Genomic DNA, 72,089 nt, shown 5'->3' on the forward strand with positions numbered 1-72,089 from the left:
TTACAAATTACAAGTATAAAAAATAAAAAAAAATAGAAAGATGAAGGGCTTCTCAGGTCTCCACGTCGACGTCAGCCACTTCATCACCCTCATCATCTCCCTCAGCATCCGGCGCGGCCCGCTCCTCATCTCCGAACTGACCATAGTCAAGTTCTTCCTCCTCAATGGAGTCTTCTATCACGACGGTGTCAGGAGCAGATTCTTTCGCCGCGCCAGAACCGCTGGCAGGGGCAACATCCCCCGCGCCACCATCATCGCCACCAGCCCTCTCGCATTCATCGAGCAACTTCTTTAGCGCGCCGAGGTCGGGCTGGTCAGCAAGCGCAGCAATCTGCAAATCAATAGAAAAGTATTGAGTACAAAACACTTGAAAAATTAATCAAGTAAAACTCATTAAGGTCAAGGTACCTGCATAAGGATGGGGATGGGAGTATTCATATACTTCTCCCCCACCGCGGCCATGTCCGCGCAGGCGGCGTCGCTCTTGTAAGGGTACTCGGATGGGTTCTTCTTCAACATACCATATTCGTACCCATCCGTAAACCTTTCAGCTCGACCCACCAAGCGAGCGGCAGCATTGCAGTCCATCACAAGGGCCTGAAACTCGGCGGAATATTTCATCGCCAAAGCGCAACGAGTCATGCCCTGTGACACCAGCCATTGGCGATCCTGCGCGAGGCCAGCAACAGACGTCTCGAGGGCAGGAACCTGTGAGTTTAATAACTCAACAGTTTCCTTGGTCTTTTTTAGCTCCTCTTTATCAGACGCTGCTGCCGCCAATATTTTTTCTTTCTCCGCCTGCGCAGCATCAAGTGCTTCCTGGCTGGACGCTGCCGTCGCCAAGGCCTCATCTCTATCGGCCTGCGCGGCCGCCAACTCCTTCTTCAGGCGCGCGACCTCACTCTCCAGTGATGATTTCTCACTGATACTCTGGACGATAGCTTGGTCACGCGCCTCAGCCTGCTGTTCCAAGACACGCACTCTCCGCGCGTACTTGGCAACTTCGGCCTCCGCCACCTGCTGCTTCTCCCGCGCAGCATGGAGCTCATGCCCGCGCTTAATAAAGGCGGTGTTGGCACTTGCTCTATTTTCGCTGAGCTCCGCCTGGAGTTTCTCAGCTCGTGCGCGAGCATCAGAAAGGTTCCAGGCAGCCACCTTAGCCTCTTGCTGGGCTGCCACAGAGCATCGCGTACTTTAATATAATCGCGATGAAGCTCTTGGGAGGCAGCAAAGAAAGCTGACCCAGCGAAAATATGATCGTTGAGCAAGTCAGCGCGGGTGCACTCCTCCTGATACCTCCTTTCAGTAGGAGGCACGGCATGAGCCCAGAAGTCCTCGCATACGCCCATGGATTGGAAGGAACTGTCTTCATTAATATTCCATCTCGGGCGATAAACGTGGTCACCTTCCTACAAAACACAAGAAATGTTCTAAGTCATAAAACATACTTATATGGAGGTACGCGCAGCGGAGCAACAAATTAAAACATACCTGCGGGGATGAAGCAGAAAAGTCAGCGCCAGCCCCACCAGAAGTCTGCGCTGCGAAGTCTTGTGGCATCGCAGGGCTGGCGCGGTCTCCCAAGGAGTCTTCAGCTTGAGCCCCCTCATCCTCCTCATCTTCTTCAATAGGCCTCTTCTCCTGCGACCTGGAGGGCTCCAAACCAGCCTCGCGGAGAGGGCTGCGCGTAGGAGGAGGCGAGGGAGGTCTCGACGCCGCCAGTTCGGCGCGCAATACGGCTTCCTGCTCCTTTGTAATCCCAATAAGGGGAGACTCAGCACTAGCAGGAGCAGGACCAGAACCAGCGGCGCCGGCAACGGCGCCAGGAGTGCCGCCAGCAACTTGTACGCCAGCTACAACTCCTATGAACAAATCAACAAGGAAAATTGGTTTATCACTAAATCCAAATGAAAAAATTCAGAAGACAAATGTGCAAAACATACCTTGGCGCAATTCTGTTCGCGCGGCGAACATCGCCATAAAGTTCATTCTACCCTTCTCAGAGGGTAGAACGGGGGACTTCGAAGCAGACCCCGGCGCAGCCTCAGCACCTTGTGGCGCCTGCGGCTGATCTGCAACCGTCGCCGGTCCTGCAAACATTCAAAGGAGCAAAGGTTTAATAATAATTCAATCAGATGAAGATAAGCAAACTATACCTGTCGCAGGCGCGGCACTGCTTCTCTCTTCAGCCGCGCGAACGGAGGAGGTGACGCCACCATACCTCAAGTGGACAGGAGGTCTGCCCACTTTTACAGGCAGGGAAGCTAAAGAACCCATGGTGGTAAACACCTGGGTTTCCTTAGGTCCCTTCGTTTGAGCATGGGGATGAGCGACAGGGGTGTCATCTTTCTTTTGTCTCTTACTGCCCCCTGCGCCTGATTTCCCCTTAGCTTTGCGCTTTAGTAGGGGCGCCTCCTCTCCCTCCTCCTCCTCCTCCTCCGCGAGCTCCAGCTCGTAGTTCTCCAGCGCATCTACAATACATGTAACACAAGTGTTAGCAAAATTTGGTATTCTCAAGGAATAAACATAAGTGTGAAGGCTTACCAGGCGCGTCGCCATCAAAGTCAAATTCCAGATCCACTGGGATGAACATGTCATCGAAGCGATCTGGGAAACCAACCTCCCCAGCGCCAAGCGCGACGGAGCCACCCTCCACTTGATCATCATAAGCGGCGTGGATATAGTCCTTGGTGACTGCGCAAAAACAAGTCAACTGATATCAGAAAGAGAATTATGTTCGCGCAGAAAAAGAAATAAAGCAATGAAATAAACTTACACAACCCGTCGACTTGGATAACGGGCTCAAGCGCGCTGTCGGCCCATAGCTTACTCATGCCGACCCCCACCAGCGCCTCCTCGCAAATTTTCTTCGCGGGGGATGGCTCATCGGTCAGTTTCTTAACCCAGGCGCCAGTTGGGTTCTTGAGGACACCCACATCCGCAGGCGCAGAAGAGATGGAGCGCATCGTCATGCGGATGGGGATTACACCAGCCCTGATATAGAAGAACCTCTCAGACCAGTCATGAAGGCTCTTGAATGAAACAGTGGAGCACTTAACCTTCTGACTGCGAGGAATAAAGGAGATCCAAGAATCTTGGATCTTGGGCTTGTAAAAAAATTGAAAGCGCCGAGGGGTGGGCTCCTCGCGCTGTGATTTGCACATGAACTCGAAATGAGTCATGCGCACAAGTCCAAACGGATGGACTTGGGATATATGAATCCCGAAAAAACGTAACACCGCGCCTACAAACCTTGTCATCGGAAGACGAAGGTTGCAGTGGGTGAAAAAATGGGTGTACAGTGAAATATAGCCGGGAGGCGGGTCCGCCGCCGTCTGCCCGGCCACAGGCAACATGCAGCCAAACAGGGTGGGAAAACCCTGAGAGGCGATGAGGCTGTCGAAATCGACCTGCCTCAATTTGCAGGGGATTTCATTCCACCTTTTGGTGGCCTTGGTCCTCCCTACTTCCTCCGATGTGGTCTCAACAACCCTCTTCCCCTTCCCCTTTTGCTTCAATGTCGACATTACCACAGATTTCACACGGCGTCTTCGAGAGGCAATAGAGGTGATTGAGGGGCTAGACGAGTCTGAACTATCAGACATACAACTGCAGCAGCAGATAATCGAAGTTTCGAAACGATGAAAACACTCAATTCAGAATATGAAAGACAGAATTCGAAAATTAGCAACAATGAAGATGAAGATAAAAATTTTTTTCCTAAGGGCCTGCTTTTATAGGCCCAGGAGAGAGAAAAGTGGTAACTGATCGGATTTCATGCGCCCCCACTCGCAGGTGCAAGCCAACGAGAGCGCGGCACGTGTCCCTAACACTGTTGAGGGGACATAAAAATGTAACCGACCTGCCACGGAACAGAGACGCGCCCCCACTCGCAGGTGCAAACCAATGCGAGCGCGACACGTGTTCCAGACAGCTGTGCGAGGGGACATGAAAGGCAACTGTAGCACCTCGAGCACACGAAACGTCTGACACGTTTACGGCGCACGTCACCACCAACCGACCACGTGTTTGGATCCTTCGTTTCAACCAAATGGATAGAACTTCGCGCAACGATGAAAACAACCAAGAAAACGACAAAACACCTTTAAAAGACCAAATCAGTAAGTCTAATATCTATCTTACCACGCTCGCGCGAGATAAGACACACATTAGACTGGGGGGGCTTGAAGAGGTATGTACCCGCCTCAACACCGAGCAAGGCGGGTCAACCCACAAGATAAACACATTATGAAGGCACAAAGCCAAAACCTATGCGCATGGCGCATACAAAACATGCTCAGGCATCATATGCCCAGGCACACATATGCTCGCGCATGCGCATCACATATGCGCGCGGCGCATATCACATGCTCGTGCATATCACATCTGCCCAGGCACACATATGCTCGCGCATCACATATGCGCGCGGCGCACCAGCGCGCGGCGCATATCACATGCTCGTGCATATCACATCTGCGCATGAAATATCTGCGCGTGAGAATAAAGAGAAGGCCTCGCGCATCCTCAGGATGGGCGCATATCACACATGCACATAATCGACCTCGTCCTTATCCAAATCAGGATTAGGGCAACCTTGATTGTGCATGTCAGACAACCTTCCAGAAGGCATCTTTTTAAGGAATAAGAATATGCTGATGTTGACAGCTGCCAAATGAAAGGTCGACAACTCAGCATGACACATGTGCTACCACATGATTACAACCAACGAGAAAGCGCCAGGTGTCCCAGAGGACACGTGGCGCAGTGCGATTGGAGGAGGCCAACGAGGTTGAGCCTAATCAGTGGAAACCCTAGCACTATAAATACAGCATCAACTCCACTTTGATGGACACATTCATACTCAATCATTGACAGTTACAAAGACATTGATTCACATTGAAGCATATTCAATCACACATTCATACAGAGTAACAGAAAAGTATTCAGCTATTAAGCAATACTCTCCCAATTCCCTTACTCACACATTATTATCTTCTCCTACACATACTTATTCTCACGCCGGAGGGTTACCCCAAAGAGGACCCCTCTGTCCCTTTCTGAGGGGTAAGTAACGGCGCTGTTCATTTTGTAGGTGGAAGAACATTGATCCAGAAGAACCATCGGTGAAATAGTATAATCACACCCGAGGAAAGTAGATCTGCTACCAGTGAGTAGATCCACGTTTCTTCATTTATAATCCAAACTTTAATATTTCAAAAAGACTATAATATAATAAAACTTTAATTCATCTAATAATTTATTATTATCCATTTTGACAAGTCTTTATATCCAAGATCCAGTACTGTTTTATTCAAAGTTTCAAACACACCAACATGAATCTCCGGCCACTCCTATCAATATTCACCACCACAAGTGACAACCAACCACCACCACCGCCACCACCATTATCAGACTCAACCACCAACATTACAACCACCACTTGAACCATAACCCTAACCCTAACAGTCTCTAACCTTCCACTAACCACCTCAGACGTCAAACTCCTTTCCTTATACAACCACCTCCTCTACGCGGCCACCGAAAACCAAATCCACGTAATAAACACCTCATCATTTACTCTACTCGACACCTTTAGCATTACCAGATCCTCTTCAGGATCCATTAAGTCCATTGCTTTTAATAACACACTCATATACACAGCACATCAAGATAACAAGATACGAGTATGGAAACTAACAAAAAACAATAGTCATAAACGCATTGCAACGCTCCCGGGGTTAGAAGACCGGTTGCTTCGTTCGGTTTTACCGAAAAACTACGTCAATGTGAGACGGCACAGGAAGAAGCTATGGATCGAGCACCACGATGCAGTTTCTGGACTCGCGGTTATTACTGATGAGTTAATGTGTTCGGCTTCTTGGGATAAATGTTTAAAAATTTGGAGGACGTCTGATTTACGATGCATGGAGAGTGTTAAAGCGCATGACGATGCCATTAACGCGGTGGTTGTAGCCAAGGATGGTACTATATTCACCGGATCAGCCGACCGCAGGATTAATGGGGAAAAGGTTTAAGGAAATATAGGCTCATTGCCACATTGGAGAAACACAAGTCTGGCGTGAACGCGTTGGCTCTAAACGACGATGGTTCATGTTTTATTTTTATTTTTAAGTGAAAATGTTACTTCTGTTACATTTTACACTAATAATTCTACACTATTTTGTTGTCGGTGTTACTTTCGGGTGGAAGTGACGGGGCAATTTTAGTGTGGGACCGGGGAAATGGAAGTGACCATGTGGTGCTGACTGGGATATTACGTGGCCATTTGAAGGCGGTACTTTGTTTGACCAGCGTCTCTAACTTTTTGTTTAGTGGATCTGCTGATTGGACGGTTAGGATTTGGCAATGTGATGATGGTAAATATTATTGTTTGAAGGTGTTGGACGGGTATGAAACACCCGTCCGATCATTGGTGGCGGATCTGGGTCAAGCTACAGACGAGACCGGTTATAAATCTAACATACGGGTGTTTAGTGAATGCCCTAATGGAGTTATTAGGCTCATTACAATTAAGGGATTAAATGTGTGATAAAAGAAACATTTTTTTCTTTTATTAAATAGTTTGTTGGTTTAAATTTGCTGATGTATGTTTACATGTTGTATATTTGTAATTTTGTATGGCACATAATTAGTTTTATCACTTTAAAATATTATTCAAAGCATATACTTTTTAGTTTTAACAAGTACAACTAATTAAAAAGAAACATGTTATGTTAAATCATAAAGTTTATGAAAAACACATGCCAATTGCACTATAATATGAGGTAATTAAATCTAGGGAAAATTCTCAAAATGGCCATTTTAAAGAGAGAAAGAGGTAAATAGCCTTTATTCCTTACATATTTTCAAAATGCCATTGAATTTGGACTGAGGAGACAAGATCTCAAAAAATCTTTAGGCCAATAGAATTATGACAAATGTCAAAATTCGACGGTTTTTTAAAAATATTGGGGGACCAGTCCATATTTTCCATTAAATGTTCTTATAAAAGACAATCTTTTCCGACGGTTAAATAATGTTTCCTAACAAGTCCCCTCTACTTCCAAAAACTTTGAAAATTATGTCATCAAACTCAGTCTTTCAAGACGCATTTAGGGTGAATTTATACCAAGAAGACAAGCTATATTTTATTTCTTATGTGTTGAAATCTAGTCCACACATTCAAAATTTATTTATAATCCGTCTACACCGACAATATATTATGAGATTCCGTCTATTCCAGCACGATCGTCCAAATAAGATACATGAGATCTTCTTCTTCTTCTACTTCATACCACCATAAACCATCCTCTCATACCACCCTAAACCTTAACTTCCATGGAATTTGATAATGTTGGTGTTTGTTATGGTGGTAATTGACAAACCGGTAACGGAAGGTATGATTATGTTCCAATAAACTATAAACGAGGAGGTGTTAGTCTTGCTTCAAATGAACCCGGGACCCATATCCATAACCTCCACTTGATCACCCCTCTTAAACTTCATGATTTGATTTAAGACTTAGGGAATTAGAGTTGATGAAGATAGATGTGAATGAATTATTGAGGATTGAGGAAGATGATACATATAAAGTAATATGGACGGACACGTAAGATTATACTACATAATCGTCTCCTTAATACAAATTAAAAAGATATGTCTTGAAAGACAAATTTGTAAGGCACATTTTTCTGTGAGTTCAAAATTTGTAGGGTTCAGATAAGAATCTTTAATAAACCGTTTGTCAAGACAACTTTTAATATTAAGATTTAGTGAATAAATATGGACAAGAGCCTCAATATTTTCAAAAATATGATCCCCTTAGTTCAAATTTACCAAACAAGTGTCTTGAAAGACAAAATTAAATGACACATTTTTCCATGTGTTTAAAATTTTTAGGGGTTAGATAAGAAACCTAAATAATCTGTCTAGCAAGAAAACTTTGTAAAATAAGTTTTAGTTAAAAAATATGGACGGGTCCCTCAATATTTATAAATTGATGGACTTCTTGGTACAAATTCATCCGAAATGTGTCTTGAAAGACTTTGTTTGAAGGCACAATTTTCAAAGTTTTTGGAAGTTGAGGGATTTGTTAAGAAACATTATTAAACCGTCGGAAAAAACTGTCTTTTATAAGAACATTTAATGGAAAATATAAACTAGTCCCCAATATTTTTAAAAATACCGTCAGATTTTGACACTTGTCAGAATTCTATTTGCTTAAAGATTTTTCCAGATCTCGTCTTCTCAGTCCAAATTTTATGGGCCATTTTGGGAATGTATAAGAAATATGAGTCATTTATCTCTTTCTCTCTCTTAAAAAAGGCTATTTTAAGAATTTTCCCTTAAATCTAACACTCCATAAGGATGTGTGAAGTGAACTATTTACCTCCTATTTTATATACTAATCACCTAATCATTTTGTTTAAAAATAGCTTTATATGTCAAGAGAAATAGTCAAAATACCATAAATGCAAGTTGGTAAAGTACAAATTGAATTAGATTATGACAAACAAAACTTTTGTTAACCCCAGATTAATTAAGTTGATTTCCCCCGTCTTCAACGATTAGCAGGATCTGTCCTATTTTTATATTTATAATTTATAATAAAATATTAATAAAAGTTTTTCGTTGGCGTACATGAACCTTCATCTTTTGGTTATTTTTCTTTGAGATAGAACCTCGATATATACTTTTAAAATTTCAAGTTGTTTACTTTATAAAATATGGCAATTTGATTAGTTTATTAATTAGTAAAAGAGATGGAGAATCTTTATCAAGGACCATGCTATAACCGTGTTGATATATAAGGATTATTTGGATTCAAGACAGATATATAACACGTAAGTTAAACACATACATCTTTGTCGTATGTGTGTTAATCTACGAAAGAACTTGTATTTAACCGCTAATAACAACCATTATTATTCATTTTAAATAGGGAGCTTACGGATTTGGTTTTAGTACAAAGTTTAAGCTTTTTTAAGGTCACATGTTATGATATTACTAGCTCATGCCGAATTGCCCAAGCACACTAAATTATCGGGTTATCATCTTATCGATAACATCCTTTTTATGAACATGTTGGCCATAGTTGATGTTGGACATTTTTTATGAACCCAACATCTTTTATGTTTATGACCATTGTAAAATTTGTCTAAGTTGTTACAATAACATCCTTCATACCACATTCGCGTTAGCATGAGATCACTACACGAACCTAACCACAGATTTTGGGTTGGGTCCACTATATATGAGTTCGGGATGAACCCACAAAATTATTTAGCTAAGCGAATCGTGATCGGGTTGAATTGATGGGTTTGTGTGTTCATCGGTTTAATTTTATAAATTTTAGAAACTCATGTTTTAGATCAAAATTTAAAAAATAAAATATTAGTGATCACCATGCTTTTGGTGTAACTTTAATCATTAATACATTTAGATATTTTATACGAAACCGCATGTCATATTCTAATTCATGTGTCATAGATGATATTAAGTTAAACATGGCTTATTACAATATAGAATATAGTGGCTTTAATGATGTATGTCATATATGTGGAGTTTCAACTTGGTTAATTTTATAGGCAAGTAAATACACAGATAACGATCCAAGATATTGCTAATATCCACCGCCGGACCAAGTTGTCAATTATTTTATTTTTCCAATAGCATATAATCATGTAACGGTATGTTGTAAATGATAAATAAGTGTATACATATACACATAATATAAGCATGTTGCGTCCAGGTAGTTGACGTTATTAATACTACAAAAAGGTAACTTATGTTAATGTTCAAGAAGTATACGTGTTTTTCATTATGGCCAAAACAAAACGATTTAGCTTCAACAAAGATTTAATTCCCACGTACCATTTTAATTCTCTTTCTTTTTATGGGCTCTTCCTTTAGATTGTTTTTAATTATTTTAAACTCAAACCAACTAATTTCATCGGAAACGTGTGGGAAATTCCGACACAAAATTTTGTATCAACTCAACCCATTCTCTAGTGGTGTTTATGACTCTGAAATTACTTTGTATTCCTTGATTGAAATTACTTACTAATTTTTAGAACGACAACTTTTATTAAGCACAACTATCAAGAAGCTAGAGGTGACAACAAAAAAAAGTAAAAAATTATAACCTGAAATTACATCAATATTTTCACAAAATACTTTTAAAAACTGAACGACTTCTAATCCAGAACTACCTTAAAGATTTTATATCCACAAATGCTCTGGAGGGATTTGCCTCTTCTTACGAACAAATAGTTTCATTCCTTGTCTTCCATATGTAGCAACATGTCGTGAGAATAATTCCATATAAAATCTTATCCTTACGATGACCCAAATTGTTGGGTCAAGAAATTGACCTAATGGGAGATTGTTGAGTCAAAGATCTGATCTAAATGAAGTACATGGAAGATTGGAATCTTCTCAACCTCCTCTGAATTTGCTAAGTAATAGATCCGAGCACACCTTAGACCTCCGAGCAAGCTTTTATTTGAGCGAGTACGATATTTTGCCTACCGGGCAAGGTTTACTTCAAATAGTCTTCTTAAGTGGTTATCCGAGCATGGTTTGCAAATTAGTGTGTTTCCGAGTAGGGTTCACTAGTTTATGTAAATCCGGTCAAGGTTCACTTTATCAAGCAAGTCTGTTCTTTAGAACCAAGTATATTACTCTTCCGAGTAAGGTTTGGTTAACCAAGTCCAAGAAGTCAAGTGATTGGAAGACCGGGCAAGGTATTCATTAATAAGTATGATCCAAGTATGCTTGATAATCTAAAGGAATATCTCTAAGTAATATCGAGTAAGGTTCAGCTCGAGCAAGGAACAGTACTCCCGAGTACACTTTGCTAATAAGTTATTTTTATAGCAAAGAGCTGAAATGGATCATTGAAGAACAAGGTTGCTCGTAAGGAGTTGTCGGGAAAAGTCTGGCAAATTCTAGAAGACTGAAGTCTACTCGGTGAGTATTTTACTTAGTAAAATACTCTTTAAGTAAAGTCTACCCGGAAACTGATCCCGAGCACACTTCTATGTTACCAAGTTATGAAGGATGACAGAGCATACTCGGAAAGACAAGATTGATGCAAAGCCTACCCGGAAGACTTGTTTTACACTTAGTTTATTTTGAATATGTAATTTGAATATGTATGACTGTATTTAGGGTTTCTAGAAGGAATGATAGCTGTCCTAGGTTGGCAGGCCTATAAATAGAATATTTAGGGCACGCCGCCTAAGAGAGCACAATACGGATAAGACCGACACAATTAATTGAGAGAATATTGTGTGACGGCTGTCTTAGGATTCCTAGAAAAACCCTAAATCGATTATCCTTTTGTATGATTAATATTATATAAATGGAAATCTTTTGAGTGAATCTTAAGTGTGCTTTCTACCTTTGATTATTCATTGCAACCGTATGTTTGTTATTGATTCTGCCTTTAACAAACGGATATCTTTCTAAATATAGCAACCCGTCATTAACTCTCTTGTCGACACATCAATCTGTGTGAGTTATGATATGATTAATTAAGATCCAGGTGAAATCGAGGGGACCGACAAGTGGTATCATAGCTTGTTACTGCTATTTTAGAAAGATTGTTGCTGATTGAAGATTTAAAGAAGAATGACGTAAGCAGACCTCTGTTCCATTGATTTGTGACGTTAGCAGCCCTGTTTTTCATTTTTCTTCCAGATCTACAATCTACCGGTGTTTTCTCTTCCTTATTTCAATTAAAGTTCTAATCTTTATATCTAAATCTTGTTCTAATCACATCAGACACATCAGATCTGAGCATTCTGTTTTCAGATCTGATTATTTTGAAATTTTTTTTAAGGAAACTGATTTTTAATTTCTTAAAATGTCTGGATATGAGGAACAAGAGGTGTCTACTAACAAGATACCAAGGTTGTATGGACAGGAAAACTTTATCAAATGGAAAATACTCTTTGAAGCAGCCGTATGCTACAATGATATTGATATGTGGAACTCCATCAAGAATGGTCCACAAACTGCTGTTGAAGAAGGTGCAAATGCTACTGCAACTGCTGCTGTAAGAGAAAAAATGAGAAAGGTGGATGACAAAGCCTTAGCTATGATTAAGCTAGGTTTGTCTTGGGAGATTCTGACCAAGGTGGCTCATCACACAACTGCCAAGCAAATGTATGATGCCATCCTTGAAATGTATGAAGGGAATACTGAACTAAAGAACATAAAGAAGCAAAGATTGAAGCAACAGTTGGAAAGGTTCAAGTATAGGGATGGAGAAAGATTGAAATCAATACTAGAACGTTTTCTAAGTATTGTGAATGAGTTGAGGACAACAGATTATGTTATGACTGACTTTGATTTGAATACAAAGTTACTCAACTCAATGCCAAAAGAATGGTATACTGCTTGCAAATTCATCCTTCAGAAGCAAAATTTCAATGAATTGAAATTGGATGATGTGGTATGCTTTCTACAGGCTGCAGAACTTGAAATGATAGAGAATGAGATGATTAAGGAAGATAGACCCTGCTTCAATGTTTCAAATGCATTGATTGCACCCATGGGAAATCTGTCTACCAAGAATCAACAGCAAATTCCCATTATTGAAGAACCAGCTGAACATAATGTTGTTACTCAAAAATCTTTCATTGGAGGTAGCACAAGTAATCAAGGAAATCAGCAGAGGTTCAATGTGCAACTTATTGATGATACTGATTCTGCCTCCAAGCCAAGTGGAAATGTTCCTAATACTGGCACAGGACATGGTCAAAGCAATGAAACACAAGCTTTGTTGTCTATGTTTACTGAGTCATATAATGCATTTGTTGCAAAGAATATAATTCACACAAGTGTGGTACAAGATGATTTAGAACAAATTGATGCAGATGACTTGGAAGACATGGATTTGAAGTGGCAAGCTTCCATGTTGGGTTTGAGAAGTAAAAGGTTGTATAACAGAACTGGTAGGTCTCTGGTTTCTGGTCCTAATGACAGGATTGGATTTGACAAGTCAGAAACAATCTGCTACAATTGTCAGCAACCTGGTCATTTTGCAAGAGAATGGAATCAACCAAGAAACTTTCAAATGAATCAATTCCAGAATCAACAACCAGGAGGTCAGCATCAATATCAACAACAAAGAGGTCAGCAAAATTACCAACAAAATCAGCCAAGATTCAACAACAACAACAGTCAAATGAACAACTTTAACAACTTCAATCCCAACAACAATTACAACCCCAACTTCAACAACTTTCAGCCTCAAATGAATAATCAACAACAAAGTATGCAACAGACTCAAGGTTTTCAAATGAATAACAATCAAAACCTTCAAGCAGCTTAAAATGTTCCAAACAACACTGTTCCAGCAAATCAAAATCAGATTAGAAATCAAGGAAATGTGGCAGTGACTACACAGCATGAAGGAAATTTTGATTGGAGCAATCATGAAGAGGACATTGCAGATGATATCACTAAAGCAAATGTAGCATTCATGGCCATAATTGAGGAAGAAAAAGGATCATCATCTCAGGTACACTCTGCTCCTACAGTTGATTTAAATGAACTTATTATTGAATTGAAAACAAAGGTAGGCAAGCTGGAAAGTGAGTGTTTTAGAAAACAAAGCATCATCAATGAGTATGAGGCAAGTGAGTTGATCAGTGATGAAAAGATTAAAAGCCTTGAAGATGATTGCATGATCATTTACAGAACTCAAACTAGATACACCACTGAGATTGATGGATTAAAGAAGATGTTGGTTGAAGAAAAGGTGCAAAACACAAGACTAAAGGTTGAAACTGAATTTCTGAAGAATTTGATCTCAACAGGCAACATATATGGTATACTGAACCAGGTGAAGGAACAAGACAAATACACAACAGTACCACCTCCATTCAACAACAACTTCATGCCAAAAGTTGACAAAGAGAAAAGAAATGCATACTTGCAACAATTCAGAGATGTCTTTCAAGACAAGGAAGAATTTGTTGATTTGTACAAAAAGGTAGAAGTGAATGAAGAAGGAGAGTTTGTGATTAAGAAAGAAGTAAAAGAGAATAAGTCAATTGGAGTTCAAGTCTCTGAGGATGACTTTGATTCAGTTGAGTTGGATCAAGATGATTTGAGTGATTTGAGTGATCAAATTACTTAAAAGAAGATCAAAGTTGCTGAAAGAGGAAGAAAATATAAGAAACCTGAATCTGTTGATAAACTTCCAAAGTATCCACCAGTCCCACCAAGATTGAAGAAACAGAATGATAAAATGAAAAGAGAACATGTTTCTTTTGATATTTGTGAAAGGAGGAAGATAAACTACAATGCAGTCAGACCACCAAGCAAGGCTGTTTTGGGTAAGATAAAGTAGAACAACAAAAAGAAGATGGTGACTGAAAAAGTTGATACAGAAAATTTTATCCCAGTTTATCTAATCTTTTCTAGTCATGAGGTGTTGGATGTTGGAGAAGTGGAAACTATGGAAGAGTATGAGAAAAGACAGTCAAGGGATAGAGAAAGCAGTGATGAAGAACCTATGATTATGGAGAAGATTGTCTTTGTCAAAAGCAAACTTTAAAGACAAGACATCAAGATTGAGGAATTTGTTCCTTTTTCAATTGATTTTGATGGAATCAGAAGACTCTAGGAGTCAAGACACCTAAGCCAAGTGAAAGATACAAGAAACCAAAAGAACATGAAATATTCAAAGGCAAGGTTTGGTGCAAAAGGTGTGATGAATATGGTCACCACACAGATTCATGTAATGAAAGATTCAAATTCAAACCATTTCATGTACCAGAGGGAACAAAGTATGGGCAAGACTTTGTCCTGTACAAAAAGAAGTATGATGAATATCTGGGAAAAGGAAAGGTGTGTGGAAATGAAACCATGAACAAAGAAGAGAAGAAATCCGAAAAGGAGACAAGGATTGAAAAGAAAGTGGCCGAACTAGCAAGAAGAAGTAAATCTCCTAAGAAGAATGAGAAATTGACCAAAAAGAACTATCAGTAAATCAAGCAAGATACTCAATCAGTCAAATCTGATAGCTCTCAAGGATCATCAAGCAGTGAGAAGACAAGAAGAAAAGATGCACATTCTAGAATTAAACCAACAGAACTCACTGGTGATGAGAAGTTTCTATTAAGACATGGATATGAACCACATGGTTTCCTTTGGAAACCTAAGACAGAGAGTAAGGTTGAGCAAGTTGCTGATGTGAGAGACTACTCTGAGAAGAAGGACTATGTGATAAAGGAGTATGCCACTGACTCAGATGAATACCACTGCCCAACCTCACTTGTCAAAACTCCAAGAGAGTGTGGTTATGAAATTGATCATTCAGACAACTTAGAATTGGCTCATGAAGATCCTAAACCAACAACACTCACTTCCCAAACTGTGTCTGAAACTGAATCTGATGAACTGCAAGTTGATAAGGCTTGCACTTCATCACTTAACTAATCAAATTTTCTTTGTATGTGCAGGAACAGTCCACTCCTCTAAGTGACATATGGTATATGGATAGTGGTTGTTCTAGGCACATGACTTGTGACAAGAGATCTCTTGTCAATTATGAAGAGAAGTATGAAGGTCCAATAGCTTTTGGGAGTGATGAGAATGGTGGAAAGATTGTTGGAAAAGGAATCTTAAGAAATGGGAAAGTCTCATTTGATAATGTATTTCATGTTGAAGGTCTTCAGTACAATCTGCTGAGCATATCACAAATGTGTGATAAGGCTTACAAAGTCAGCTTTGATGATTCACACTGTTTCATTTTAAAACCTGAGTTTGTAATTCCACCTGAAATGATTATGATGATGGCACCAAGAAATGGTAACTTGTATGAATTGAATATGAAAGAAGCTGTTTCAAGAGGAGGTGCATGTTTTGTTTCCAAAGCCACTGGAAATGAGTCAAAATTGTGGCATAGGAAATTGAGTCATGTGAACTTGAAGAACATGAATAGACTGGTCAAAGATGAGCATGTCATAGGTTTACCTACAAGAGAATTCAAGTTGGATGATCATTGTGATTCATGTCAAAAGGGAAAACAACACAAATCTACTCATAAGCCAAAACTCATCAACTCAATTGATCAAGTACTTGAATTACTTCACATGAATCTCTTTGGTCCAGTGAGTGTACCAAGTATCGGGAAGAAAAGATATTGTCTGGTGATCATTGATGACTATTCAAGATACACTTGGGTTTATTTCCTAAGTACCAAGGATGAGACTGCAGAGTTGATTAAAGGTTGTGTAACAATGATTGAGAACAAGTTGAATAAGACAGTCAAGATGATGAGAAGTGACAATGGCACTGAGTTCAAGAATGGAGTTATGCAAGAATTTTGTGAAGCAAAAGGAATAAACAACAATTCTCAGCTCCTAGAACTCCTGAACAAAATGGTGTAGCAGAAAGAAGAAACAGAACACTTATTGAAGCTGCAAGAACCATGTTAGCAGATTCTAATCTGCCTGTCACTTTTTGGGCTGAAGCTATAAATACAGCCTGCTATGTTCAAAACAGGACACTTGTCAACTAAAGGCTTAACAAAACTCCATATGAAATATTTCACAACAGAAAGCCTTACATTAAGTTTTTCAAGCCCTTTGGATGAAAATGTTTTCTACTGAACACTAGAGACTATTTGAACAAGTTTCAAACAAAGTCCCTGGATTGTTTCTTTGTTGGATATTCTACACATTCAAAAGCCTACAAAGTCTATGTAAAAGATCACTTGAGTGTTATAGAATCTTCTGATATCATTTTTAATGAGAATCAATTCAATACAGTTGATGGTGCAGCATGGCTGTTTGATCATGAGAAGTTAATAAGGTCTTTCAAGATTTATCCTGAAGACTTTGATGAATCTTTCTACAAGACCAGTGAATTTGAAGAGAAAAAGAAGAAGTCATTGGACTTGGAAGAATTATGGAAGAAGGTTGCTGAAAAGGAAAAGGAATATACTTTTGTGAAGAACTCCTTATGTGATATTGGTGAACCTAATCAAGAAACCAATCATAATGTTGAACATAATCATACTGAGAACAATCAAGACAATCAAGATGCACAAAATGATCAAGTTCAGAATGAGGGTGACACAAGCAACCAAGCAAGTGAAGAAGAAGCTGCATCTACAGCAAGATTTCAAGATCTATTTCAAAGATTGAACTTAGAAAATAATGGTGCATCTACTTCAAGACAACATAATGATGAAGCACCAGAATTTCATGATGCAGAGACTGATTTGATCATTGAAGAACCAGAACTCAATGAGTCAAATCTTGACTCAACTATGTCTACAGATATGATTGTTCAAACTCCTTATGTGGAAAAGAATCATCCTTCTGAAAACATCATTGGTGATTTGCATGAAAGAGTTACAAGAAGTCATTATGAAATTGCAAACATTTGTCTTTACTTTTGTTTTCTATCCCAAATGGAACCAAAGAACATAGCACAAGCATTAAAAGATAATAGTTGGGTGGAAGCAATGCAAGAGGAATTGGCACAATTTAGAGATCTGCATGTGTGGGATCTTGTTGATAAGCCATTTGACAGATATGCAATTGGAACCAAATGGGTGTTCAGAAACAAAAGAGATGAAAGGGGTTTAGTGATTAAGAATAAAGCTAGACTTGTAGCACTGGGATGTCTTCAAGAAGAAGGAATAGACTTTGAGGAAGTTTTTGCACCAGTTGCAAGACTTGAAGCTATCAGGATTTTTCTTTCATATGCTGCCTCAAAGAACATTAAAGTGTTCCAGCTTGATGTTAAGTCTGCATTTTTAAATGGAAAGATTGATGAAGAGGTGTATGTTGTTCAACCTCCAGGTTTTGAGGATCCAATGTATCCAAACAGGGTGTATAAATTAAACAAAACCCTTTGTGGATTGCATCAGGCTCCTAGAGCATGGTATGATGAGCTGTCAAATCATCTTCTTGAAAATGGTTTCAAAAGAGGAGCCATTGACAAGACACTCTTCTACAAAAGAAAGGGATCAGACTTGCTTCTAGTACAAGTGTATGTGGATGACATCATCTTTGGTTCTACAAATGAACAAATGTGTATGGAGTTTGAAGGGGTAATGAAGTCCAAATACAGCATGAGTTCTATGGGAGAAATGAACTTCTTTCTAGGATTGCAAGTTCAACAGAAGGCTGAGGGGATTTTCATTCATCAAAGCAAATATGTGCAGGACATCTTGAACAGGTTCAACTGTCATGAGTACAAGACTGCTTCAACTCCAATGGACACCAAAGAAAAGATGATTGCAGATGAAAAGGGGGAGCCTATATATGAACATGAATATAGAGCCAAAATTGGATCTCTGATGTATCTGACTGCAACAAGACCAGATATCATGTTTGCCGTATGTGTGTGTGCAAGATTCCAATCAAGTCCAAAAGTCTCCCACATGAATGCTGTTAAAAGAATATTCAGATATTTGAAGGGAAGACCAGACTTAGGGATTTGGTATCCAAAGAACCAAGCTTTTGATCTGATTGCATATACAGACAGTGACTATGATGGCTGCAACATGAGCAGAAAGTCAACCTCAGGAGGATGTCAATTTTTGGGTGAAAGGCTAGTGTCATGGCAATGTAAAAAGCAGACTACAGTTTCAATCTCTACTGCAGAAGCTGAATATGTTGCTGCATCTGCCTGCTGTGCATAAGTTCTATGGATTCAAAATCAGATGCTGGACTATGGTTTGAATTTCTTGAACACCCCTATTTTTATTGATAATAATGCTGCATATTTTACTGTTAAAAATCCTGTTCAACATTCCAAAACTAAGCACATTGAAATCAGACATCATTTCATCAGAGACTGCAGTGAAAAAGTTTTGATTGAAATGCAAAGGGTTGATACAAGTGACAATTTGGCTGACCTATTCACCAAACCACTTGATAGAACCAGGTTCAACTTTCTTCTGAAAGCCCTGGGAATGATCAACTCTGATGAAATCTGATTAAGGATGTGTGCCTGGTTGTGTGTCTCTCTGTGCTAACTGATTATTTTGATAGAGGTTACACCTTATAAATGTTGATTGAATATGTTTTGAATATGTTTTAACTGAATGTTGATTGAATATGTTTTAACTGAATGTTGATTGAATATGTTTTAACTGAATGTTGATTTAATATGTTTTGATTATGTCACTGGTATGAAGTTAACTGATAGGTGCTTAAGTAAATATCTGTGCAATTTGTTTGAAATTGATGATACTTCTTGACTATCCAGTTAACTGATCTGATGTTTTGATAAGTAGTTTAATCTATTTGGGTGAAATAGAATGCTTGTCTGATGTCATGAGTAATCACATGTTTATGGTTACTTGAATATGTTCTTTATCTGATCTTCTGATGTTGTTAAGATAGGATAGACATTGAATGTTAGTACAGTCTGTTTTTCTTGATGATGTTAAGAATGATTAAGATTTGATTGTGTGATGCAACTGTTTATGTCAAAATGTGTTTTATGTCAAAATTAAGTGATTCAATGAATTTTATAATGAATTTTGCATAAATACTTTATTTTGGTCAAAACATGAGCAAGTTGATTAATAGTGTTGAGATATGATAAGATTATTCAGTTCAAGCTTTTAAGAAGCTTAAAAGAAGGATTTTTAAAGAGAAGTCTCAAGTAGTTGTTTTTGCTGAAAACTATGTCATTTGCCCAGTTGGAAGGACATGCACTTGTGTATGTTTGGTCCTTAAATCTCTATAGATTCAAAGGATAGCCATTGACCTGAAAACTGAATGCATTTGGGGCAATTATGACTTGTTTCTTATTCCTTCACTTAAAACTATGTCAATAGCTTTGACTTTGAAAGGACATATATTCACATGTATGTTTGGTCCTGTTGACCACTTTTGGTCAAACAGGATAGCCATTAACTTGACAATGAAGAGATATTGGGGTGATTGAATATTAAACTGTGTTTATTGGGAAATGATAGTACATTGACTACTTAGCTGATCATATGGAATTAATAGGATAAAAAGACCTTAGTATAGTCATTAACATGTATGGTTTCTTTCCCATGATGATGTAAAATCTAAGGTGATATAAACATAATGAATATGCTAATCTTTATGTGGAGATGCATATTTGTCTTTGCATGTCTCAAGATAAATCTCTCTGAATGATATGGCAGAAAAGTGATTACCCAGTCATACACGAGCCTGTTGATATTTGGTCAACCAAAATGAAACATCTTTAAATATGACAAGGAACATACTTTTAGAAAATTTGAGAAAATATCAAAAACAAGGGGAAGAATGAATAAATCAACCAAAAGTTGATAAGTGTTTTAAATATTTTATCAAACAAGAGGGTTACAACAAGAACTACAAAGATGTTAGCAAATTCAGTCTCATCTTGAATGAAAGGCATGTTGCTAACTGTAATTCCAACGTTCAACATCTATATATGTTTGAATCCAAAAATACAAAAATACAATAAGTTCTGTCATACAAAAACTATTTTTGACCAAATACAGGAGGTTGAAGTCAAATTGGGGTGATCTGGGGAAAGTCAAATAAGCTTTGAGAAGAGATATGAGGCATCATAGCATAGTGTTGACCATTAATGCATTATGCTTTAAATGAACCTAAATCATATCACCAAAGAAATGAAATTCATGCTAAGTTTATACCTGCTGTTAACCTATCTATGTTGTCATAATAATGCTGAGAGTGAAGTATTGAGATGGCTACTTAGTCAATATGATCCCATTCTTGAGATCTTTTCAGTAAATGGAAGAAACTGTTTTGAAGAGAATTAGAACTGAAATTTGATTTCTAAATGCACCATTTTCTCTTAAACTACGATCTAAAAAGAAAAATATATTTTGACAAAGTGGTTTAAGTCAAAAAGTGTTGCATTTTGCCTAAAATAGGTTGAATATGTAAGTTCGGGTAAGGTTTGATGCCTTATAACCTTTCCGGGCACAAAGTGTTTGAATATGTATTTTCGGGTAAGGTTTAATGAACTACAACCTTTCCAAGTACAAAACAGTTGATTATGTGTGAATATGTTGTTTCGGGTAAGGTTTAATGATTTACAACCTTTCCGGGTACAAAACAGTTGATTATGTGTGAATATGTTGTTTCGGGTAAGGTTTGATGATTTTCAACCTTTCCGAGTAAGCTCAGTCATTTTTGACTAACTTTATGATTTTCGGGCATGCTTTGAAGTGTTTACACTTTCCGGGTAGAGTACACTGTTGTACTCATTTCCCGAGCAAGCTTGAAGTCTTGAGATGATTATGTGTTGTTATAGCTAGCTTTTAACAATAAATTCTTGTTTCGGGCAAGCTATGCATGTTATATGCTGATTGTGATTCCAAGCGAACTTTATGAACTTTAGTCAAGTACATCAAGTAAGCTTTGTGATTTGTGTGAATATGTCGTTAGGAAAGGTTTGTTAATCTTTCCGGGCATGCTTAGATATTACTATTTAAGTTTGTCATTTTTCGGGTATGGTTTGGCATGTTGAAATCCCTCGGGTAAGGGCATACCTGATGATTGAATGTGTTTATCCTAGCAAGCTTAGTGCTAACATAGGATTTTCGGGCAAGCTCTATGAAATTTTAGACTATAGCACACTTAAATGCTTATGTGTTTTAATTTCATTCCAAGCATGCTCTGTGATATGTGTGTTTATGATTTCATTGAAATTACAAGTGTTTTCTGGCAAACTTTGTTTTCCGGGCACACTTTATATTTCGGGTACACTTGTGTTCCTTCAATATACTTGGTAATTTCAAAAGTTAACCTTCCGAGTACACTTTGCTTCCGAGCACACTTTGCTTCCGAGCACACTTTGTACTATATGAAAGTTATTCGGGTATACTTTGCATTAGAAGGTGTTCGGGCACACTATTCTTTTGAATGGTTGCTCGGGCACATTATATTTTCAAGCATACTTGAATGAATATGTTACTTGATTGAATATGTTAGTTAGTATGATAAAATTGATTATGATTCTTATGAAGGTTCATGCTAGATAGGTTTTAATTTGAAATTGAGAAATCTATGTGGGGATCTTAATTGATTCTTAGTAAGGATGTTTATTTGATTATTATACTTGATTATTTGCCTTGTGATTAATTTCTCAAGAAATCTAGTATTTCGAGTAAGCTTTCTTCATCATGTCTTAACTTTAAATTAATTTACTTGATCGAGCAAGGTTTATAAATAGAAGAATTCGGGCAAACTTTGTATATTCAAATTGAAAATTTTCCAAGCAAAGTTTGACCGGGTAAGGTTTGTAAGTGGAAGTATACCGAGTAGACTTTGGATATATTAATCTTTCGAGTAAGGTCTTATGAACTTAAATGAAATTAAATGTTTAATATATCAAGTGGATAATGTTACTGGTTGACAGCTAATAATTCACAAAAGGACAAAGAGCATTTAAAACCCACTTTCAAAAGGTATAAAAGAGAGAGTTAGGCAAATTTTTCAAAATTATTTCCCTCTCTCTCCTCCCACTGCAAATTCTCACTCTCAAAGAAACACACTTTACCTTATCTTTACACACTTTTAAATAGATAAGGAATTTATAAGCTAAAAGACAAAACACTTTTCAAATTTCTCACTTTACCTGGCATGTAAAAGAAAAAGGCAGAAACAAAAGAACTTTATCTGCAATTTTGGCAGAAAAAATTGCAGATATGTACTTTACATTTGTCTTAACTCTCATTAAAAGAAGACCTGCATATGCTATTCAAAATTGAAACTTCACATTTTAAGAGTAATTTACATTTGTGTTTTGTGCAGATTTCTACATCATTCAGAACAACGGTTTGAATTGAAATGTTATTTATACCTTGATTTTTTTATACTTACTTTGAGATCTAACTGATAATTGTGTACTCATTGATATAACAGAAAATCAGCAATGGATCCAACTCCAAGTAATTCTAATTCCTACAAACATCATCTTTCTGAAGAACTGAAGAAAGCATTGCAACGAGTTCAAACCCTAATGTCTGAGGTTGAGAAGATCTTAGCTGCCCCAAAACAGGGGGAGAAATCACCAAAACAGGGGGAGAAATCACTGAATCAGGGGGAGAATTCGCTGAAGCTTCTCTCAATTTATGAAAAGAACAGCTCAGATGATGAAGCTGACAAAGTTCCAGAAGATGAAAAAAAAGATCTTGAGGAAAGAAAGAAATTAAAAGGGAAAGAAATTGCTCAAGAGGATGATAAAATTCAGACTTTAAATTCTCAGAAGGAGAATACAATGGACTCAGAAATGAATGAATCTGAATCAGAAGTCAAAAGAGTCTATGTGCAAAGAATGACAGAAATTTATGACAGAGAATTTCTTTCTCAAATGATGTCTGATAAAGACTTTGAAGAACAAGAAAACTTGATGAAGATGTTTGAAGATGAGAGAAAGCTAAGAGATGAAGTGAAGAATAATCAGAGAGAAGTCCTACAAGAATTGATTGGAAACTGTTTAAATGATGAAGAAATTCCAAATGGTGTGCTAGTATCTCTACTCAAGTTGATTAAACAAGAAGAACCAGAGACAGAGGTGAAAGAGAAACTAGACACTGTTATTGATAAAATTTCAAAAACACTGAGTGAAGAAAAGATTGTTCAAGACAATGAAGTGAAAGATTTGAAATTGAAAGATGATTTGGAACAAGAAATGGAAGTTCAAAAGTTCTTAAGTGAATATGATGGTAAACCAAGATTTTTAGTTGAGAATGGAATTCCCTTTGATTCAGTAAAAATAATGACAAGAAAAGAGATTTTGAGCAACTTCAAGAAAATGAAAGGACAACAGCTGAACATGAAGAAGGGAGCAGCTCAATCTCTAGTTGGTATGAACAAAGGAATATCCAAAAAATGGCTATTCTATCAAAGATGACAATTAAAGGAAAATCCAAAGTAAAGGAATTCTGCAGAAAGACAACATCTTTGGTCTCAAAACAGAACAATATAAAGAAAAGGAAGATGTTTGTGACTAATCAAGAAAAATCAAAGCAAATGCACTTGAAGATAGATAAACCTTTTGTCAAAACTGCAGTAAAAGCCAAACACCCTTCAGTCACCATAATATTATGCCAAGCGGAATATTTTGTGACTCCAGAACTGAACATCTGAATGTTATGATGGAAAATGGAGAGATTGTGAAGATCTTCTCTAAAAATGACTTCAGAAAATTCAATCTATGGCAATTGAAGGTGATTGCAGCACTGTATCTCTCTGATTACAAAGAAAGGCCTCGCCTACAAGTGCTAAGAAATCATAACTGTTAAGATTCTGGGTTAAGCAAGAAAATTAAACAAGCATCTCTGGCTGAAATGAAGAATTTCAATATTAGGCTTTGTTTTGTAATGTCTTTGGACAACTTTCTGATTATGTAATTTGCTTAAGTTATTTGAATATGTAATGTTGATTTTTGATTTGATGTGTATTTTTGCTAAATGTAAGTAACCATAGAAATGTTTTGGGTCAGCTGAGGTGTTCCAATCTAGGGGGAGATTGTTGGGTCAAGAAATTGACCTAAGGGGAGATTGTTGAGTCAAAGATCTGACCTAAATGAAGTACATGGAAGATTGGAATCTTCTCAACCTCCTCTGAATTTGCTAAGTAATGGATCCGAGCACACCTTAGACCTCCGAGCAAGCTTTTATTTGGACGAGTATGATATTTTGCCTACCGGGAAAGGTTTACTTCAAATAGTCTTCTTAAGTGGTTATCCGAGCAGGGTTTGCAAATTAGTGTGTTTCCGAGTAGGGTTCACTAGTTTATGTAAATCCGGGCAAGGTTCACTTTATCAAGCAAGTCTGTTCTTCAGAACCAAGTATATTACTCTTCCGAGTAAGGTTTGGTTAAACAAGTCCAAGAAGCCAAGTGATTGGAAGACCGGGCAAGGTATGCATTAATAAGTATGATCCAAGTATGCTTGATAATCTAAAGGAATATCTCTAAGTAATATCGAGTAAGGTTCAGCTCGAGCAAGGAACAGTACTCCCGAGTACACTTTGCTAATAAGTTATTTTTATAGCAAAGAGCTGAAATGGATCATTGAAGAACAAGGTTGCTCGTAAGGAGTTGTCGGGAAAAGTCTGGTAAATTCTAGAAGACTGAAGTCTACTCGGTGAGTATTTTACTTAGTAAAATACTCTTTAAGTAAAGTCTACCCGGAAACTGATCCCAAGCACACTTCTATGTTACCAAGTTATGAAGGATGACCGAGCATACTCGGAAAGACAAGATTGATGCAAAGCCTACCCGGAAGACTTGTTTTACACTTAGTTTATTTTGAATATGTAATTTGAATATGTATGACTGTATTTAGGGTTTCTAGAAGGAATGACAGCTGTCCTAGGTTGGCAGGCCTATAAATAGAATATTTAGGGCACGCCGCCTAAGAGAGCACAATACGGATAAGACCGACACAATTAATTGAGAGAATATTGTGTGACGGCTGTCTTAGGATTCCTAGAAAAACCCTAAATCGATTATCCTTTTGTATGATTAATATTATATAAATGGAAATCTTTTGAGTGAATCTTAAGTGTGCTTTCTACCTTTGATTATTCATTGCAACCGTATGTTTGTTATTGATTCTGCCTTTAACAAACGGATATCTTTCTAAATATAGCAACCCGTCATTAACTCTCTTGTCGACACATCAATCTGTGTGAGTTATGACATAATTAATTAAAATCCAGGTGAAATCGAGGGGACCGACACAAATTACTATTCTCATGAATCTTTAGTAAATCTCTTATTGAAAAGGAGAAAATGAGAGGGATATTACACCAATTACGTAAAAAACATGATCACTAGTTTCTTCATACTCATCACATAACCGACATACCACTGAACTAGGCCACCAGGCCCGACCTAAAGGGAGGGGGAAGAGGGCAACGGATCAAGACCCGCTCTCCCGAGAGGCCCATAAATATCAAAAAAATGTTATCTATACTTATATATAATTTTGCTTTAAAACAAAAGTTTACAAAATGACTCATTAGTTGAATGGAAAGAATGTTTGACTTTGGAATCAAAAATCATAAGTTCAATTTCCACAAATGGTTTTCATTTTTTCTTTATACAAAACAATTTTCATTTGTGTTTTATATATGTCATGTGTTCAGTTCTTACAAATAGTTTTCTTTCTTTGTAACAAAATTGTGTTTTATGTATGTAGTTGGTTCTCATAGTGCAAAACTACCAATGGAAGATTTACGATTCAATATCCTTGCATACTTTAAAAAAATGACCTTGCCCTTATGAGTTATGATTTATGAATGGTGAATAATGAATTTGCAGCATGTTACAATCTTCCATGTATATATATATATATATTTTTTCTTGAAAATTTCTTAAAATAGTCATATTTGATCATTCTTTTTCAACTTTAGCCATGGTTTCGAAAAAAATACCCAAAATAGCAATTTTTTCTGTTGGATCTGACGTATACAAGAACTGATCCAACGGATTAGATGAGTCTCTAAAATGTTGCCACGTGTCATGATGTTCCGACAAAACACGAAGCTAATCCGTCGTCCGACGCAATAGTTCATCCTTCGACGCAATAGTTCATCTTCTACATCTCAAGCAAATCTATAGTTAAATCGCTTAATTTTTCGAGGACAAATAACCATAGCGTTTGTTTTCCATGAATCATTGTTGAAAAATTTGTACAAGAAAGTGATGAACTATTGATTTCAATACAGAGAAATATGTTGGAAGATTAACCTTCCGACGGTAACAAAAATTAAACCGTCGGACACGACTGTTTAATTTTTAGTTATAATACCGTAATTTTGTGTTTTTTATTTGTTTTAATTCTGTTACAGTAACAAACGTTATGGAAACCAACCGAAACTGCCAACATAACATCAATTTGTGTTTTTTATTGTTTTAATTCCATTACGGTAATAAACGTGAAGGAAACCAACCGAATTCGTGTATGTAGACTCACAACCTCAACACTCGGGTTTACCAACGTATGGGTTTACCGATCAAATAAGCATCGAATATTTTGGTTTTAGATCTGGTACAATAACACATGTAACAAACCAATTGAATTCTTGTCAACTTAGCAACTGAATGCTTGGGTTTTACCGACTTGCTCCGGCGTAACGCATCGGGTAAAACATTAGTTAAGTTTTATATACGGATTTTACTACTGTCTTTGTTAAGTATTTTTTTTAATATATTTATTTTCTCGATAATGCTATGGATGTTTCTACGGATTTTGTTTTTGACCAGGGCGGCCCAATAAACAAAGTGGGCTAGGCAAGGGCTTGAGGCCCCCAAAGTTATAAGGCCCCCATTTTAAAAAAAAAAAAAATTATATATCTATATGCAGTAATAATGGTGGTATGTTTAGGTTTTAAATGGAGTCAAGGAGAACGGCGCACGCCTGGAGGTTCACAAATCACAATAGTTCAATCATGAATCAACCAACTATTCAACTAATCAAGGATGAAGGGATTGGACAGCAAATAAATTATAACGGTAATTTTTTTTTTGTTATTATCGCCAATTAATAGATCTAAATCTCTAATCGACTAGTATAAATTAACCACTGATTAATCCATCAGACATACAACAAATCGTGACTGAGTGACTCCGGTGAGTTCTGCAATCAGTTTGTAATCAATCAGTGGCTTTAGTTTTCTGCAACAATCAGTGGCGAAAAGTCTTAGTGCAATCACCAATCAGTTTTCTGCAATCAGTTTGTAATCAGTTTGCAATCGGCTTGCAATCAGTTTGCAATCGGCTCTGGTCTCTGTGCAATCACCAATCGGTTAGTTTTAAATTTTGATTTCAGCCTGCCTATTGCCCTAATGTTTGTTTGCTTGTTTAGATTTTTAGTTGTGTTGACGGTTTACTGTTAAGCTTAATTTTAGATTTCAGCCTAATGCCCTATTTGCCTACTTGACATTTGTGCTTAATTGTATATTTGTATTAGAATAGAATTTTCCTTAATCAATGTCAACCGACACCGAACATATGAATCCGGTTATGCAAAAAAACAAAAAAGACTTAAAAGGGAGGCTTTAGTTCAATCACAAGAAGGAGCTATTTTAAAATTTTTCACATCCACAAAAACTACAAACAATGAACATACAAATGACGACCATCCTATATATAATGACTTTACAAATGACGAACAACCTATAAGTATTGAACTTTCAAATGACGAACAACCTACAAATAATGAACCTACAATTGATGAGTTAACAAGTGACGATGAACCTATAAATGATGATCAACTTCCAAATGAGAATCAAGCTAAAGAACCTCCAAATATTGTTGACCCAAGTCAATGGAATAATATCAATAGTAATTTAAGGGATCTAATTGTAGAAAAAGGCCCGGTAAAAATTTATGGTTACAAATTTCCAAAAGATGAATATTCAAGAAGCTTTAATAGTTCTCTTTATATTCGAAAGTTACCGAATGGAGAAAAAATAGAAAGAAAATGGTTGGTTTATTCTATTGGACTAGATAGAGCATTTTGTTTTTGTTGTAAGTTATTCAATGTGAATCAATGTATAAGTAAATTAGCATATGAAGATAGTAATGATTGGAGAAATCTTAGTGCCAAATTAAAAGAACATGAAATAAGTAATGCGCATATTGTCAATATGAGAACGTGGATGGAATTAAAGGTAAGATTGGTGAAAAATAAAACACTTGATAAAAAACTCAAGATCAAATAAATAAAGATAAAGAACATTGGAGAAACGTGCTAATAAGAATACTCGCCGTTGTAAAGAGTTTTGGTAAAAAGAATATAGCATTTCGTGGGAAGAATGAAAAAATTTATGAAGAAAATAATGGTAATTTTTTAGCTATTATCGAGATGATTGCGGAATTTGATCCAATAATGCAAGAACATATTCGACTCATAAAAGAAAATGAAATTCATAATCATTACCTTGGACACAAAATGCAAAACGAATTGATTTGTTTGTTAGCAAATGAAATAAAAACTAAAATTATTAAAAAGGTTAAGGAAACTAAATATTTTTCAGTTATACTTGATTGCACTCCCGATGTAAGTCACAAAGAACAAATGTCCATTGTCTTACGATGTGTAGATGTTTCATCAACTCCGATTCAAGTTAATGAATATTTTATAGGATTTTTAACAGTAGATGATACAAGTGGTAAAGGCCTTTTTGATGCTATTATTAAAGAAATTAGTAATCTAGGGCTTGATGTAAATGATATTAGAGGACAAGGTTATGATAATGGATCGAATATGAAGGGAAAACATCAAGGCGTGCAAAAACGATTGTTAGACATTAACCCTAGAGCATTTTACACACCATGTGGTTGTCATAGTTTAAATTTAGTAATTTCTGATATGGCTATTTCTTGTAACAATGCTGAGGATTTTTTTGGTGTATTACAACGTGTTTATTGTTTGTTCGCATCATCCACTAAAAGACGGAATATTTTACTAGATAATGTAAAACATTTAACTATTAAACCATTATCACAAACACGTTGGGAAAGTCGATTAGAAAGTGTTAAAGCAATTAAGTTTCAAGCTTTGCAAATAAGAGAAGTATTATTGGATTTATATGAGGATAGTACTGATCTTAAAACTAAAGATGATGCTAAAAATTTAGCTACGGTACATTTTGAAAATTTTGAATTTTTATTAGCGATGGTTATTTGGTATGATATTCTGTTTGCTATTAATATAGTTAGTAAAAACTTACAAGCAAAAGATATGTGTATTGATGATGCTATAAAACAACTAAATGAACTTATTTGTTTTTTTAAAACTTATAGAGAGGAGGGATTTGAAAAGGCTATGACCGCAACTAAACAAACATGTCTAGATAGTGGTATTGAACATGTTTTTTGTGAGAAACATATTATTCGTAGAAATAAAAAGTTTGATCAAAATACTGATAATGAAACTTTAAAAACTCCTATCGAATGTTTTAGGACTGATTATTTCTTATACATAGTAGATCAAGCTATATCTTCACTCACAAGTAGATTTAATCAATTTAAAGAGTTTGAAACTGTTTTCGCTTTTTTGTTTAGTATAGAAAAGTTAAAATCGTTCGATGAAGAAATTTTAAAAAAGAAGTGTATTAATCTTGAGAATTTTTTGAAACATGATGACAAGGTAGACATTGATGGTTTAGATTTATTTCAAGAACTAAAAATGCTAAGGGACATGATAGATATAGAATCTGACACACCTATAAACATATTAAATTATATTAAAAAGTTTGATTCTTTTTCGAATGCTTATATTGCTTATAGAATTGTGTTAACTATTCCTGTGACTGTTGCTTCTGCAGAACGTAGTTTTTCTAAATTAAAGTTGATAAAAACTTATTTAAGATCTACAATGTCACAAGAAATGTTAAATGGTTTAGCTCTTTTGTCGATTGAGAAGAACTTTATAGGAGAAATTGATTATGATTATTTCATTAAACAATTTGCATCTATTAAAGCTAGAAAAATAAATTTCATATAAATATTATTTTTGACCGACACGAAATAACTTAAAAAAAAATAAATTTTAACTCCGCCGACTATAAACGTTTGGTTTATTATTACCGGTCCCAAGCCCGGATAAAGGAGGAGGGTTTATACTTAAAAATTTTAGAAAAGAAAGGCCCCAACTTGATAGTTAGCTTGAGGCCTCTAAAAACCTTGGGCCGCCACTGTTTTTGACATTATATACACTAGGATAGTACCCGTGTTACACACGGGTTGAAAATAGATAAATAACAAAATCAATATATACAACCATAAAATTTTATAAATAAACAACCATATATTAACATTAGGATGGCCTAAACAAAATATTAGAGAGTAACATTGTCAAATAAAGAGTTAATAGTTGCACAAACTTATCTATATTAGCAAAGTTATGAAAATATTTAAATCGTATTTTCCCAATATGAACTTAAAAAATTTCTGTTCTAAAACAAAAGCATTTTGCTATAGAACCTGAAAAACAAAAAAAACCATGCAACTTGATTAATTAAGTATTAAACTAAAAGCGGCGACCAAAGCTAGACAGTAGACCCTTAGTCTATGGCGGCGGTAGATCGTAATCTACACCGGCGGCCGAAGCCAATTATATATATATGTACAAACGTCCCCGGGTAGGACGAGAACGAGAAGAAGAGAAAGATTTAGGCCAGAACCCTAAGGCTTTGATACCATGTGGAATAATGAAAACTCCGTCAGGTGTAATTTATTATTGATCAACTATATATAGGAGTACAATTGAGGTAAATACAAGGAAACTAAATCAAATACAATCTCCAACTATGGTAACACTATATTACTAAAACTCTAATAATATATTCTATAATATTCTCTAATAGTGTAGAGTTGACAAAAACAAAAAAATAATAGTTCTTATAGAAAATTTATTTAAAACATAAGACTAATATATTTTTAAGATTGATGCATGGTGGGCTCTGGTTTCCTTAAACCAGTCGGTAGGACGTGGATTTATGCATTGCCGCCTGTTTTCGTGAGAATAATAGGATGATAATAAAAAAATGTCCTCCAATTACGCTGCAAATTATGGGGCTTGTATTAGTTAAATATATACAAATTAAACCGTCAAAGTCTCAAAGAATATACATTGTAATTATAAAACATGAATGTATATTATTTAACAGCGTTTGAAACTATGCATATTAACCGAGTGAATCTAAGACAAAATATCATTATCAATTGTTCTTACTGATTTGGACGTAACATAAAAGAATATACTTTTTCCTTCTCTTACATCAACTCTTCAGTTTTACTTTTAGAGTTACTCTTAAAACATAATACTTTTTAAATTTCTTCAAAGAAATAAAAGACAACATAACAGTTGTTTGATAGTTTGATTAGAAAGTTAGTTTGTTAAAAGTAGGCACGTTCTTTGCTAAAGCCTACACCAATTTTTTTCTTTTGTTCATTTTAAATCCGGTCCTAATCATCTAATTAGAAACGTGTTAATTAAGTATTATTAACTATACCAACCATGCTAATAATATTCTAAGCAATATATGCAAATTGGTTGAACAAGAACAAAAACAACAGCTTTCCTCCAATATAAAATTTTATCTCTAGTGTTATTTTCTCATATGAGATCATATTGGATATAATCATCATATAGATTCGATCAACTCATGACCGAGCATTTAAAGACTTGAATTTGTTTTATAAACAACTTTTAAGAAGATTTACTTGTTTCTATATACATTTTTAGTTTTATAAACATGCTTATAGTAATAATTAATTTTTTAACGTTTAGTTAATCGGATTATAATTCATAATCCCAAACAAACTGCTTCCATTAAAGATTATACATTTTTAATTTATGTGGTTGGTTGAGATAAAGATGGACTTGGGCTTTGTGAGGGCAAAAAGGGAAAGAATTACGGTGATATAGAAAAACAAATAAAAAATATATTTGCCCCCATGCAGGATCGAACTACAGACCTCCAGTTTACAAGACTGGCGCTCTACCACTGAGCTATAGGGGCAGTTTTGTTCACTTTGTTTACGTAAATCTTTAAATTTCCACTTAAGCAATTAAATTGAAAAACCAAAGACCCGATACTTGACGTGTATAGTTTTTTTATTATATGTAGAAAAATAAACTCTTATGTTTATAGTTTAACTAGTTTGATCCTCTTGTTTTACGGGAGTTTATTTAAAATTTTGTTTTTAATCGTTTTGCTCTTTTATGATGATTATTTTATTTTTAAAGTACTTTTGTTTTAATTTAGTACATATATATTAGTTTGTTATTATATTTTTTAACGTTTGGGTTTTATCAGTTGAGATGTTTAGGTTTTTTAAATTTTTAACGAACAAACATAAACGAACACGAGCATGTTGATTTTTATTAATGTACAAACATGAGCACAAATATTTGTCTAATGAAAAAAGAGGCGTTGATATAGTTGACGATGGTGGGTAGTATTGGAAGTTAACTGACCATGGAGATGATATACCAGCAATGAAGAACATGCAAATCAGATAAATTAAATTAGGGTTTGATAATAAAAGTGTTTATCAATAAATAAGATCTTATAACCCATTTGAGGGCTATTAGAGTTTGGTAAGACACATAACCCATGAAAATTATTCTTTGATAATTAGATGGTTATTTCACAAATAAATGAGATGTTATAACTCATTTAAGGGTTATCCGGGTTTGGTGAGACCCATGACAGTGAAAATTATTGTTTGCTTATGAAATAGTTTAACAAATAAATGAGATGTTATAACTCATTTAAAGACTACCCGGGTTTGGTGAGACTCATACCCGCGAATTCGGATCAAATACATGAGAAACATTCATTTATAAATCAAGCAATCTGGTGGCTCTAGAAGATTGAGGGAACAACCTAAAAGTGACATCTAGGATTTTATGATAGACAATTATATTAGATAAGTTAGATTAGATAATAATGAAGTTGCAACACTTTGTTATTATGTTATCTGTTAACATAAAAAAATCATTTTAAGTTTGTAAAATTAAAAGTTTTGTTTTTTCTTGAAGCCTTTTTGTAAATATCATTTTAGTAATAGTTATGGAGGGATCCGTCAAGGGGATCCGTTATCTCCGTTATTGTTCCTAATAGCTATGGAGGGGTTATCGGGTATGTTAAAAGAGGTAGTGTCGAAAGGGTTTTTTCGCGGGATAAGGGTGGGGCATAATGGTCCAACTTTGTCTCATTTTTTGTATGCGGACGATGCGGTGTTCTTGGGCGAGTGGAACATGACCAACGCGGTAAACTTGAAAAGAATTTTGCGGGTTTTTCATGCGGTGTCGGGCCTAAAAGTAAACTTAAACAAATGTCGGGTTTTTGGAACGAAGGTGGACGACGGGGAAGTGTGGGGGATAGCTCGGATCCTACATTGTAAGGGGTATTGAGGAAGCTGGAGCGAATAAGAAGAGTGTTTTTTTTGGGTGGAACGGAAGACAAAGCAAAAATAAATTGGGTAGCCTGGGACAAAGTCACTGCCCCCGTTGGGAAAGGCGGCCTTGGTTTGGGTTCACTTTCGGTCGCGAACTTGGCTTTGCTCGCAAAAGGGTGGTGGAGATTTAAACAAGAGAAAAATGGGTTGTGGCGTAAAGTAGTGTGGGCGATTCACCACACAAAGACCGGGGAGTCACCACTCAAAGACCGGTTCCCTTTATTGTTTAAGCTTGAACGCATAAAAGGATGCAAAGTGGGTGACAGATTGGTAATTTTTGAAAGGGAATTGTGTGGGGTTTGGAGTTGGCATAGGAAATTGGTATCGGCTGATAAGATTAATGAGTTTAGGCAACTTTTAATCCTTTGTAGCGGGGTGAACGTTGGGTATGGGATAGACAGATTAATATGGGCTTTAGACGGATCGAATGACTTTTCAGTTAATAGCATTAAAAAATGTGTGGGGGAATGGTGCTATCCGGACACGACTTGGGTCTTCGGTTGGAACAATTGGATTCCAAAGAAGGTTTGTGTTCTCGCTTGGCGGGTGGGGTTGGAATGTGTGGCCTCGTTAGCTGAATTGGCAAAAAGGAATATTGTATTTGAGTTGGTGTTATGTCTGTTGTGCGGTGAGGTAGATGAAACGGTGGTGCATATTTTTACTTCATGCGGTTTTGCACAAGATGTTTGGCAAATACTTGCACTTTGATGTAATATTCCAAATTGCTATGTGTTTAGTGTCCGAGATATTTTAGAGATGCACAAGTATTCGGGCTTTAATAGTGACAAAAGGAAGATGTTCCAAGGGGTTTGTCTCACCGCATTGTGGGTAATTTGGAAGGCAAGAAATGAGGTGGTGTTTAACGGGAGGCCGACCATATTGGGGGAGGTTGTTGGAGACATCAAATCGCTAGCGTTTTTATGGATAAAAAACCGGTCTAAAAGGAGGGCACTAACTTGGGAGAAATGAAGACGATTTGAAATTTGAATGTTTGTTAGTTGGTGTTTTTAGGTGTTTCACTTGGGTGTAATTTTGGTCCTTTTTGGACATTGTATCTTTTTTGTACATCTATAGTCTTTGTTGGCATTAAAAAAAAATCATTTTAGTAAAGTCAAACCCTGACATCTGAAGCGATCCGTAGGTACTAGGTACTAGGCTTGGACAGCAACACTGCCAAACACATAGGTTTGGATGGAGACACGTTGCACATACATGTTGTTTGTTTATTCTCGTGTTTCTTGACACACATGGGTTTCGATGGCGACATCACATGCTCGATCGAGTAAATCCTTTTCAAATTTAATTCAATTTTCTTCAACTTGCGTTAATGATTTATTTTTCCATTACTTACACTAAATCCTTTTGTTAATCTGAGAGAAAACTGATGCTTCCGTGTTATTATAACATAATACAATTTTGAAATATAATAAACAACTTTATATATGTGTTAAAAACAATATTATGATAAATGTTATTTGCATATAAACATGTAAAGCGTGTTGGAATCCCTTGGTTAATCGATAAAGTTATCCCACATTAAGGAAAGTCTTGATCAATAAGAACGATTCAACTTTCTCTATGGTGTTTGGATTGCTTATTGAAACTTCTTATCTTTTTATTATTTATTGAAATTGAAATAATAATAAACAACTTTGAATTGCTTGTTTCACTCATAAACAATCACATATATATAACCACTAATTTAGATTTTTTTTTTATTTTGAAGGAACATTTGGATAACTGACGGGTCACCGATCCACCCAATAAACTTTATTTCTCCCTCAGGAGGGAACCAACCCTCTGGCCAAACATGAAACCTTTAAAAACTTCCTTATTTTTAATTGGTATCAAATAACCAGTATAAGATGAGATGTCACAATTATATGAAATCTTTAACTTTAAGAAAGATTCAAGATCAAAGACTCAAATTATTTACATCTTGAAATGGTTTTTGTGACGTCTATAATCTTGCTTCATCATCTATTTTCAATTGACAAGAAAAAAACACTATACATGTGTAAATAAGACGAGTTTTGTTGTAAATACTAACATAGAAAAACACATTTTGCATGGTAAGGTGGTTGTTACAAATTACCAAAAGAGTCGTCTTGAAATATTATTCACAACAGTTCATGTATATATGAGTTTAGTTAGCTAGCAAATTAACCACAAATCTGCTTTTTTTAAGCACATATAATTAACATAGATCAGTTAAATATATAAATCTGATTGGATTACTATATCATGATCAAGAACCTTATAATCTCTTCACCTAGATGGTTGTATTCGCATGTATGGTTCTCAGACATAGCAACGGGGCTATTCTTTGTATTCATATTCAAGTCCATACGCCAAAGACTCGCTACAAATGGTCCGATGATATAGCCGGTTTTCGGGACGTTTCCAACGGTAGCCTTAAATGCCTTCAACATTTATGAATGGGGTACTAAGGCTTTGATCAAATCCGGTGGAACCTTTTCGTATAGAGGTATTTGGATGAGTGGTACTTTTGGCATTGTCACAAGTGATCCTGTTAAAATTGAATACATGCTTAAGACCAATTTCAAGAATTTTCAAAAAGGGAAAGCTTATAAAGAGAAATTTTATGATTTACTTGGAGACGGAATCTTTAACGCCGACGATGAGTTGTGGCGGACGCAGCGTCGAGTGGCTTACTCTGAAATGCGTTCGACTCGTTTCATCCAGTTCTCCATGGACTCGATTAAAACGCTTGTGCATGACAAGTTGTTGAAGGTTTTAGATGCTAAAAAAGGGTGTGTTATTGATTTACAAGATGTGCTTCTTTGTTTTACTTTTGGTAATACTTGTTCGGTAGCGTTTGGTGTCGATTCGGGGTGTTTGGAAGTTGAATTACCGGAGACTTCTTTCGCTAAGGCATTCGAGAAGGTGACTTTCTTGATCTTGATGAGATGGTTGGCACTGCGTTACCTATGGAAGCCAATGAAGTATTTTAAATTAGGGTTTGAGAAAACACTACAAGAAACTGTTAAAATTGTGCATGATTTTTCTGAGAAAACTGTATGAAAAAGAAAGATCGAATTATTATCCGACAATGGGAGTTCAAGGTGTGATCTTTTGTCAAGATTGATCATAATGGAACAAGATAAAAAAGACAAGTTTTTTACTGATAAAATGTTACAAGATTTTCGCATAAGTTTCATCTTAGCAGGTAGAGACACAAGCTCAGTGGGACTATCATGGTTTTTCTGGTTAATTGCCAAAAACCCCTTGGTAGAAGCCCGAATCCTCGACGAAATCTACAATGTCTTACGACAACGAGAAGAACCCTACGAGGAAAATCAAGAAAATATAGTATTTACCAAAGAAGAATTGGAGAAAATGAGTTATTTGCATGCATCAATATCCGAATCCTTGCGTTTATACCCTCCTGTCTCGTTTGATTTCAAAGAGCCACAAGAAGACGATGTTTTCCCCGATGGGACTCCGGTTCAAAGGGGTGCACGAGTTATGTATATGATGTATGGCATGGCTAGAATGGAGAGCCTTTGGGGTAAAGATTGTTGCGAGTTTAAGCCCGAAAGGTGGATCAAAGATGGTGAGTTTGTGAGGGAAAGCCGGTTCAAGTACACCGTGTTTAACGCGGGTCCGAGGTTGTGTGTGGGCAAGAAGTTTGCGTATATGCAAATGAAAATGATTGTTGCTTCTATTTTGTTAAGGTATAGGTTGAAACTTCAACTTGTTGAAGGTCATAAAGTATGTCCAAAAGTAAACACTACACTTTATATGAAGCGTGGTCTATTGGTCACAATAGAGCCTAGGGCAAAGTTGATAGATTGATGCTGATTTGGCATCACTATCGGATGGTCTGCTTTTTTTCTTTTATGTAATTGTTGTGAACTTTCAACGTTATAAACAATGTGAGATGTAATGGAAGTTTATGTAGATTCTATATACTCCAAATTATTTATCTTCTATAACATAAAATTTAGTTCTTTTGTTTGATAATATCTTTTATTTAGTGCCCATTTAGATTTATCCTACATTTGTATCAAACTTAAAATTATTAGGTTGGTCTTCGGTTATTGTATCAAATATTCATGCATTTTGACACCCACCACCATCAAATGCTATTAGTAGATCGTTGTCAAACAATCTACTAACACCATACTAGGAAAACAATTATGTGTCAATCCCATAAACCCGAACAACGCCATCATTGTCAAACGTCACCATACCAAATCTAAGATTGTCTCAAGGAAATTACACCTGATATAACGCACTTGTTTCCAATCCCTCAACTTCAACGTTCCATGAAATATACTGATGTATGGTACTTATAAAACCCTAACCGTGTATCGTCATCTAAGATAAATGTTGCTTGTGAGTCATGGAAACATCAAGGATTTCCTCACCTACAAGAAAAACCATGATGTATAGCTTTATCCCCATGATTTGGCACACAATTAAGCACACCTAGTTCTTCTCATTCCCACATAATTGGTTTTGTTGGCTTCTTCAATTTGAAATAAATAGATGAGTTTGTTATGGAACCCGTATATTTTCCAATTTAAGAATACTAACAAAACACGTGGCTAGTTAAGGATTAGCTACGGCATCTTTTGATAATCTTTACCTATCTATACATACTATTAAAGCAAGATGCATTTTTCACTTGTCAAGCTTCTAGGGCCTCCACATCAATGTCATCTCAAGGCCATATCACCAATGCCTTTTATATCAATGCCATGTCATATACTTAACTATATTTAAACCATAATATTTCATATTTTTTTCCCTCATCATTTTTTTCTCTATTTCTCAAAAACCCGGCTCTTCTTTCATTCATCTTCTATATTCCGGCCAATCCTAATGTATATTGTTATTAATTAGTTTCCGGTAAGTTAATTTGCCGGTAAGTTAATTTTCCGGCAATATTTCATAAGTTTTTCCTCTAATCATGTTTTTCTCTAATTCCCAAATACCCGGATCTTATTTGTTCCTCTTCTATATTCCGGCCAATCCAAATGTGTATTGTTATATTATCATCCGGCAATATAATATTATTTTCCGGTAAGTTTCTATTATATTTATTTTTTTCCGGCAATATATTATCATCCGGTTATTGTTTCATCCAATTTTGTTATGTTTCTTTTAAATCAGATTCGTGTTTTTAATACAAATCGGCGTTATTTATTATTTTTGGACGTTTTTAACTTTTTCTGGTAAGTGTTGCCGGTTATTATTTCCGGTTATGTTTATAACAATGATTAAAAGTCGTTTTTTAATTTTTGTGTGCTTTTATTTGACATCTTGTTAATCTATGTTGTAGATGAAAATTTTGATAATTGATCGACTGTTTCTGTTTATATATGTTTGAATAATTCATTTAACTTTGTTAATCAAAAACTGAGATTTCATGGTTAACAATCATATTTGTTATTTACTGGTAAGACTTTCCACATTAATATTGTTCTTTTATAATTTCAGGTTAATGACAAGACTAATAGATGCTCATTTCGCTTTTCCGGTATACCATGGTAATTCCGGCAATATAGTTTTTCCGGTAACACCTTTTAAATTTTCCGTGTTTTAATTATGTTCAAAAGTCCATAATATCAATATTAATTCTCGAATTTATTATTTCAGGTTATTGTCCGACTCATCTGTACTAATATCACCATTGATCAAGACTTTAGTATATGTATTTTTATTATATATTCATGTATAGATTTAATTTTTTTAATATTAATGTATTTCAATATTTGAATTTCATATATTTTAGTTAAAAGTTAATAGTATTTGTTTTCCTTTTTTTAATAAATTACACCATTGACTATTACATTAATTATAATTATTTAGTTTAAGTTTCCTAATGTGTGGTCATAACCGAATTATTTGTTATACATTGGCTTTTCTCAATTAAGTATTTCCTAATTTTTGTGGTGTTAATACAATTAATTACATTTATATTTATACACCATGACTTTCCTTAATTTACAAATAATTATAAAATATCAATTCTAATTATAAAATAACATTTAGACATATAAAATAATTTTATTACTTTAACGAAATAAAATAATTTTATTACATTTAGACATGTAACGAAATAAAATGTAAGTTAAAATTAATTTAAAATTATTTGACCAAACTCAAAGTTAATCTTAGTTTACCGTAATTGTATATAGTTTTTATATATAATAAAAACACGGAAAATTTTTTTAATTATCCGTAATATACATAATAATAATTTCTCTAAAATTAAATGTCTATAATCTATAAATAATAATACATAATACAGAGTAACAACTTTACTAATTTACATAAATAAGTAAATCAAGTTATATAATTTATCTATGGTATATCTATACATTTTTGGTATATGATTTAAATTTTTAATAAATGTCCATATTAATTGTTTGACTAACAGCTTTCCTTTGTATTCATTTAACAGGTTTCCTATTTAACAGGTTTCCTTAAATTGTACAACTAACATTTGAATTTGTAATTAAATAATTATTAATTTGAAATTATAAGTCAGTCAAACTTAATTTGAAATTAATTTGAAAACTTAGGGGGTGTTTGGGATTGCATCTTAAAAGTGCTTATAGCTTTTTTGAGAGGCAAAATATCCAAAATGCCCCTTCAAAAGCACCTAAAAGCTCCAAACCCTCCAAAAGCACCTAAAAGCTCCAATTTGGAATCCAATGATCTGTTTCTTTTAAGAGATTTGGATCAGTTAAAGCTTGCTAAGGTTATAAAAAAATGACACATTTGGATTTGGAAAATGAAGTTAGTGATAAATGTTTTTCAAGATGGTAATACTTAATTCAAACATGGTTTGTAATAAATGATTTAAATTGATGTGCAAATAAACACGGGTACTATCTTAGAGTAATAAATATTACAGTTATTGATGTGTAATAAATGTCTTAGATAGAGTTCATATTTTGAATCAACATTGAGATAAAAGTTTTGTTGAATCGACATTGTAGAATTGTTTTATTGATTTGAAGACTAATTTCTTTGTTTGCTTATATTATTGTACTAATGATATAAGTTATAAAATATTTCAACTTTTCATTTATCTTTGTTAGTCGTTGTATGTTTTTGTATTTGATTCAAATAAGATATGATGTCTTATAATTCATGTAAAAGTATCATTTATTTATAAGTATAACATTTGCATTTCATTAAATTTATATGATGTTACATATATATTATGTTTTTAAATATGTTCCACCGTGTGTAACACGGGTACTATCCTAAATCAATATTGGAATCCAATTATCTGTTTCTTTTAAGAGATTTGGATCAGTTAAAGCTTGCTAAGGTTATAAAAAAAATGACACATTTGGATTTGGAAAATGAAGTTAGTGAGAAGGTAAAATGGTTGTTAGAGTGTGAGAACTATGAGTCAAATTTTGATGACCTTCCAAACTCTTTGAAATCTAAAGATAAAATTTAAGGTAACACCAATAACTTAGTTATGTAGTTGATTACTCTAAATTTTTTACTTTCATTGTTTATTTTGTGTTTTCTATTTGAGTTATTAGTTTAGTTCATAACTAGAAACTTCCAAAAACATACAATAAACTTCTATAATCATTTATTTTGTTTGTCAAGTTGTGAATGTAATTTGCTTTTTTGGTGAAATTTTGAATAAGTTGATGATTGGTAAATGTGACTCTGACATGTTTAGATCTTCTTTTGGTCTTTCTTTTTTATGTGTATATTTAGTTTGTCTTAGTTTAAGCTTGTATTAAGACAATATGAATGATCAATAGTTTGGTTACTAAGTTATGTTTATTATGTGTGTTTGTTTAATATGACAGTGAAAAAATATTATGCTTTTGATAACCAGTTTGTTGCATTTTTTTAAAAGCATATGAATTTCAAAGATTGCGGTTATAAAATTATGTTAAAAATTATGATTTTTTAAATGTTTTCTTGTGAAATTTTATGATTGTCTATATTTATATGGTAATTATTACATTCACACATTTTGTTTTTAGTTTTACATAATCTTCTAGATATTAATGTTAACATAAACTCATTATGAAATACATTAACATTTTAGTTTAATACTTAATTAATCAAGTTGCATGGTTTTTTTTGTTTTTCAGGTTCTATAGCAAAATGCTTTTGTTTTAGAACGGAAATTTTTTAAGTTCATATTGGGAAAATACGATTTAAATATTTTCATAACTTTGCTAATATAGATAAGTTTGTGCAACTATTAACTCTTTATTTGACAATGTTACTCTCTAATATTTTGTTTAGGCCATCCTAATGTTAATATATGGTTGTTTATTTATAAAATTTTATGGTTTTATATATTGATTTTGTTATTTATCTATTTTCAACCCGTGTGTAACACGGGTACTATCCTAGTATATATAATGTCAAAAACAGTGGCGGTCCAAGGTTTTTAGAGGCCTCAAGCTAACTATCAAGTTGGGGCCTTTCTTTTCTAAAATTTTTAAGTATAAACCCTCCTCCTTTATCCGGGCTTGGGACCGGTAATAATAAACCAAACGTTTATAGTCGGCGGAGTTAAAATTTATTTTTTTTTAAGTTATTTCGTGTCGGTCAAAAATAATATTTATATGAAATTTATTTTTCTAGCTTTAATAGATGCAAATTGTTTAATGAAATAATCATAATCAATTTCTCCTATAAAGTTCTTCTCAATCGACAAAAGAGCTAAACCATTTAACCTTTCTTGTGACATTGTAGATCTTAAATAAGTTTTTATCAACTTTAATTTAGAAAAACTACGTTCTGCAGAAGCAACAGTCACAGGAATAGTTAACACAATTCTATAAACACAATTCTATAAGCAATATAAGCATTCGAAAAAGAATCAAACTTTTTAATATAATTTAATATGTTTATAGGTGTGTTAGATTCTATATCTATCATGTCCCTTAGCATTTTTAGTTCTTGAAATAAATCTAAACCATCAATGTCTACCTTGTCATCATGTTTCAAAAAATTCTCATGATTAATACACTTCTTTTTTAAAATTTCTTCATCGAACGATTTTAACTTTTCTATACTAAACAAAAAAGCGAAAATAGTTTCAAACTCTTTAAATTGATTAAATCTACTTGTGAGTGAAGATATAGCTTGATCTACTATGTATAAGAAATAATCAGTCCTAAAACATTCGATGGGAGTTTTTAAAGTTTCATTATCAGTATTTTGATCAAACTTTTTATTTCTACGAATAATATGTTTCTCACGAAAAAAAGGTTCAATACCACTATCTAGACATATTTGTTTAGTTGCGGTCATAGCCTTTTCAAATCCCTACTCTCTATAAGTTTTAAAAAAACAAATAAGTTCATTTAGTTGTTTTATAGCATCATCAATACACATATCTTTTGCTTGTAAGTTTTTACAAACTATATTAATAGCAAACAGAATATCATACCAAATAACCATCGCTAATAAAAATTCAAAATTTTCAAAATGTACCGTAGCTAAATTTTTAGCATCATCTTTAGTTTTAAGATCAGTACTATCCTCATATAAATCCAATAATGCTTCTCTTATTTGCGAAGCTTGAAACTTAATTGCTTTAACACTTTCTAATCGACTTTCCCAACGTGTTTGTGATAATGGTTTAAGAGTTAAATGTTTTACATTATCTAGTAAAATATTCCATCTTTTAGTGGATGATGCGAACAAACAATAAACACGTTGTAATACACCAAAAAAATCCTCAGCATTGTTTATAGAAATAGCCATATCGGAAATTACTAAAGTTAAACTATGACAACCACATGATGTGTAAAATGCTCTAGGGTTAATGTCTAACAATCTTTTTTGCACGCCTTGATGTTTTCCCTTCATATTCGATCCATTATCATAACCTTGTCCTCTAATATCATTTACATCAAGCCCTAGATTACTAATTTCTTTAATAATAGCATCAAAAAGGCCTTTACCACTTGTATCATCTACTGTTAAAAATCCTATAAAATATTCATTAACTTGAATCGGAGTTGATGAAACATCTACACATCGTAAGACAATGGACATTTGTTCTTTGTGACTTACATCGGGAGTGCAATCAAGTATAACTGAAAAATATTTAGCGTCCTTAACCTTTTTAATAATTTTAGTTTTTATTTCATTTGCTAACAAACAAATCAATACGTTTTGCATTTTGTGTCCAAGGTAATGATTATGAATTTCATTGTCTTTTATGCGTCGAATATGTTCTTGCATTATTGGATCAAATTCCGCAATCATCTCGATAATAGCTAAAAAATTACCATTATTTTCTTCATAAATTTTTTCATTCTTCCCACGAAATGCTATATTCTTTTTACCAAAACTTTTTACAACGGCGAGTATTCTTATTACCACGTTTCTCCAATGTTCTTTATCTTTATTTATTTGATCTTAAGTTTGTTTATCAAGTGTTTTATTTTTCGCCAATCTTACCTCTAATTCCATCCACGTTCTCATATTGACAATATGCGCATTACTTATTTCATGTTCTTTTAATTTGGCACTAAGATTTCTCTAATCATTACTACCTTCATATGCTAATTTACTTATACATTGATTCACATTGAATAACTTACAACAAAAACAAAATGCTCTATCTAGTTCAATAGAATAAACCAACCATTTTCTTTCTATTTTTTCTCCATTCGGTAACTTTCGGATATAAAGAGATCTATTAAAGCTTCTTGAATATTCATCTTTTGGAAATTTGTAACCATAAATTTTTACCGGGCCTTTTTCTACAATTAGATCCCTTAAATTACTATTGATATTATTCCATTGACTTGGGTCAACAATATTTGGAGGTTCTTTAGCTTGATTCTCATTTGGAAGTTGATCATCATTTATAGGTTCATCGTCACTTGTTAACTCATCAATTGTAGGTTCATTATTTGTAGGTTGTTCGTCATTTGAAAGTTCATTACTTATAGGTTGTTCGTCATTTGTAAAGTCATTATATATAGGATGGTCGTCATTTGTATGTTCATTGTTTGTAGTTTTTGTGGATGTGAAAAATTTTAAAATAGCTCCTTCTTGTGATTGAACTAAAGCCTCCCTTTTAAGTCTTTTTTGTTTTTTTGCATAACCGGATTCGTATGTTCGGTGTCGGTGTGACATTGATTAAGGAAAATTCTATTCTAATACAAATATACAATTAAGCACAAATGTCAAGTAGGCAAATAGGGCATTAGGCTGAAATCTAAAATTAAGCTTAACAGTAAACCGTCAACACAACTAAAAATCTAAACAAGCAAACAAACATTAGGGCAATAGGCAGGCTGAAATCAAAATTTAAAACTAACCGATTGGTGATTGCACAGAGACCAGAGCCGATTGCAAACTGATTGCAAGCCGATTGCAAACTGATTACAAACTGATTGCAGAAAACTGATTGGTGATTGCACCAAGACTTTTCGCCACTGATTGTTGCAGAAAACTAAAGCCACTGATTGATTACAAACTGATTGCAGAACTCACCGGAGTCACTCAGTCACGATTTGTTGTATGTCTGATGGATTAATCAGTGGTTAATTTATACTAGTCGATTAGAGATTTAGATCTATTAATTGGCGATAATAACAAAAAAAAAATTACCGTTATAATTTATTTGCTGTCCAATCCCTTCATCCTTGATTAGTTGAATAGTTGGTTGATTCATGATTGAACTATTGTGATTTGTGAACCTCCAGGCGTGCGCCGTTCTCCTTGACTCCATTTAAAACCTAAACATATCGCCATTATTACTGCATATAGATATATAATTTTTTTTTTAAATGGGGGCCTTATAACTTTGGGGGCCTCAAGCCCTTGCTTAGCCCACTTTGTCTATTGGGCCGCCCTGGTCAAAAACAAAATCCGTAGAAACATCCATAGCATTATCGAGAAAATAAATATATTAAAAAAAAAATACTTAACAAAGACAGTAGTAAAATCCGTATATAAAACTTAACTAATGTTTTACCCGATGCGTTACGCCGGAGCAAGTCGGTAAAACCCAAGCATTCAGTTGCTAAGTTGACAAGAATTCAATTGGTTTGGTTACATGTGTTATTGTACCAGATCTAAAACCAAAATATTCGATGCTTATTTGATCGGTAAACCCATACGTTGGTAAACCCGAGTGTTGAGGTTGTGAGTCTACATACACGAATTCGGTTGGTTTCCTTCACGTTTATTACCGTAATGGAATTAAAACAATAAAAAACACAAATTGATGTTATGTTGGCAGTTTCGGTTGGTTTCCATAATGTTTGTTACTGTAACAGAATTAAAACAAATAAAAAACACAAAATTACGGTATTATAACTAAAAATTAAACAGTCGTGTCCGACGGTTTAATTTTTGTTACCGTCGGAAGGTTAATCTTCCAACATATTTCTCTGTATTGAAATCAATAGTTCATCACTTTCTTGTACAAATTTTTCAACAATGATTCATGGAAAACAAACGCCATGGTTATTTGTCCTCGAAAAATTAAGCGATTTACACTATAGATTTGCTTGAGATGTAGAAGATGAACTATTGCGTCGAAGGATGAACTATTGCGTCGGACGACGGATTAGCTTCGTGTTTTGTCGGAACATCATGACACGTGGCAACATTTTAGAGACTCATCTAATCCGTTGGATCAGTTCTTGTATACGTTAGATCCAACAGAAAAAATTGCTATTTTGGGTATTTTTTTCGAAACCATGGCTGAAGTTGAAAAAGAATGATCAAATATGACTATTTTAAGAAATTTTCAAGAAAAAATATATATATATATACATGGAAGATTGCAACATGCTGCAAATTCATTATTCACCATTCATAAATCATAACTCATAAGGGCAAGGTCATTTTTTTAAAGTATGCAAGGATATTGAATCGTAAATCTTCCATTGGTAGTTTTGCACTATGAGAAACGTCCAATATATATGAGCTTACCATCAACCTAGCTGAGTTGAGACGCCTTTGTTTGTCGCTAATACCGTTAGTAATAGCACTTAGCAACGTAATATATGTAGCATATATATGATCCACGTTTTTCCACACGTAAATAACACAGAGTTTTGTTCTAAAACCACACATTTTGTGTGCTAGCTAGTATGGATGTTACCAAACGATTCATTACTAACCCAAAGAGTCATGTATCCATCTTGCAACCTATATCCAAAAATGCATATATATACCATAACCAAAATCCACAGACCAGTTTTACTAAATTTTATTATTTCATGAAACCAAACTATTCACAACATGATCATTAACCTCATTTTCTCTTCAACAAAATGGTTATATTCCCATTTATGGTTCTCAGACATACTCGTGGCGATGTTCATCATCTTCGTCTTCAACTCCATACTTCAAAGACTCACCACAACAGGTCCTATGATTTGGCCGGTGCTCGGAATACTTCCAACGGTTGCCTTATACGCCTACGACATTTATGAAAGTGGTGGCAATGTTTTGATCAAGAATGGTGGAACCATTTACTTTAGAGGTTTGTGCATGAGTGGTACTTATGGGTTTGTCACAAGTGACCCTATTAAAATTGAGTACATGCTCAAAACAAATTTTAATAACTTCCCAAAAGGGAAAGCTTATAAAGAGAGATTATATGATTTTCTTGGAGATGGAATCTTTAATGCCGATGGTGATTTGTGGCGGGTTCAGCGTCGTGTGGCTAACTCTGAAATGCATTCGGCTCGCTTCATGCGGTTTTCCATGGACTCAATTAAAACACTTGTGCATGGCAAGTTGTTGAAGCTTTTAGAGGCTAAAAGAGGGTGTGTTATTGATCTACAAGATGTGCTTCTTCGGTTCACTTTTGAGAATACTTGTGCGGTAGCGTTTGGTGTTGATACGGGGTGTTTAGAGGTTGAGTTACCTGATACTCCTTTCACTAAGGCGTTTGAGAGAGCGACTAGTGGGAGTTTGGTTAGGTTCTTGATCCCTCATTTTGTGTGGAAGCCAATGAGGTTTTTAAAATTAGGGTTTGAGAAAAGACTTCATGAATCTATCAAAATTGTGCATGGTTTTTGTGAGAAAATAGTGACAGAAAGAAAGAATGAATTATTATCCAACAAGGAAGGGATAAGTGCTACTTCAAGGTGTGATCTTTTGTCAAGACTTATATTAATGGAACAAGAACAAAAAGATGTGTTTTTTACTGATAAATTGTTACAAGATTTTTGCATAAGTTTCATATTAGCAGGTAGAGACACAAGCTCAGTGGGATTATCATGGTTTTTCTGGCTAGTTGCCAAAAACCCATTGGCAGAAACCCAAATCCTCGATGAAATATACAATATCATACGAGAACGAGAAAACCTTAAGAACAACAATCATGATAACATAGTATTTACAGAAGAAGAACTTAACAAAATGGTGTATCTACATGCTGCAATATCTGAATCTTTACGTCTCTATCCTCCGGTCTCATTTGACCACAAAGAGCCGCTAGAAGATGATGTTTTCCCTGATGGAACGCGAGTGAAAAAAGGTGCACGAGTAGTTTATTGCATGTATGTCATGGCTAGGATGGAGAGCCTTTGGGGTAAAGATTGTCACGACTTCAAGCCTGAACGGTGGATCAAAAACGGGAAATTTGTGAGCGAAAGCCAGTTCAAATACACGGTGTTTAACGCGGGTCCAAGGTTGTGTGTGGGTAAAAAGTTTGCATATACACAAATGAAAATGGTGGCAGCTTCGATTTTATTAAGGTATAAATTGAAGGTTGTTGAAGGTCATGTTGTGTGTCCAAAAGTAAACACTACACTTTACATGAAGCATGGGTTGTTGGTTACAATGGAGCCTAGGAAAAAGGAGTATTGATTGATGATAATTTTGGACATATGGAGGTGTTTGCTTCTTATTTGTTGTAATGGTACTTATCAATTATTTGGATTGTTAATTAGGGTTAAATGCAATATTTGTAAGTGTAAAAGATAATGAAATTGTTTATGCTACAAAAACTTAATCTTCCATGATAAATGCATCCAAACTATTGTTAGATGCATCCTTGATACTTGCTAGACGATCTAATGCCAACATTCTCTATCAAACAAGCCTAAATCTTCATCTCACTCTAGTTTCCTCTCTCATTGTTCACTCTAACCTTCTTTCATACATGTCATTCACTTAAGGATTAGATTCAACTAGTGTTACACACAGCGTATTATGCCAAGACAAGTTAGTAAAACACTAATACCCGAGCGTTTGTAAACCCCAACTATTATCGCCCCGAGTGTTGAGGAGGTAAATTGATGTGAATTGGGTTGGGTTGGGTTGGTTTTGGTTACGTGCGTTATTGTACCGGAACCAAAACAAAAAAAAAATAAAAGTTGAGGTGGATCAATGGGGTGGCGTCGTTGAGTAAAACTTGAGCGTTGGTAAAACCTGACATTGTCGATCCCAAGTGTTGAGATTGTGAGTTTACGCAAATTCGGTTAGTTTCCTTCACGTTTGCTACGGTACCGGAAGCCAAGGCTCAAAATTGTTGCAAATATTTTAGCCAACATAATTGTGAAGAAATATGCGATTGATCAATTCTAGCATGTGTCGTACCCTGCGACTTTTTTAATATTGGAGGTTATGTATGGTGTACTTCATGTGGTTGATCCCCACAACATATTTGCAGAGAATCAAGTTAGTTTTAGAAACATGATAGCAACAAAAAGCATAAAATAATATGTTATACACTGTTCACTTTTTTATTTTTTATTTTCTAGAACGACCCATAGTATACTCTTAATTCACTCATATTAACCACACATATCTTCGACTTAAGTTTATGTATAGCTGAATGAAACATTATATTACAATGGTTATCATGAGATGATATACAGTACATGCTAATATGCATACAACATATGGGATAAACTGTTAACATTAACAAACGTGCACGTTGCGGTGGTAAGTTAACGCAAATTTGGTCAGTCTCAGTTACGTTCGTTACAGTACCATAACTAAAAAAAGGTCGGTAAAACCCGAGCATTGCTGGCCAGGCGTTACGGCAGTGAGTCTATGTGAATTCAGTTGGTCTCAGTTACGTTAGTTACGGTATTGGAACTAAACAAAAAGGTCGGCAAAACCTGGGTATTGCGGTGGTGAGTGGGGAAAACATGAGTTTTGTCGGTCTCGGGCATTGTGGTAGTAAGTCAATAGGAATTTAATCAAATTCAATTATGTTTGATACGATACTAGAACTAAAGAAACAAAAAAAACAATAATATTGACATGGCCCAATATTGAACCGCCATTTCGCTCAAGAGGTAGATATGAAGAAGAACGAAAAATTGAATTATATGATCAAAGTGATTATATTCAATAATAAACTAAATTAAAGTAATATACTTTCGATAGTAAACTAGTCTTTAACCCGGCGCGTTGCGCCGGGCATGCGGCCATTTGGCTCATGAGGTAGATATGAAGAAGAACAAAAAATTGAATTATATGATTAAAGTATATGATCAAAGTGATTATATTCAATAATAAACTAAATTAAAGTAATATACATTCGATAGTAAACTAAACTAGTGTTCAACCTGGCGCGTTGCGCCCGGCATGTTGAATATGTTCATGTACTCGTCATATTGCAGTGGTGTACTAATATGGTTTAGATTGGTACCATAACTAAACCAAAAAACTGTATTTGTTGAAATAAAAACATTAACATGTAAAAAATTAAAATATTTAAAAACAACATTTATTCGATTATGTGTGTTACGATACATAATAAACAACATTTGTGAAACACAAACGTTAAAACACATAAAGAAAATTCTTTAAATTAACATATAAAAATTACCATTTAAAAAATATGTATTTAAAACGTAGTTTATTCGGTCAGTGAAACCCGAACATTGATAAAACCAAGCGTTGTCTGTCCCGAGCGTTGCGGCGGTGAGTCAACGCAATTTCGGTTGGTTTCGATTACATTTTTGGTACTTGAACTAAAAATAGGCAGGCAAAATCTAAACATTGTCGTTATGTGTCGGTAAAACCCGAGCATTGTCGGTCCCATACGTCTTGATGGTTAGTCGACGCGAATTTGGTGAGTCTCGGTTAAGTTCGTTACAGTACCAGAAATAAAATAAAAGGGACAATAAAATCTGAGCATTGTCGGTCCTGCGCGTTGCAGTGGTGAGTCGAGTCAAATTCGGTCAGTCTCGGTTATGTTATTTACGGTACCAGAATTAAAACAAAAGAATTGTTAACCCGGGTGAGTCGTTAAAACCTGAGCGTTGTTGATCTCGGGATTTATGGCGGTAAGTCGACACAAATTTAATTTTTTTCAATTACGTTCATTACGATTTAAAAAAAACAAAACAAAACCAACTTCGTCCAATGACGAACCGCCACTTGGCCCAATAAGATGCCTAGCGGCACCAAACTTTCATTATATATATATATATATAAATATATATATTATATAATTAAAGTAATATACTTTTAATATTAAACTAAACTAGGTAAAACACCCAACGGGTTGTGTGGAGTAAATGATGCAGTCAATAAAAAATATATAGTTAAAAGTAGGATAAAATGGTAAAAGACGTCATTTATGTTTGATCTGATTTTCAGTAGACGTCCTTTATCGAAACAAATAGCAGAAGACATCCTTTATGTTTCAAATCCCTGTCACGCTATGTCCTTTAAAACTAACCTAATTAAATTTTCTTGTTAAATTTGGTTATTTGCAAGACACATGAGGGTAAACTCGTCTTTTACTCATTGAGAGACTATATGTGTAGATAACTTAAACTTTGAGATAAAAATAAAAACATTTAAAGATAAAGTTTGTCCTCTCTCTTTATCTAACCTAAAACTTCATACCCTCTCCCTCTCTACACCACTATAACCACCATCACCAACTCCAACCACCACCATCATCTCTCTCTAAACCATCTCCGAACACCATATATATGCATCTTACTCTCGAAGACTTTTCACAAACACCTGGTGTGCACCCACAAAACATCCCCAAAACCCCAAATTAAACTTCAATTCAACACACCACAAAATCCCAAATGAAGCTCAAATCAAAAACCCTAAAGAACAACAATAAGAATTCACTAAACGGATAGATCCGAATCAATAGAACCAATCAAGAATCATAGTGAAGAAAGCATGCTGATGGGTTTGTTATTATTATTAAAGACCATTGTTGTGCCGGTCAAAGCTTGAAAGGAAAGGGTTAATATTAAAAATCAGAGTGGTCGGAGGGGAAGAAGTTGCCGGAACTGGTTTGTTGGTGACTGATGGGTGGGTTTGGCTCTAAGCGCAAGTGGGGTGTTACGGTCCGGTTATGCTAGCGAGAGAAAATAGAGGGATAATGAGGTAATTCCGGCGACGTTGGCCGTTGTGTTGGATCTGACCGATGGTAGTGGTGGTGGCTTGAACTGGGAAAACATGGTTGTGAGTGTGAATTAACACTGTGTTCCCGAGTTTCATTTAACTGAGGAAAGAGAAGGAAAAGGAGAGATGAAAAAATTATGTTGTGTTCCAGAGTTTCATTTAAGAAAGGAAAAGGAAGGAAAATTTAAAAGAGGTGTTCCCGAGTTTCATTAAAGGAAAGAAAATGAGGGGATGGAAGTGAAAATGATGAGTAAAATAAAAGAATTTGTGTCTTTCCAAATTGGAAATAATTGAAAGGAAAATAAGTTGAAGAGAAAGAGGATATGCCAAAAGAAAAGATAAGAAGATAAAATTTTCTTTTCCTTGCTTTTCTTTTCATAAATGAACACGGGAACACAGCATAAGAGAGAGAGAGAGAGAGAGAGTGTTTTCTATACATTTTATTTTTTGATTTTAATTACTAAATACAAATATTACAATTCTACCCTCATATGCAAGACAAATGACCAGATTTAACAAGAAAAATTAACTCAGTTAGTGCCAAAGGACATAAGTTGAAAGGGATTTGTTACATGAATTATGTCTTCTGCTATTTGTTTCGATAAATGATGTTTCCTGAAAATCCGATCAAACGTAAATAACGTCTTTTGCTATTTTGTCTATGTAACAACTCGGGTTTTCCAAATTTATATAACCCGACCCGTTTTTACTCGGAAAAATTTTATCCGTAAAATATCGCGTTTACCTTGTCATTTTTATATAAATTTTATTTGTTTATTATATTTATTTAATATATATAGTTTAACTTTGAAAAATATACATTTTTAACACAAAACTATACTTTAAACCTATCTTGTCTCCACCCCAATACTTCAGGGACCAATATGTAAATCTACCATATATATTATAATATTATAAATCTAACTGGTCCAACCAGGTGCCCATACCCGACCCACATCACAAACCGGACCCGTTTGATTGCCTTGAACCATAATTTTCGTAATAATTTTGGTAATTAAATCATGGGGATTGATCCTCATACCATAATCGATTCCACCGACCTATTTGATTAGGAAACCAGATCAATTTCGATATGTATTAACCATTTTACTAGACCGTCTTTACTCGTTAAACAAACTATATTATAACGAACATAATAATGCAATTAATCGGAGATATATAACCCTTGGAGCAACGTCTTTCAAATCCCCAATTTTAATTATGTTACATCGACCTGCAAGTACCTGTTCTTGATCCAGTTCAGGCCGGCTTCTGTTACGACAATTTAACATCCTTCAGTTCACCGATTAAGGTAATTAAATACGTAATTGTATTCGTCGTTCATCCTTCTGCATTAACCCTATGGTTAATTGAACATAAACAAACAGATTTAATCAGTTTGTTGTTCTAGGGTTTATGCTAAGCTGCGTCTATTTATCTTTATTTTCAGTTTTGGATTTGATCAGATTAACACCCTAGCCCAGATGGCTTGGGTGATTTTGTTAAAGATGTTGGGGCTGGAGGTCACGGGTTCAAACCCCCTCCAGACGCGTGTTGATGTTTTTTTTTATTAATTTAGCTTTATATAATAATGTGTTAAATAAATTATTATCTAACTTTTTTTTATAATAATTAACTTACGTCCTATTAAAACCGACATATTAATCGAGCACCTTGTCGAACCGCTGTTAAAACCATATATATATATATATAATATATATATATATATAAACGAAGACATAAAAATCCTACGTGTCGCGATGTGGTCGCTCCCCAATTTTTTGGAGTCACCAGATTTTCTTGATTTTTGAATGGAGGCTTCTCATGCATTTGACCCGAATTCATGGGTATGGGTCTTACCAAACCCAGATATTCTTTAAATGGGTTATACCATCTCATTAAATTGAAAATTATTCTCACCAAATTATTTATGTAAAAATCCTATAAAATAGGATATAATAAAAAATAATATCTTATTTATTTTAAAAAAGATATATATATATTATTTAAATTAAAAAAACAATTTGATAGTAAAAAAGTAAACGCGTTTTGGGTCTCATCAAACCATAAGTATATTATTAACTTTCATAAATAATATTTATAATTAAAAAACCAATTTCATAGTAAAAAAAATAAACAGGTCTTGGGTCTCATAAAAACCATATAGCTTTTAAACCGGGTTATAACATCTCATTTATTTGTGAAATAAGTTATCATCAAACCATAAGTATATTAATAACTTTCATACAATACAAAAGTATAAATTAAAAGAATAAATAAATATTAGAACAAACAATATAAAACAACCCCGTAATACGGGGGATAAAAACTAGTATATATATATATAGGGGAGAGATATTTTGAGAACTATGTTGAGTTTTAAGAACTTCAGAACTCAATTCTAGGCCACACATTTAATTAAATGGAATGGAATATGTGGTTGATATTAAATTTGGCAAAAAAGTTAAAGTAGGAGAGAGAATAAATATGTAAGTGGTTATACTAACTTTTACGTCCGTTACACATGTATAAAAAGTCGACTCGGTGGGTAAAAAATTATGTAATTTTTTTACGTGTATATAAATTAAATATATTACGCATGTGTAAAAAAATTCGAAAAAAAAAATCGTTACACTAAGTTCTTTCGAGTTTTTAAAACTCAAAGGGGTTCTTATTTGAAATCTCCCCTATATATATATATATGTGTGTGTGTGTGTGTGTATTTTAGTATTAAATTTGTTAAAGGTTTTTAATATAAAATATATATTTAAATTTTATCTTGTTAATTAATATATTAAAGTTAATTACAAGTATTTTATAAAACCATATATTTTATAAGACTTATTATTTATTATCTAGCATTTGCAACAAGTATTTAAAAGAAATCTTTATTAATAATATATATATATATATACCTTAAGCGTTTTTTTTAGATAAGCAAATCTCGTTATATAATCCGCCCAAAGTGTTATAAATGTTTATTTGAGTATTTAAATGTATTTTATATAGTTAAATCATTTTATGAACAATAAAGCTTTGTTAATAAAATTAATAATAAAGAAATAAGTAACTTTCGCGATAACCCATTAGATCAGTAAATCTCGAACCTCATCGAATCTCGAACGTCTTTGATTAGCATTCGTATTTTAAGTTCGTAGTTACTTTTCGTCATAATTCATACTTAGGATTTACGTTGGACAATCTCGAAAGAATTGACGTTTCGTATCTTTGTTTATCTCGTTTGCTTTCTCGATCAGGTGAGTACCACATTCCCCTCTTTTACTCGTTTTCATACTGTTTTTTGGGGACATATGCAACTATTGTCTTATGTGTTAACAACTTATACCTTACTTGTTTATGTGCTTACATGTTTTACGTGAATCGCATTCGGAGAGGTCCAACATAATCTCAGAATAGTATGATCATACGCCAGTCATTAGCCTTTGTGCTTCTCGACATCTCAGTTATACTTGCTCATTTGGTTAATTTGTTATTCTCATATGACTTGTTGCAGCTACGTATTTTGTTATATATACTATATGTACAACTAAACTGGTGTGTTACTCACTCAACATGTGTTGTTGACAAAATTCTATTTTAAACGCATATGCAGGTCATCGTAGAAATCTAATGCGGGTTGGTGAAGACTTAGTGAAGAATTTAAGTTAGAAATGATACGATCAAGAATTTAATTTGTAATTTTTGTTTGTTTAATAAGTTGTATTTTTGTACTTGAATTATTTGAAATTATTAAATAGATATTGAAACTTATATTGTGCATGATAGTAACCTTGAGATCCGTGACAATCAGTTCACGCCCCGGCATTTCCGCCGTAGGTTGGGGTGTGACAGATTGGTATCAGAGCCGAAGGTTTAAGATAGGTCGTTAGTGATGCCTTAGTAACATGCTTAAGAGCCCCATACGTGCTTATTTGTTTACCTGATGTGTTCTATTTGATTGTTTATTTTATTTGTCATGCACACACACACAACTCCGAAGCTATGCTTCACTCTCAAAATATTTTATTACTCCAAGACCATGTCTCATCCTTAAAATATTTTTATAACTCTGAGGCTACGCCTCAACCTCAAAATATTTCTATTTAATTTTATTAAATTGTTTTTTTTATTATCAGAAATTTTCTTGAGAATTTCTTTGCTTTGTTTTTGCTCATACTTAAGCATTCAACGTAATCGGCTGAACAGTTACACCCTTTATTGCTTTTTATTGTTTTTAAAATGTCTAGTCGGGTGTAAAACCCATGGGACGCCATGGACACGCCAACTATGCATTTGCACAATTCGTTATACTTGCGATATTTTGTTGGAAAATTATCATCCGTTATGTTACACAAGGTGTTTCAACTACTTATGTTTGAGTTCGTTTATTCGTTATTAAGTTTGGTCGGTTAAATCACCATGTAACGCTCATGGGCTGACAAACTTAATTGATTCATTGAATTCGTTAATTAAGTCGGGCCATTCAAATTGCCATGTAACGCTCATGGGAAGCCAACTCACACGTTTGTTTTGGTTTTGGTATGCTAAAAAGCTGGGGAAACAAAATGCCATGGAGAGCTTATGGGAAACCCAACACATCGAAGAGCATTCTTTATTTGCTTATTTGTTTGTTTATTTGATTTTATACGAAATGATTTATAACTTGATTTAATTACTCAATTATTCTATTATTCAATTATGCAATTTATCAATTCCTTACTTACTAAATCATTTTTTTAATCAAGATCTATTGATTCGATCTATTCATATACTCAACATTTTTATTCTCCTGATCGGATACAAATTCTCCATTTATCAAAACCTGATTATCATAAGCCAATCAAAACAATTTACACTCTATCGATTTTCACATATTCATCTGATCACGTTATTATAATATCAATATCTCAAGTGATTTAAATAATATAGCACAATTTAATACTCATGATATCATATACATAAACCATTAAACATATTTTAAGCATTCAACCTCGAATTCTAATTCGTTAAAAACATATTAAACTTTGATAAAACTTTTCTCTCATCAAATCAACTCATCGATTATCGATTTAGATTCTAACTTATCCTTAAGTTATAAATAAAAATCAACAAAACATATCTAAGTTTCGTTTTACACAATAACTCCATATGAAATCTAAACGATTATCCAATTTCCTCATTAAATCACATCTTTATTAATCATAGAATGTTTTTTTCAACATCAGACAGCATCAATTATTTATTCTCTATAACCGCCTCATGACCACATATTTAGTTAAGGAGATAGCTCTTGCGATCTCTAAAATATAAACTCAATTTCTAACACGTAAATACAATCAACTAAATCTTGTTCATTAAACTAAATTGTTGGTAATTTTGATCCATTTACCCCTACTCATTCTTTTGACAACAATAATAACAAACGCAAGTCTAAACATAAACTATGTGCCATTAATCAAATTAGCAACCAATCTCAACAAAAATCATAGCGTCTCAACCAATAAACTTTACGCCAAAATCCACTCATTACGCTTCACTTGCCACTATCACTATTCAATTTAACCCTCATATCATTTTGTACCCCATGTAATCGTTCGATTATCTTGTTAATACTTGTCACGTACAACAAGACGTTCCACAACTGTCTATGCCACCAAATTCTAAAGCCTATGCTACGACGTTTTCTCCAATTTCATACCTTTCTACCTATAATTACTAACTATGGAAGTCTTAATCACCTACGCCATGTGTGATCTCGATCCAATCGTATTCAACAAGCTCAAAATTTTCAAACTTTTTTTTATTAAACCCTACTTTGCAACCTAATCAAAATATTTCAATTCAATCAACTTTAATGATTCAAAATTTTATAGATCTAATTAATCAAGTTATGTTAAAACAGATAAATCAAATCAATCATAACTAAGTTTATCAAAGAAGGTGTTTTTGTCATTTTATCTAAACATATTTTATCTTTCTCGGTCGTTCATTATAACAAATATTTATTTAATCTTTGAAATTAATTTTTTTTTATTCTAATAGCTAATTGATTTTAAGTGATTATGCTAATACAATAAAATCTATCTTTTCAAAAATACAACTTTCTATAATACTGTACTCCTAGTTTATTTCCTGACCTCTCATTTAATAACTATTTACGCAATGTACCCCCTCATCTTATAAACTTTTACTTTTAATCCTCATGACGTAATTCCTCTTACTTCTTAAGACAACATTGTTATCTCCACATAATTAAACATTTTACTATTCTTATGATTTCCTCAATTTATCATTCATCTTATAAATCATCATTTTGGTCCCTATAGAATGTCTCATTCAAGATACCAACGTTATCCTCGACATCAATCGTCTGATTCTCATGACCACCGTATGGCTTCCTGTATCGCTAAAGAGCTAACTGCTGCGATCCCCAGGATAGTAACCCAAATTCGGAACCTCCATGCAACCGATCCAACTTTTCCCACTAATTCCTCTGCTGGTGACTACAAACCATCTACCTCCACTCATTCTCACAACAAGAAACGTAAGAACCTTGCTGCAACAAATCCTACCCACCCGCAAGTCTCCTTGAACCTTACCTCGGTTCTTTTCCGTCATGCTCCATTTGTAACCATCATCACTTGGTTAAATCCCTATGTCGTCACTGCACCCAATGCAATCGTTATGGTCATCTTGCTAACACATGTCGTGTCCCGCCTACTACATACATTGTTCCGCAACAACCTACCCCTTTTGCTCAACCAGATGTTCCTAGTACCCGTGCTTGCTACCATTGTGGAAACCCAAATCATCTCCGTAATGCGTGCCCTCAACTTGTCCATGCCCATCAAGCCCAAACCGTGACTACACCCGACTACTTGACCCATGCTCACCAGGCTCAAACCCATTAACCTCATGTCCCTCAAGCTCCTCCCATCAATCAAGGTCAACCTTAGTTAACCCAACACTACCAAACCTTGCAACCACAAGCTCAAGTTTACCAGACATGTTTCCACCAAACAACCTTCTTGCATACCGTTCAAGCTACAATTATCCAAGCAATGCCGAATCAATTTTCCTCGACTGCTCCAACTTTTATGAAAGCAACTACTCAAGGTGCCTCAAGTCACGTCATTTAAGCTACTTAACGATCGTGAAGACCTTTGCCGTTCCGTTTATCTATCTTAATTTATTTTGTCCTTTTCTTAATTACGTATTGTAACGCCTCCTTATGGCCTTGAATTATTTTCGTATTTAAACTATTTATCTTCTATCTATGAATAAAGTATCTTTTATTTAAATAGATTGTTTATTAAAGTCTACTTCTATCTTATTTTCTTTCCATTAACCTTAACTATTATTAAGTTATGTCATTTTCAACATTAGATACTTACATTTTTACGATGTCTTGGAAATTTCCTTGCTTTATTAAAACCCACTACGACTTTTGAAATTTTTTTATACATTGGTAATTTTCTAGTAAAAAAAATAAAAAAACCTTGTTGATGGTCGGATATTTTGTATATATATTAGTATATTAATTATGTAGTTTTATTGAGTATATTGTTAGAACTTTGGTACTTCGTACGTGCTTTTGTATTTCAGGTAATTGATCGTTAAAGATGCTAAATGAGAGACCTGTACGAGCATGGAATGATATCCGGGAAGACCGAAGCATGATTTGATGTCTTAGGAAGTGTTACAAGGATTCGGGAAGAGTATGGATGAGAAATCATAAGCCAATGCTAAAACTGAACAAGATGGGTTTACAAAATGCGACCTTGAAGTAAAACGAGCATATCCTGAGCTAGAAAATGAGTTACGGGAGCCATAAGAATTTTGGGTTTCTCGACGAGAGGAATTCAAATATGAGGTTTTCTTAGGTCGCGGTACGTGACGGGTAGGGTCTATGGCCATCGCGATACGCGATGGTCTTAAAAACGTGAAAAAACGGATTTTGACCTATATATTCTATTTTCCGAACCCGAATCAGGATTGACGACTTCCAGCAGCTATTAGGCGATTTTGGGTGAATTCCAGGGCTACCAATCATCTATTGATCAATCCTAATAGCCTTCCTCATCATAATTGAAGATCTATCGATTACGATGCTCGGCTAGTCTTCTCCGAATCATACCCGGGATGTATAGTTTGTAACAATTTCAGTTTCCTCATGTGACTAAGAACATTTATGTATAACTGTTTATGGTTAATCTATGATTATTGATGTTTAGTATTTTTGTGTGTTCAATTGGTTTTAGGTTTACGTTGATCTGAACGATTAGTTACCAGTTGCTATAATAATTGATCATAGGGTTGTTTGATTAGGTTGAATACGACAAAGCATATAATTACCCTTAACTGAGTCACACTGGCAGGGACCGTTTGATAACCAGTACCGTGTGTAAAACAATTATTGTTGCCTAAGGTTTTGTCTAGTTGATCAGTCTGTAGTTAACCGTTAATGATTAATCTGTTAGGTTGCATGAGATTACTTTAAGTTACCTACTTGAAGTCCCGGGTGTGATTTGCTTTGTTAATTGATTGAAACTCGTTTACTTGTTTGTTTGCTTAATTCTCTAAATTCAACTTAATTGCTTGTGTGATCAGCACTAAAACCAGTCACTTCATAATTAGAAATCTGTAACACGAATATATTGACCACATACTCCTGGTGGATACGATACCTTACTTATCCTATCTATATAGTTTAACTAGGTTTTTGATTGACTCAAACGACGATCATCAAAATGGCGCCGTTGCCGCGGAGTTAGTGCGCTTAGTGTTTTTCGTGTTATTTGATTTTTGTGTTTAATTTTAATTTTAATTTTAATTTTGTTTTCAATTTTTAGTTTAAATTTTTATTTTGCTGTATTTTATGCGGGTTGTGTTAGTTGTGCAGATTACCGGTTTATGCACACCCGCCATTCGTGCCGACAGTCTCTGTTAATTTACGAGCCCGAAATAGAGAGGTTAGCTCGGCAGAACCGAGTGCAAAACAGAAATTCAGAAATGGTAGACCAGAACCAGAACCAGAACCAACACGAAAACCAGAACCAGAACAATAACCAAAACAAAGACCCACTCCCACAAACTAACGCGTTTCACCCAGACAACATACTTAACCCACCATACTTAAATAACCAAAATGACCAAAATCACTCAGCTCGTGCTTCCAGAACCCGAAACCAAATCCCAAGACGAAACCTAAACCTCAACTTTGACCGAGTCGGACCATCCGCTCCAAATAATAACCCCAACCGCCGAGTTCGGATAAATATTGATGATTTTCAACCGAGTGTTCCAACAAAAGAGGAAGACGAAGGGGAAAATAATAATGGAAATAAAGGTTTGGAGATCGATAATGAGGTAGATAGATGGGTTAGAAATAATCGGGCAGTAGCCCGAGAACGGAGGTTTTGAGCATGAAGATGTGGGTTATGGTAATCGGGTGAAGAGGTAGAAGAGCCGGTTAATCGAAGACAGGCTGAACCAGTTAACGGAAATGGAAAGGGTCGAGACAGGGTGAATCGGGCGGAACGGCCCGAGAGAGTTCGTGGTATTCCAGTTAACCGGGGCGGTTTGGGAAACCCCGCGGGGCTTAGGAGGAATTATATAGCTCCGGTTCATGGTGTTAACAGTCGGTTCAGACTGGCTATCTCGGACGGAGCATCCCCGTTGGTCCCACAGGAACGAGTGCAGAGACAGCAAACTTTTAAGTCCCGGCCATCTTACATTAACATTGTTCCTCATTTCCACGGGTTGGCTTCGGAAGACCCGTATTCACACTTGACCGATTTTTCAGCTATTTGCGGGTCTATTGGTGATGGTACGTTCGATCAGGATGAAGTCCGGTTGCGATTATTCCAGTTTTCCCTGAAAGACAAAGCAAAACTCTGGTTTAATTCACTACCGATGCACAGTATCAGAAATTGGGCCAAGATGCAGCAGGTGTTTCTAAACGAGTTTTATTCACAGTCGAAGACTATCGAGGCCCGTTCAGACATTCGCAACTTTACACAGTTCTCTGGTGAGCTATTTCATGAAGCCTTTAACAGGTATAAAGACATGATCAGAAAATGCCCACATCACCAAATCGAATTGTGGGAACTGGTAAAGTGCCTTGTTGATGGGTTGACATACGAGGACCGAAAGCATCTTAAGGCCTCGTGTAATGGTCTGTTGCTGAATCAGCCTTAGGAAGATGATTGGGATTTTCTAGAGTTTATGTGTGAAGATTCAAAATCTGAAGCAGCAGCTGAAAGACGAAGATGGGGTAATTCATCAAGGTCAGTTAAGTCAGTTGCGAGTGAGTCTGAAAGAATTACTGAGTTGGAACGTGAACTGGCTGAGTTGAAAAAAAGTAAGAAAAAAGAGGTCGGGAAAGTTGGTGTTAAATTCCCGGTTTGTGAAGATTGTGGTGAACTCGGGCATAAGGCAGAAAATTGCCCCGAGTATTATTATGATGATGAGGATGACGACACCGAGGAAGTTAATTATACTTACGGGGATTCCAAAGGCCAAGAGATGAATTCAAACACTTATCACCCGGGCTTGAGGAATCACCCGAACTTTCGCTACGGGAACGCATCTTCGCAGTTGAACCCGAACTTTCAGGGAACGAGCCAGAACAGGTCGCAGGGTAATTACCGCCAGGGCGGTAATCAGCAGCAACAGGGTTCGTATAACCAGAATCTGGGATATAACAGAGACAGTAACCGGGGTGGTAATTCTTCGGGTAATCAGGATCAGCAGAAAGAGTCTTCGGGGAATTCGGATGAGTCGGTGCATTCAAAGTTGGATGCGTTGTTGAAAGTCATGACTGATCATAAAATCGAGACAAAGCAACAGTTCGAGTTACGGGATAAGTCGTCAGAGGCAATGATGAAGCAGATCGGTCATCTCGCTTCAGATGTGGCAAAGTTACAAAAGAACACGAGCCAACTCCCGAGCGACACCACAGTCAACCCGAACCATTACTGCTCAAGCTCCAAGAAGGGAAACAATGTGCACATCAATGCGGTAAGTCTTTTACCTAATTTTGAAATTTCTAGTGTTGAAGTTAATTCACCACCACAGTTTGTTGAAGGGGTGGTGGAAGATGTTAGTGATGAGAGTGATTGTGTTGGTCAAAATGAAACGATTTTCCAAAATAGCTCAAAATTAAAAGCAAATGAAACATCTTTTTGTGAAAATTGTTCTTGTGATAAATGTTATAATGAAAAGTTGACCAACATGAGATATGAGGAGGTGGAGAATAATACCACCTCAAGTAAACTCCAAGACCCTAGAGTGCCACTTTTATCAATTCAAATCGGGAAATTTAAAACTGATCGGGTACTTCTAGATCTTGGAGCATGTGTTAGTATCACTCCCGGTAGTTTATATGATCAGTATGAATTTTGCACGTTAGAAAGGGTAAACACCACCGTGGTGTTGGCAGACCAAACTCATACACTTCCCCGGGGCATGGTGACAAATGTGATGGTTCAGGTGGAGGAATTCTTCTACCCAGTTGACTTTCTTGTACTTGACTACGTTAAACGTGTGAATAATACACAACCGCAAGTCATATTAGGTAGGCCATTTCTTGCCACAGCACATGCGGTAATTGATTGTGCTAAGGGGGTTTTGGGATTTAAGGGGGTTTTGGGAATTCTTCTACCCAGTTGACTTTCTTGTACTTGAATATGTTAAACGTGTGAATAATACACAACCGCAAGTCATATTGGGTAGGCCATTCCTTGCCACAGCACAGGCGGTAATTGATTGTGCTAAGGGGGTTTTGGGAATTAAGTGTGGAGACAGTGATAAACGGTTATTATTGTTTTAAAATGCTATTAACCCTCTTGTTGACAAATGTGTATCCTTGGACAAGGATCACACAAAAGAGGAATGTTTTGTGATTGACAGGATAGATAAGAAGGGATTTGAGAAACAACAGAGTGAGAAGGTGGAAGAGAAAAGTAGCCGACCAAGGAAGAAGAAAGTGAGACATCCACCCAACCAAAATGATCAAGAGTGGAGACTGAAGATGTTCGGGCCAGATCCTGGCCTATCGGAAGACTGGCAACAAATTATTGAAGAAAAGTGTGCTTATAATGATGAGGTTGCATGGGAGCGGGCCAGACGCCCACCTTGAATGGAATACAAGTTTCAAAAGGGTGGTATTTGTACATTTTGTATATTTTTAGTTTGCATTAGTTATTTATTTATCACTAATTGTATTTCAAGCGTACCATCATAGAAAAAGCTAAGTGTGGGGATACCGCTCCACGAAAAAATGAGGTTTCAGTTAAGCGACCCAGAGTGCTTTCATGTTCATTTTGCTGTGGTAATCCAGGTACGTGTATATTATGTTGTAACTGAACTTTGTGGGTGTAGTTCACTATAAACCCTCACGAGACCCCACTCGTCCTCCCGGGCTACCAGGAGGTTTACGGGGCTTGTTGCATATGCTAAATGCAATCGTGATCCTACGAAAGTGAGTTAGGTCTTTTATCGTTTTTAACTTGTTTAACAAAATTTATTATGAAATGACTTAATTTGGCTCGGTAATTGTTTTGGTAAAATTAACAGAAAATCATTTTCATAACTCGTAAAAGACCTATGTCTTACACTTGTGAGAAGATTGCTTCTACACGTCTCGAGATTTTGCAGGTTCGGTTGTCAATTTGGTACTTGGTCTAGACGAGAGTATATGAGTGTTTATGAGAGTTCGCGAGCCGACTGGTCCTTTTCCAATCTCATTGATATCAGGTGATTTCGGTTTCATAATTTATTTTGTCTTATTAGTTTAAATGTTAAAAGTGTAATTGTATATTTTCTAGGAGAACCGTCACATTTGAGCCCCGAATTTTTAAAATTGTTGAACAGTCAAAAAGTCAATTTCAACCCCGTCCCTCAAATGTTCATTAATTGTTTACATATTTTAACATTGAGGACAATGTAAACCTCAAGTGTAGGGATGGGGGAAATTTGAAAATTTTAGCCCGATAGTACCTCGAAGAGTGTTCAGAAACCAAAGTTATTAACTGTTAACTATTGTCATTAATGCCAAGTTATAGGTTTCTGGTCATGGTTGGTTTTTCAGCTTCTCGATAGTTTTACTCATGAATGTTTTCAAAAATAGAAGTTGAAAATGGGGTCATTTAGGCGGGGGTAACGAGTCAAGGGGACGGGTATATATGTTTCATATCGGCAGCCCATTATTCTAGATATATTGTGAGATGGCCCCCTATACTTAATACACATACTATATAATAGATATAAAACATGTCTTACACCATTGATTGAGGGAAACCAGTATGTTTTACAGAGTTAGAACTTGCTTGTCACATGCTTATCGAGATCTTAATACCACCACCTGTATGGAGATTAGGACTTTAGAAAACCCTTACGTACACTTTTCCCCCAACTAAATTAATTTCCTTACCCGACATTATTCCCCTAGGAGCCCATTTGGACCATATTCCTTTTCATTTATTAAATTGAACATTACACACCATTTCAGCCTTGGCCTTCACTTTATTTTAACCCTGTGTGATGAAATCCAGTTCGTTATCGAGTTGTATATAGTCAGTTGTTGAGCATAGTACACAATGTACGTATGTCTCGGTTGAGTTGTAAATATGTGTTTATCAAAGTTGTATATTTATTTGCTTCAGTATATTGTCTATCAGCTGCAAAAAAAAATCAGCAAAAAGCCAAAAAGAAAGACAGTTCTTATTCAGTTATGTAATTAGCAGTCTGTTTATTTTTGATTAGTTGTTTGTGTATTTGTAAACTGGGTTACATCCACCTTAGTCACTAAATATGCCTATTCCGCACCCAACCTAAGCCCCAGCAAAACCTTAGTCCGAGTCTGTATGCAACCGGTGGGTAATGGGTGGAAATAAGACTGGCCTGCAAGCTTATTAAGTTGTGACTCATATTTGGTATTTGAGGGCAGAGACATATATTGGCACATCTTTTGCTAGTCCAAATATTAAACCGAGAGGAGTGTTGATAGTGTGAGGGGTATGAACATGTATGCTTTAACAGGAAACAAAGTACACTCGTCTGGACGACTCTATTGTTTTTTTTTATTATAGCACTTAACCGTATTTGTGGGATGTCAATCTAGAAAGTGTCAGTCTGGGAAACTGGGTATAACCTTAAACCTTACTAGTATTAATGGCGATAATTCACATACCTATGATGGAGGTTAATGTTTACTTTAGAGTTTTGCTTGAGGGCAAGAAAAATATAAGTGTGGGGATGTGATGGTCGGGTATTTTGTATATATTAGTGTATTAATTACGTAGTTTTATTGAGTATAGTGTTAGAACTTTGGTACTTCATACGTGCTTTTGTATTTCAGGTAATTGATCGTTAAAGATGCTAAATGCGAGACCTGTACGAGCATGGAATGATATCCGGGAAGACCGAAGCATGATTTGATGTCTTGGGAAGTGTTATAATGTAACATCCTAAAATTTTAATGATGAATAAAGGAAGTCATGTTTAGTGATTTCGCGTAATTGATTAATGTCGGGGAAGGAGCGGGTCTTGGACTTGGATTAATTGAGATGAGTTAAATGAGAATGGGATTTCAGGGATATAAATACCCCCAAAATCCCAAAATATCTTCATTTTCCCCCACTCTCCTAAACACACACATACACACACACCAAGCACACCCAAAACCGCCGCTGGCCGGGCCGAGAAAGAAGGAAGGATCGAGCGAGGTCCGGGTAACAGAGAAAGATTAGTGGTGATACCAAGATAAACGAGATCCAAACAACCTCAAAAGGTATGATTCTTGATCTTGGAAGTTTAAAGATCCGAGCTTTTAGTGTATAAACGACCGAAAATGGTCGGGAAGTGTAGTGGGTAGTATTGAACCTTAACAAGGGTGTTAAAATCGCCCGAAATGTTGATCAGAAACCGAAACAGCGGACATCTGGGCAACTTCGCCTTCATCTGGGCAACTTCGCCTTCAAGCGATGAACTTCGCCTGCAAGCTAAGTTCGCCTGATGAACTTCGCCTGCAAGCTAAGTTCGCCTGATGACAAGTTCGCCTGAGGTTTAAGTTCGCCTGATGATAAGTTCGCCTGAGGTTTAACTTCGCCTAAAGCTAAGTTCGCCTGAGGTTTAACTTCGCCTAAAGCTAAGTTCGCCTGAGGTTTAACTTCGCCTAAAGCCAAGTTCGTTTAGAAAATAAATTTAAAATCTAATGAAAAATGTGTTAAGACAGTTAATGGAAATAAAATTTTTCCAAGCTGACCTGGCAGCTCGACCCCAGCCAGAGGCTCTGCCCCTTGGACCCTGCTAGGGGCTGCCGCCCCTAGACCCCGCTGCCAGGGGCGCTGCCCCCGGACCCCCGTTCGTTGTGGGTAGTAATTAAGACTAGAAAGATGTTATAAGTAGTGATAGTTAAATTAATATGTATACTTGTTATACAGTCAGCAGTGCACAACTGAAGAAAGGGATTACGATCAACGGAGAACGTAACCGTGTTCAGGTGAGTTTCTAGCCCCATTTATGTGTTATGTTTTCGGGGCTGTGTGCATACTCAACATGTTTGTTAATACACTTATCCTAAGAGATAAGTGTATGCCTTATTGTAACATCCCGAAATTTCATAGATAATATTAATTATATTACTTAATAGTAGAGGGAAAGTTTACTCGGGTTAGCAGGAAATAAATAAAAGAATAGGAGTTGGTATGGGTCGGGCTAGTGTCGGGTAATGGACGTTGGTTATGGATTTGGATTAATTGAGATGGGTTAAATGAGAATGGGATTCCAGGGATATAAATATCCCCTAAACCCAAAATATCTTTCATTTACATCTATTTCTTCACACACTCAAAACACACACATTCTAACCGATCAAGTTAAGTTCGCCTGCAAGATTAAGTTCGCCTGATGAACTTCGCCTTCAAGCGTAAGTTCGCCTAAGGTTTAACTTCGCCTGAAACCAAGTTCGCCTAAGGTTTAACTTCGCCTGAAGCCAAGTTCGCCTACGGTTTAACTTCGCCTGAAGCCAAGTTCGCCTAAGGTTTAACTTCGCCTGAAGCCAAGTTCGCCTAAGGTTTAACTTCGCCTGAAGCCAAGTTCGCCTAAGGTTTAACTTCGCCTGAAGTGAAGTTCGTTTAGAAAATAAATTAAAAACCTAATGGAAAATGTGTTAAGACAGTTAATGTAAATAAAATTTTTCCAAGCTGACCTGGCAGCTCGACCCCAGCCAGGGGCTCTGCCCCTTGGACCCTGCTAGGGGCTGCCGCCCCTAGACCCCGCTGCCAGGGGCGCTGCCCCCGGACCCCCGTTCGTTGTGGGTAGTAATTAAGACTAGAAAGATGTTATAAGTAGTGATAGTTAAATTAATATGTATACTTGTTATACAGTCAGCCGTGCACAACTGAAGAAAGGGATTACGATCAACGGAGAACGTAACCGTGTTCAGGTGAGTTTCTAGCCCCATTTATGTGTTATGTTTTCGGGGCTGTGTGCATACTCAACATGTTTGTTAATACACTTATCCTAAGAGATAAGTGTATGCCTTATGTGGATAATGTGAAATGTATGAATGATTGCTTGATGGTACGTGAACGATCTTTGGATATTGCACGTACTGTCAGGTTGTAACGCTACGTATAAGGTAAGTATGTTATGTATGTTTATGTGTATGAACATGATAGAGATAATTGAAGAAAGAAATGATAATGTATGGTTGTATGGTTACGAAAAGGGTACCGAGCCCTAATAATACTCGAGGTATGATGTATGGTTGTATGGTAACGAAGAGGGAATCGAACCCTACTAATATTCGAGAACTAGGGAACCGAACCCTACTAATATTCGAGGAAGAAGGGTACCGAGCCCTAATAATACTCGAGGAAAGAGGGTACCGAGCCCTAATAATACTCGAGGAAAGAGGGTACCGAGCCCTAATAATACTCGAGGAAAGAGGGTACCGAGCCCTAATAATACTCGAGGAAAGAGGGTACCGAGCCCTAATAATACTCGAGGAATGTAGGGCGTAATGCTCTTTATAACATAAGATATGAAAGTAAGTTAATACAAAAGAAAGTAAGAAAGTATGAAAGTAAGAAAGTATGAAAGTAAGAAAGTATGAATGTAAGAAAGTATGAAAGTATGAAAGTATAAAAGTATGAATGAAAGAATATAATGTTATGTGAATGGTATGATTATGTGATTATCTAGAACTCACTCAGCGTAGCTGACTTTTAGTATGCACGCAGGTGAGTAGGATGAGGCAGCTCGCTTGAGGAGACACATGGCACTGAACAAGAATCTGGCATCTGAAGACCTATGATGTGTTAATTTTAATGCTTTAATGTGAAAGACAATAAATGTTTTGAGACAAGTTATGAATTATGTAAAGTTTTATGAAAGTTTTATATTCCGCGTAAATGTTTTAATTAACTCTGATATTTAGAACTGTGTTTATGAGTAAATCCAACACGTAAGTAGGGTTACCGGTAACGGGGCCTTACAAGTTGGTATCAGAGCAAAGTTCGAGAGATTTAAGCATCCTGCATGCTTAGACTCGAACAGAGTATGGGATATAAGTAAGAAATGAAAGAAGATGCCAGTCCAAGAATGCCATGTGTCGCTCAAGCAAGATTAGTAAAGGTAAATTGTATGATTAAATGATATATGTTAATGAGAAAGAAAATATATGTGAGCAAAAAGGATAGGAATAATTGATTGATGATTTGACTAATTGCTTAAGTAGAACCAGCACAAATAGACTCATAAAGGGAAGTGTATAGGACACGGAAAGCAATGTGATCAGCTAGTCACAGCTGGCCACTGTTATTACCTGTTAGCCTTGCTATCCTTGTACTAAATAGTTCCTTGAATGATGATGTTTGTGTTTTCCCTTTTAGAATACGATGGCTGGAGCCGGAGACATTGTTGGAGCGGGAGGTCGCACTGGACGACGCGGCAGGCCTCGTCGTGTCCAGCAACCTTCGGTTGAGACCGCTTCCAACACTGAAGCTGAAGGAAGCGCAGCGGGAAGGAACCCGGAAAACAATGAAGGAGTTCAACTGGATCCTGCAATTCAAGCAGCTATTGTTCAAGCTGTAGCCACTGCTGTGAAAAATATTACCCCGGGAAGGTCTGCTGGAACCCGTGAAAGAACTGTTGAAGGGGCAGGTGGTTATGGTAGGAAGGATGACGAGAGGGAAAGGGGTGACTCAAGTGAGGTAAGGTCTGTGAAAGATGATGATAGGAAGAAGGGCCGAGGCGGTTGCAACTATAAGTCCTTCAAAGGTTGTGACCCGCCTAAGCTGACTGGTTTAGGAGACGCAATCGCTACTCTTCAGTGGATAACCGCCATGGATAAGGTTATCCGCATTAGCGAGTGCCGTCCCGATCAAGCTGTCGGTTATGCCACCCAATCGTTTGAAGATGAGGCTATGTATTGGTGGGAGAGTGTGGAGCAGAGGAAGACCCGTGAAGAGATCAAAGAAATGAAGTGGGACGACCTGAAGGAGTTAGTAATGAAGAAGTTTTGTGCTGACGCCGAGGTTGAAAGGGCGGAGATGAAGTTCCTAAATTTGAAAGCGGGGACAATGACGCATCGTGAGTACACCACCAAGTTCAATCGAATGTCTAGGTTGGTGCCCGATATGATCAACACTGAGGCTAAAAGGATCAAGTGTTATGTGAGGGGATTACCACAGAGAGTTCGCATGTTAGTCAGAACAAGTAAACCTACTACTTTCGATTCTGCTGTCGAACTCGCAGAAATGGTCTACGCAGACTTGGTTGCGGATGATGTGGTGGTGGGAGAAGAGAAGAAAGAGAGGAAAGGGGTCGCTCCTGCTAAACGACCCGGTACCCAGATGTGGAACCCTAAGAACAAGCAGCCGAGAGTTTGGGAGAACAGGTCGTGCAAGACTTGTGGCAAGGCGCACAGTGGTGAGTGTAGGTGGGGAAGGGGTTCGGATACATGTCATAAGTGTGGAAAGATACATGCCGGAGAATGTAAATTTGGGTCGAATGTTTGCTACAAGTGTGGGAAGGCAGGTCATTATGCTCATGAGTGCAGTTCTAAGCCTGCATGCTACAAGTGTGGTAAGACGGGTCATTTTGCTAGGGAGTGTACCGAGAGTGAAGCTGGAGGTAGTAGAAGGATGGATGCCGATCAAGCTAGGCCAAGAACTAGAGCCTACATGTTGACCCAAGAACAAGCCAAGCAGATTCCGGATGTTGTCACAGGTACGTTTCTAGTGAACAGTGTTTCCGCTTCTGTATTATTTGATTGGGGCGCAAACAAAAGTTTCGTAGCCACACCATTTAGTAAACTAGCTAAAATGAAATGTTGCCGAGTGTCTGAAACTTTTGTAGTAGAAAACGCCAGTGACACTTCGGTTAAAATAACAAAAATGGTTAAGAACTGTAAGATAGAGTTGGAAGGACATGAGTTCCCGATTACCTTGTACGTTATGACCTTGGGAGGGTTCGATGTGGTTTTGGGTATGGATTGGTTGTCTGAGTTTGAGGCTCAGATAGTATGTACGAGTAGGATTATAAGGTTAAAGTCATTGGATGGTAGCGCGGTAACGGTCTATGGTGATAAGGAAAGTTTTGGGCTTAATGTCATTTCGATGATGAAAACCGAGGGTTTGCTAAGGCGAGGGTGTTGTGCCTACCTGGCGTATGTCGTCAACGCTACGGCTGAGACGAAAGAAATGAAAGATGTTCCTATTGTGCGCGACTACCCAGAAGTATTCCCTGAGGATCTTCCGGGGTTGC

General features: G+C 35.8%; 2 protein-coding genes, 1 non-coding gene and 3 pseudogenes across 3 annotated transcripts; 5 read left to right on the plus strand and 1 right to left on the minus strand.

Annotated features, from left to right (window-relative positions):
* Positions 1-5,447: 5,447 nt before the first annotated feature.
* On the plus strand, positions 5,448-6,605 carry LOC143541415 (protein JINGUBANG-like; annotated as a pseudogene).
* A 22,465-nt stretch (positions 6,606-29,070) lies between these two features.
* Positions 29,071-30,501, plus strand: LOC143541427 (uncharacterized). The gene has a single exon (XM_077034261.1). It carries the CDS (start codon positions 29,071-29,073, stop codon positions 30,499-30,501), a length of 1,431 nt encoding a protein of 476 aa, XP_076890376.1.
* A 1,948-nt stretch (positions 30,502-32,449) lies between these two features.
* Positions 32,450-32,521, minus strand: TRNAT-UGU (transfer RNA threonine (anticodon UGU)). Its single transcript has one exon. It is a non-coding gene; the product is annotated as a tRNA-Thr (tRNA).
* A 1,109-nt stretch (positions 32,522-33,630) lies between these two features.
* LOC143541437 (uncharacterized) lies at positions 33,631-34,673 on the plus strand. The gene is made up of 2 exons (XM_077034270.1): positions 33,631-33,907; positions 33,994-34,673. The coding sequence occupies exons 1-2, from the start codon at positions 33,631-33,633 to the stop codon at positions 34,671-34,673; spliced, it is 957 nt and encodes a 318-aa protein (XP_076890385.1).
* Positions 34,674-36,209: 1,536 nt separating this feature from the next.
* LOC143540334 (cytochrome P450 86B1 pseudogene) lies at positions 36,210-38,021 on the plus strand (annotated as a pseudogene).
* A 9,099-nt stretch (positions 38,022-47,120) lies between these two features.
* On the plus strand, positions 47,121-48,798 carry LOC143540344 (cytochrome P450 86B1 pseudogene; annotated as a pseudogene).
* Positions 48,799-72,089: the final 23,291 nt, after the last annotated feature.

The sequence above is a fragment of the Bidens hawaiensis genome, unplaced genomic scaffold, assembly GCF_021521415.1.
Source record: "Bidens hawaiensis isolate Kalapana, Puna unplaced genomic scaffold, B.hawaiensis_p1.1 tig00000820_1, whole genome shotgun sequence".
Taxonomy (NCBI): Eukaryota; Viridiplantae; Streptophyta; class Magnoliopsida; order Asterales; family Asteraceae; genus Bidens; species Bidens hawaiensis.

Excerpts from the sequence above, each read along its gene's own strand:
- LOC143541427 (XM_077034261.1), top strand. The coding sequence starts at position 29,071 with ATGTCCATTGTCTTACGATGTGTAGATGTTTCATCAACTCCGATTCAA.
- LOC143541437 (XM_077034270.1), top strand. The coding sequence starts at position 33,631 with ATGGAGGGGTTATCGGGTATGTTAAAAGAGGTAGTGTCGAAAGGGTTT. Across the intron at positions 33,908-33,993 it reads GATAGCTCGGATCCTACATT|CCTGGGACAAAGTCACTGCC; the intron begins GTAAGGGGTATT and ends TAAATTGGGTAG.